Below are 57,810 nucleotides of genomic sequence, written 5' to 3'. Positions count from 1 at the left end.
TATTGAACCGTTCGATACAGTGCTTTCGGTTCGGTACGCATATGTATCGAACAATACAAAATTTTTAATTTATTTTATCAACTTTCTTTCTTACGATGCTGTCTGTGTTGAGCGCTCAGTGGATCTCCACTAGGCGGAGTAGTCGAACGCAGATTCACTGAGCGCAGGGCGAGCTGGCGAGACAGAAGTTAAGCTCTCCTTGCAACATGGCAAATTGAACCTCCCCCACCCTCATTCAGATCTGGCGTTTGGAACTATTTTGGTTTTCATGTGACGTATGACCCTGAAGGTAAGTGCGTCATGGACAAAAGTAAAACAGTATGTTGGATGTGCCAGGCAATGCTCAATTACATTGGTGGGAACTAGTGTGTTAGCGCAATTAGCTCGTTAACGTGTTGGCCGTCCAGCCCCACGCACAGGGCGATCCGCGGTAGCTCGTTAACGGAGATTTGCCGTGTTGTGGCTTTAACGTCATTTCAACGAGATTTACGCTGACAGCACTAGTGGGAACACAACGAATATGACTGCACATTTACTCCGACAGCATCTTAGTGCAAAAACAAGTGGAAGCAGACAAAAACAACAAGCACGCATGCTACAAACTTTAGCCGAGTCATTTAGACAGCCGTTAGCACATGATTCTCCTTATGGGGACCCGATATGTTTAATATGCTGCTGAGAATATAGCCCAGAAGAAGCGTATAGTATAGCTTTTATTTTGGAAAGAGCCATTTCTCTGTAATAAACTCTCTTTTCCAAAGATGAGTGATTCCTCAATCAGATTTTTTTTATTTTATTACTTTGTTGTTTCAGCAACATTAAATTTAAAAACTGTACTTTTGGGGTAAAATATATATTTATAATTTTAATAAATGACAAATTAAAAACGCATGAACATTTTTTTTGTATCGAAAAAATATCAAACCGTGACACCAAAGTATCGAACCGAACCGTGAATTTTGTGTATCGTTGCACCCCTGCTAGATACAGATCTACACGAAAATACACATAGTGATAGACAATCACGGGGAGCAAGTATACTATTCAAACGTCTTTTTAAAAATTTATTTCAGTACTGGTGATCTTGAGAAAGAAAAAAAAGCCCCACAAAACATGCACAGACTTGACCAAATTTTAGTAACTCTATCCCAGTAAATGCTGTTTACATAAAATCAGAAAGTTACGAGTTAAAAATTCACAGTATGACCAAAAGAGCAAGAATAAAATCTTTTGTGGTGTGAAGGTAAAATTTCCACAGTAGGGATTGAATATCTATTAATAATTTCAAAGTGCACACTATGACTAACCAACACTAAGTCCTGCATGTAAATGTTTTTTCAGACCAGTTATTCAACGGTTATATCCACGTTTACATGAGTGCAGGTATGACAAGAAATGGAAGCCTATGTAACCTCAGAAACGTTGATATCTCATTCATTTTTAAGCACTGTTGCTAAACCTGTTTCTAGATAACAGTAGGCAGGTTATGGATGAGAGCACACGTTTCTGCCTGTCAGGATGAGTACAACAGTCACAATCAAGGTTTGATTAAGGGAAAAAAATGACTTGTGTCACATATGAATTGCAGCGCAAAGCAATGTGCGTAGTGAAATCAGTACTAATAAATATGCCTATGTTCTGCTTTAAAGTAAATGTGTGTGCTTCTATTAGGAGTGTAGTGGCTTAAAATAGAAATTTAATAAAAAATCACTTAATGGAGTTTAAATGTTAATGAAAACTGTGTTGTTTCATAAAAAAAAGATCAAATCTTTGTGTACTGCAGCTGTGAGCATTTTGTTCAGCTATACGGTAAACATGTCCAATAAGGAGAAGTGTGTTGACTCCAAATATAAGGCTGCTTTAAACAGACTCGATCGTGATAAAATGTAGACACCCTACTCCAAATGTAGAAGCAGTGTGGAGCAGGGAAATTATTTTACTGCTATTGTTAAATAATCATCATTATTACCATTGCATTAATAATAGAATTTGCAGCATTGATATTGTATTCAGAGGTTTAAACAGTGTGTGTGTTTTAGAAAGACTAAGTGCAGCAGGCTGACAGGAAGTTGCAGAGAGTTTGCAGGAGAGTTTGCAGAAGCGAAAGCAGAAGTGAAACCAGAGTCTAAGTATTCTGAGGAGCAGGTTAGACGAGGCTATTTTGAAAGTCTAGGTTATTTAAATTGTCTGTTATACTTTTATATTCTTTTACTAAGCTCTTAGTAGAGGCTCTTGATTAAAACATTTATTTAGTAGATGACATATAGTCTCAGTTAGGATGAGCCTCTGTTCTGGTGAAAGGTCAGAAGTGCAACAGGTGAATTGAGAAAGAGCATTTAAGGACAAGACAGTAAGTGAGAGGTGACATAGAGGCTGAGTGAGGTCGTGACATACACACACACAAACACATTAGTTAGACTCATTTATAGGTGAGAAGTTGGTCATGTTTGTCTCTGGAAAGAGGAACAGCGTCTGGCAGGATGTGGGGCTCGTGTTCCAGACGAGACGAAGACAACGTTCTTTTAAACTATGTTAAAAGTCATTGTGGTTGATTTGACGTATGTATATATTCTGTCGGTGACGCACGAAGGGACGTCAGTAAATCAAACCCTGATGCTATAAAAATCTGTGTATGCTTTGATTAAGTTGAAGATCAATTGCTGTCTGTGTACAGAATGGTCTTCCCACGCGTGTATTCATTAAAATCATTGTTTGACCAAGATCTTCTGGACCATGGTGGTTTGTACTCTCCTTCCTCAATAGCACCTATGAGTGTGTGTGTGCTCTGTTATTGCTCTGTTGTATCTGGGTCATGTGTCCGTCCTGCTGTTTTTCCCAGGGCACAGTGTTAGAGGACCTGCATGCTGCCTGTTGTGGAGTCACAGTATGTTGTGTCTTATAAATGGCCCAAATAATAACTTTAGATCAGTATTTCTTGTTGTCTATTTTCTGTTGTTTTTTTTTTATCCCTGTGATAAAGGAAACAGTATGTTTTTACCAAAGTGTTTAAATATTGTAACTGCCCTATGTGCCTCAATAAAGTTTGAAAAAAAACCCACATTGTTTTCCTCTCTCTCAAAATTCAAAGTGGGCTACGACATGCTGCCAGCACAGCTGTCAGTGTACCTTGGCATACCTACAGTATATTCTCCAAGTCCTTCTAATCCACATAGCAGGGGCAAAGCGCCATTCTTCAAACAAATGTCATGCTTTTGATGCCATGGTGGAGAGCACGCTAACGTGTCTAACCCTATGAAGGCCATAGCATATAATTTGTGTCATATTTATATTCATCAGATTATTCAGTAACCAGTCTTGGGATGTGGCTGGAGTCATTCCTTTCAGAACATAAATGTTTCATGACAGGATAAAGATGATCACTCAGAACAACTTTTAATTGATGCTTAGTGATGAAATGGAGCAATTGAGAGTGGACCTAAGAGAACGCCCGCAGCAAAGAAGTACCCATACAGTTCAAGCATTCTGGCCTGTACTTCTCATGTAACTTGTCCACTTGTCTGTGCACTGTGACTCATTGGAACATCTCTCTATCACTCTAATGTAATGTACCTCAACTGTCAGTCCTGTTTACTTTTAAAAAGTAATTTCTTATTCATTCAAATTTAATTTCACAGTGCACATCTTGAAGCACTAACATTGTTTTGTTAATCAGAAAACAATAATGCAATAGGTGAAATGTACATGCATGGAAGATGATGCACAAGTTCTTGTAAAAATGATCATGTGATTCCTTAAAAATGTAAGTTAAACATTAAAAAAAGAAAAACAGGAAGTAAAAGACTTTACTTCTTAGTAAAAACGTACTAATGACTAGATCAAACAAGAAAGCTGCTTAATGATTAAGATAATAAGATCAATAAACACTAAACATATGATAAATTCTGGTATTTGGAAGAGTACACAGGAGGAAATTTTTACTGTTAAATTACAGTAAAGTAGTATATTCTTACCCTGGTCAGCATGTCCTCCATTATTTACCCTTTTAGTTTATTGTCTTTCTTTAACAGTAATAAGATGTCAGCCCAGTCTGAAACATTTACATTTCAGGATATTTTCACTCACCAAGCAAGAACTGTATTAAACCATGAAAACATATAATATTTAATATATTTGCTTAATATTCTTGGTACAGTGGAACCCCGACTTACGAATACCCCATTTAACGAAAAATTCAAGTTATGAAGGCGCTTAACAGCAATATTTCTGCCCCTGTAATGGCAAAATGCCTGTGTAACGAAATCCGCTGGCTCTGATTGGCTGAGCCCAGAATGCCTACAATGCCCACAATGCCTTCCGAATCATGTGACAACCCCCTTGGCTTTTATACTTGGCTTCGCTGTTCCACTTGAACTACATATTGTTGTTACAGTTAGCAATTAGCCTATAGCCTATCGTTCACTCAAAAGGTGCAATGGGTGCTTCTACTTACGAAAATTTTCGACTTACAAAAGACCCTCGGGAACGAATTAATTTTGTAAGTCGAAATTAAAAATTATTTTTTAATGCCTTTAAAAAAATTAATATTTTTTTAAAGGCATTAAAAAATAATTTATAAAATAATTAGAATTTACAGAATTCAGCTGCATTCACCAGGAATGGGAGCAGGGGAGATGCATGCATTATTGGATAGTAATTTATAGTCATCAACAAAATAAATTCATATAAAAACTGTGAATTTTCTTTAAAAAAATATTGACATAGTTTTAAAAGAATGACTAAAAAAAGAAATATGCAAATTTACTAGCACATTATCTTTTTGCTTTTTTATTTATCTTCAGGACTTGTATGTAAAACAGCAAACATAATAGGAAACTAATAGGAAACTGTAATTAGGTATCTAAATATGAGATAAGATAAGATATTATGACAAAGCTGAAATGTAAATAAAAACATACACACATACAGTCTTCTAACAGCATATTAAGATCGTACACTGTATTCTGCAGCAGAAAACAATGTTTATACTAGAGTAAATATAAAATATTTGTATCTTCAGCTTGTGAGATTTTGCTGTGAAGTTGGTTTATATATAAATTTGCCCGTCCATGGTCTTAAAAATCCTCCTACACCACTGAGAACACAAATATACAATCAGTATGAGCTGGCATAGCTACATTACCCACAGACAAAAATAAACTAGGACTGCTTATTGACTCCGTGCTGCATGTCTGATGCTGACATTGATCACTGCCATCAGTCTGTGCGTCATGCAAGTCAGTATTAACTAATTAAAAAGGCTTCCAGACTAATTGAACAATACTGTAAAGTAAAGCTTAACAAAATTGAATTATATTTTTCATACATGAGCTGAGACCTGCATTGTTATTAATATTTCTTTTGGAATCCCATTGGATCTTCTTTTCACAGCCACATTTCTTCAGAGTTCCTTTTGGTTGGTTGAAATGTGATGTACACTCTGCGGGGATACTTTAATGATAGACACTCCAATCAACCTCAAGGTTATAACCACATATTAAGTTGTAGACTACCTAGGGTCTCTGACCCTTTGGGTCACCGACTGGGAACTTCTCAGCACATCCTTTATTCTCTGGCACTGAGAAATGCACAGTGGTTCCTTTGGGTCAGGCTTCAGTGTGTCCCTGCAGCACTTTCAGTAGTTTTAACTGATGGAGTCAATTTGTGGCAAAGAGAACTCTGTCGCTCTAACTGTTGTGCGAGGGAGTTCTGTGAGCTATCTCAGTAAACACAAACTTCACATACAATGCCTATGATTTACTTTGTTACACATACAGTAACGAATTACAAAAACTTACTGAACTTGAGTAGAATTTTCAGGTATTTGTACTTTACTTGAGTAGTTTTTTTTCTGACAACATTTTACTTTTACACCCTACATTTTAAAATAAATATCTGTACGTTCTACTTCTTAACAGACTTGTTACTTTTGTTTTAAAACATTTGACAGGGAGTTATTATTTTACGTCACTGCGGGCCTTCATACATCAAACCGATTTAAGCCTGAACAGTAACTCAAGACAGGCAGTCCTGTTCACCAGGGGAAAAGAGATGAAAGAGGCAAACCTGTGTGCCAAAGTCAGGGATTAAAGTGGTTTGTGCTTTCTTTTTTTCTGGCACAACACCGACACAACACAAGTACTTCAGCATCTAGCTAGCCTAACAGAAGAGGACAAAACAAAAATGGAGTGACATAGTTTTAGTGGCAGGTAATTTCACATACAACATTTTTATCAGCACAGCAAGCATCATCAAAAACATTGTTTGTGCGCAGTTTGTCTGCTGCTACTGCTTATTTCACAGGGAGAGAAAAGTCAGAGAGCTAAATTCATTCAGAGATGGAGATAAGAAAGACAGGACAGGAGAGGAAGAAGAGAGATAAGGACTACAGCTATTTCCTCATTAGGATTTGATAAACCAGAAGTTTAAAGCTTACATGATGTCTTCATGTTTTTAAATTATAATTTCTATACTTTTATTGTACATGACAATAAAGGTCTATTTGATTCTAAATCAGATATTGGGTCTGTACATGTTACACGTTTTTTTCATATTGTGAAACAAGCTGCAACAAAAACTGAGGTAGACTAACCCTAACTGTGTTATTTAATTTCATTAGAAATTAATGTGAGTTGTGATGCTTTTCTTTTCCCCACTCTGAGCCATTAGAACTGATTTTAGGTTTCCTGCACCTGCTGAATCTCACTTTAACCCCTGACTGTACTCATTTTTAGAGGCAAAATCAGCCTCGACAATGTAAGCAACAGAAAACAGAGCTATTTTATTTTATTTCCTTCTTTTTCTCTTCTCATAATCGATTCAAGCTGAATACATTTATTAGAATTAAAAATGAGACTGAAACATGTTTTTTGTTCCCTCTACTGATATTATTTTATCATTACATTAATACAGCACAGAGTTCAGTTAACTTTGCACAAAAATAGGTAGTAGAAACACTCTCCAAAGAGCTACTTTTATTACTTTGAGTTCATTTCAGAGCCGGTACTTGTTTACTTTAGTATAGAAGTTGAATCCATACTTCAGCTTTCACTGGAGTATTTTTTAACACTAGTATCTGTACTTCTGTTTAAGTACATATTCTGTACTTTTGTGCTTTCTGGATGTGATCTTAACGTAATGTTTTTGTTTCCTAAAGCTAACCTAAGAGAAATAAACAGAATAATTTAGACAACTATTTACATAAGTTAAATGCTAAAAGATCTCTGAAGCAAAGCGGTTGATTGCAGTAGTTATATTTAGCACTTGCAGGTTTGTTTAATGCAGATCACACCCAGTACAATTTTGAAATATATTGCCAACTCAAACTCATTCAGTTTTTTCTTGGCTTTCAGGGGTCTCAGTGGGCTCTGCTGGCTCTGCGCCCAGCTTGCTGGCCTCCGTCTTGCTGCCCTTTTTGGAGGTTCGGTTGGGGGTGCCATTCAGGACGTTCTCCGAGTTCTGCAGAGTCTGAAAATGCTTCCTGGAGCCCAGCAGGGAGGGGTTGTTAACCAGTGTGTACATCAGCTGCCAGCGAGAGCGAATCCTTTGACTGCTGTTCGCCTTGCTTGGCTTATTCTCCTGAATCCCTGAAAGCATGAAGGAGGAGCAGGCTGAGGGCAGAATGAGACAGCAAACCAAGGGGCTGAATATGCTTAGTGTCATGTATCAATGTATGCATGACGTATTTTGAAAACAGTGGCTAAGAAATTGCTACAACCCCATATAGCAGCATAAGCATGCTTCGTGTGTGTGTCACTGAAAAGAACACATTGTGGAGAAACACTCAAAGCCTTCTGTATTTGGCAGCTCTGTGGGTTTAGAAATTTTAGTCAGTAAAAGCTACACAACTAAATATCCATCCATCTATCTTCATCCGCTTTGTCCGGGGCCGGGTCGCGGGGGCAGCAGCCTAAGCAAAGAGGCCCAGACCTCCCTCTCCCCAGCCACCTCCTCCATCTTATCCGGGGGAATACCAAGGCGTTCCCAGGCCAGCCGAGAGATATAATCTCTCCAGCGTGTCCTGGGTCTGCCCCGGGGCCTCCTCCCGGTGGGACATGCCTGGAACACCTCACCCAGGAGGCGCCCAGGGGGCATCCTTGTCAGATGCCCGAACCACCTCAGCTGGCTCCTTTCAATGTGGAGCAGCAGCTGCTCTACTCTGAGCCCCTCCCGGATGGCCGAACTTCTCACCCTATCTCTAAGGGAGAGGCCAGCCACCCTTCGGAGGAAGCTCATTTCTGCCGCTTGTATCCGCGATCTCGTTCTTTCGGTCACTACCCACAGCTCGTGGCCATAGGTGAGGGTAGGGACGTAGATCGACCGGTAAATTGAGAGCTTCGATTTTACACTCAGCTCCCTCTTCACCACGACGGACCGGTGCAGCATCTGCATTACTGCAGCTGCAGCCCCAATCCGTCTGTCGATCTCCGGCTCCCTTCTCCCATCACTCGCGAACAAGACCCCGAGATACTTGAACTCCTCCACTTGGGGCAGGAACTCATCCCCGACCCGGAGTGGGCACTCCACCCTTTTCCGGCTGAGAACCATGGCCTCAGATTTGGAGGTGCTGATCCTCATTCCCGCTGCTTCACACTCGGCTGCGAACCGCTCCAGTGCGAGCTGGAGGCCCTCACCCGATGAAGCCAACAGAACCACATCATCTGCAAAAATCAGAGATGAGATTCTGAGGCCACCAAAGCGAAAGCCCTCCGCCACTTGGCTGCGCCTAGAAATCCTGTCCATAAAAATTATGAACAGAACCGGAGACAAAGGGCAGCCCTGGCGGAGCCCATCACCCACCGGGAACGAGTCCGACTTATTGCCGGCAATGCGAACCAAGCTCTTGCAACGGTTGTATAGGGATCGAATGGCCCGTAGCAATGGGCCAGACACCCCATATTCCCGCAACACCTCCCACAGGACACCCCGAGGGACACGGTCGAATGCCTTCTCCAAGTCCACAAAACACATGTAGACTGGTTGGGCAAACTCCCATGCACCCTCAAGTATCCTGGAGAGGATAAAGAGCTGGTCCAGTGTTCCGCGACCAGGACGAAAACCGCATTGTTCCTCCTGTATCCGAGGTTCGACTAACGGACCAACTCTCCTTTCCAGCACCCTGGCATAGACTTTCCCAGGGAGGCTGAGGAGTGTGATCCCCCTGTAGTTGGAACACACCCTCCGGTCCCCTTTCTTGAAGATGGGGACCACCACCCCGGTCTGCCAGTCCACAGGTACTGCCCCTGATCTCCACGCAACATTGCAGAGGCGTGTCAACCAGGACAGCCTTACAACGTCCAGAGCCTTCAGGAACTCGGGGCGGACCTCATCAACACCAGGGGCTCTGCCACCAAGGAGTTGTTTAACTGCCTCAGTGACCTCGCCCCCGGAAATTGGCGGGTCATTCCCCTCATCCCCAGACTCTGCTTCCTCCTCGGAAGACGTGTCAGTGGGATTAAGGAGGTCCTCGAAGTATTCCTTCCACCGCCTGACAATTTTCTCAGTCGACGTCAGCAGCGCTCCGCCAGCGCTATACACAGTGCAGGTAGAGCACCGCTTTCCCCTCCTGAGATGTCTGACGGTTTACCAGAATCTCTTCGAGGCAGTCCGAAAGTCTTTTTCCATGGCCTCTCCGAACTCCTCCCACACCCGAGTTTTTGCTTCAGCCACTGCCCGAGCCGCATTCCGCTTGGCCTGTCGATACCTGTCGGCTGCCTCCGGAGTCCCACAGGCTAACCAAGCCCGATAGGACTCCTTCTTCAGCCTGATGGCTCCCTTCACCTCTGGTGTCCACCATTTGGTTCGGGGATTACCACCACGGCAGGCACCAACCACCTTGCGGCCGCAGCTCAATGCAGCAGCTTCGGCAATGGAGACACTGAACATGGTCCATTCGGACTCAATGTCCCCTGTCTCCCTCGGAATGCTGTTGAAGCTCTGCCGGAGGTGTGCGTTGAAGATCTCGCGGACTGGGGCCTCTGCTAGACGTTCCCAGCACACCCTCACTACGCGTTTAGGTGCACCAGGTCTGTCCAGCGTCTTCCCCCGCCACCTGATCCAACTCACCACCAGGTGGTGATCAGTTGACAGCTCAGCCCCTCTCTTTACCCGAGTGTCCAGAACATATGGTCGCAGGTCTGCTGATACGATTACAAAATCGATCATCGACCTACGGCCTAGAGCGTCCTGGTGCCACGTGCACTTGTGGACACTCTTATGTTCGAACAGGGTGTTCGTTATGGCCAAACTGTGATTAGCACAGAAGTCCAATAACAGAGCACCGCTCGGGTTCAGATCAGGGAGGCCGTTCCTCCCAATCACGCCCCTCCAGGTCACGTTACCCACGTGAGCATTGAAGTCTCCCAGCAGGACAACAGAGTCTCCAGGTGGAGCACCCTCCAGCACCCCCCCCCCCCCCCCCCCCCCCCCCCACAGGGACTCTAAGAAGGCTGGGTACTCTGAACTGCCACTCGGCGCATAAGCGCAGATGACAGTCAGGACCCGTTCCCCGACCCTAAGGCGCAGGGAACAAACCCTCTCGTCCACCGGGAAAAACCCCAACGTACCGGCAGCAAGCCGAGGGGATATTAGGATACCCACCCCAGCCCGCCGCCTCTCACCAGGGGCAACTCCAGACTGAGACAGAGTCCAGCCCCTCTCCAAGAGACTGGTTCCAGAGCCCAAGCCATGTGTAGAGGTGAGCCCGACTATACCTAGCCGGTACCTCTCAACCTCACGCACTAACTCAGGCTCCTTCCCCACCAGAGAGGTGACATTCCATGTCCCTATTGCCAGTCTTGGCAGCCGGGGGTCAGTCCGCCAGGGCCTCCGCTCCTGGCCGCCACCCGGCACACAATGCACCCGACCCCTATGGCGCCTCCTGCGGGTGGTGGGCCTGCGGGAGGATGGGCCCATGTCTCCTCTTCGGGCTGTGCCCGGCCGGGCCCCATGGACTAAGGCCCGGCCACCAGACGCTCGCCCTCGGGCACCCTCCCCGGGCCTGGCTCCAGGGCGGGGCCCCGGTAACCCTATCCCGGGCAGGGTAAACTGTTCCCTCGATGTCCTTTTCATAAGGGTCTTATGAATCGCTCTTTGTCTGGTCCCTCACCCAACTAAATATCCATTTTGATATTTGTCATTACAAGCATATTCATCTGAGAGTCAGCAACTTATAATATAATGTAGAGAAAAGTGGATTTAATGAAAACACAATGGTCCTGTGCTAATTTTGGCATGCCATTCTAAAGTGATAAATGTTGCTCTTTCCTGTAAGCTAAATTTTTTTATCATTTATACTAACAATGTTACACAATTGCAACATGCAGTAGTAATAATCATAAAGTGAGGATTGCCAGGATGCAGATTTCAGCATGGCAGCATAATAAGCAGAAATGCTAAATAATAAACATATTATTATGATTGGACCACAGCATTAGCAGTAGCAATTAGCTGAGTCTACGGTAAAAGCTCTTCCTGACAGTGAAGATAATTAAGCTGGACAGTGTAGAGCTGAGCTTGACATGTTGAGAGTAACACATTGTGGCCTTCAGCACAGAAGTTAAACCACGGCTGTATTAAAAGAATAAGTCATCACTGCTTAATTTTTTCCAATTGTGATCATTCTAGGTATTACAACAACTCCCTCTCCTGCCCACAACGCATTTTTTTCATAAAGCACTATTATTACATTCTTATTAAATACTTAATGTTCAATATGTTTTAAATGTAGTGGCACAAAAGCTGGACTGTGTTTGCGTGTGTGTGTGTGAGAGAGAGAGGATGTTTGTCTTTATGTGTTTCCAGTTTAGGATTTCTACCTTCCTCTGCATCTTGTATTTTCTGTCCAGCTCTCCCACCCCCAACCATCATGTCCAGCAGCAGCCCACAGAAAGCCTTCATCACCGGGTGCGACTGACTGACCTCCACCTTCAGGAAGTGTGTGTAGTAGCAGTAGGCTAAATAGAGTCAAAGGTCACAGAGTAGAATTTAAATCAGACTGTCTGAAAAATGCAATTGAATACTTTTGTTATTATCATCAAGTCATTCAAGATGATTAAAATTAGTAACAGTGTTACTGTACATAAAGGATGTGTTCACAAAGGTCTATATAGCCTATTCCTCAATACTCCAGGATCCCATTGTTCTAGACAAATTGAATGAATCGTACCTGGGTCATAGGACTCTGCTGTGCGATGCAGCAGACTGACATCAATACGACCAAGATGGATGATGTTGTACAAAGCTGTTATTACTATTCTCCATATGGCAACAACCAGCCCCACCACGGTGTTGATTAGGAACAGCAGGTACGTCAGGAGGAACAGACTCTCTCTGAAAAGCATCATGGAGGAGACTGTGAGACAAAACTGAGTGTAAACATGAAGTTAATTACATTAGCAATACAAAGCCTGTGACAGAGCTTGTGACCCTGAAAGTGCTGACCTCTGATGAGTGGAGGCTTCACATTTTTAAATGAAGTAATAACAAATAAACAACAACAAATAAAGGATTCTGAGTTGCATTGTGGGAAATGGTATTTGAGGTTGGACCATAATAGGTCTTAAAACTCAAGAAATCTCAACCCTTTCAGCTAGATTTGTTCTTTGTTCTCCAACTTTATGCCTCAGTACAAAATTAAATAAAACCACTCATTATTCTTTAACAATCTATATAAATTAAATAATGTCTTTGTATTAAATGGATGTTTTTGAATCAGTTTTCAGCCTAAAGCTAAAACTACTCAACAGAAACTCTCTGAGGCCCCCTCTCCCACAAAACAAAGACCCCAGTGTCCTCAGAAGTAGTTGCATGTCTCTAATTAACAAGTTGAATCCCAGTGAGAAAGTATTCATGTTGTAATCTACTTAATCTACTTTAGTATTTTTTGACGATACAGATACAAAGCCTTCAGTACTAATAGTTGGAAAACCATTTATTTATTTATTCAGTTCTTTGTAATTTAAAGACATCATTTATGCTGTAAAAGAGCTAAACTAAATAACTGACACTTGTTACTAATAATTAAACAGTTTCATCCTCAGAATTGCATTGCATTTTTATTAGTATCAAACAAAAATAAAATTACAACTAGTAATTAAAATGTCTAAGTAATAAACAAAACCTAATTAAACTGCATTCCAACAAATGAGTGGGACTAAACAAACACACCTGTTGTTCAGGTCTCTTGTGCCGGCTTTTTGTTTGATGAAAGCAAACTTAGCAGTCACATGCTGAAGCCCTGTAACCAGTATCAGTGTGACCCAGGCCGGCCTGAGACATCACAAAGGTGGAAAATGAAAGTGTTTTGAATCATTGATTCATGAAAAGAGAAAAAAGGAAAGAGCTATATGAATCGTTGCTGACTCACCATGCCTTTCCTGCAATTTCAAAGACAATGATGTTACGGCCGTAAAACACTGGGATAATGATCAAAAACACCAGGAACAAGAAGCAGATGAAAAACACAATGGTCTGGATAGCCATTCCTGCAGAGTTAACACAGAAACAGGCCACTTTGAATATTAAAAGCATTTCTAAAAGTATTTTTTTTCCTTAAGCCCTTAAGCCTTTTTTAAATGGCCAGCACTACAGGTTTTATCAAGCATCACTCACAAGAATTTGCGAAGCTGGATTACTACATAGTTAGTACTTTAGTAAACTACAATGAGTGCATTCATGGTAATAAGGGAACATGCCATCCAGATCAACAGCCTGTCTTTTTTAGTTGTAGTTCTTTTCTTCGGACAAAAAACTTTTTGAGAGACAATCCCCATTAAAAGGACAAGTCAAAAGGTTTTTTTTTTTCTTTTCATGATGTGGTATTTTCCAGCATTATTCTTAAAACTAAAGTCAGTGATGCAGTTTATTCAAGCTTTACCAAGGCTGACGATTGCAGCCTGGTATCCCGTCAAGCCCATCCAACAGACAACACCTGGTCTAGACGGATGCATGGTTTTCTGGTTGTTGCAAAGCTTGTAAATGTCTCCCTTATACAGTCCTCTTAGGTTTGATCTGAAACACATTGAGCCAGTGACACATCAGGTTCAGACAGGAAGGCCTGTCTGAGAAAAATCTAGAGAAAAATAAGTAACAAAGTTGAAATACTTATCATCAGGCAACAATGAGAAGTCTGGCAATATTGGGGTTAGACTATAATCAGTATTCAGAATAAGTAAACTTTTCATGGAGAAAATAGAGTTTCCTTTAACCAATCCCTCCAGTCTCTGAGGATTTACTGCACATACCTGTGGAGAACCATGGACCTCATGAGCATAATAAGGCTGACCAAGCAAGACAGGGTCATCGCACAGAGGTAGCATACTAACAAGCAAATGATGCAAAAGAAAAAACAAATTAGTCTTACTTTAAAACAAAAATACTTTGGTATTTTGTTACAGGGACAGCAAACAGACCCACATACCTTCCAGCAGCCATGTGTAAAAAGTTACAATTCTAACAACCTCCATCCTGTCATCTGATAACACAATCCCAAAACCCAGTAACAAGAAGGCGATATTTTCATCAATACCAGCACGAACAATGTGGAGAGTGGGCACCACCAGGACAACTATCAAGAGTGCGGTCTGTAGGGTGAAACAGGCAATGGTGAATGTAAAACAAATGAACCAAGATGGTATGACATTTTAAAATAGGTAAAGGTATTATTGGCTTATTTAAGCTCACATGGTGTATAGCCACACAGGTAACAAAAGATGATACCGCCAGCTTCAGTGGAAAACGAAACACTGAAAGGAAAAATGATCAAGTAGGTTACTGCAGCATTTCCAATATGTCAGATATGCAGAAGAAGTTAAGTCAGCGTTACATAAAAAATATATCTGTATGAGAACACTCACCTTTTTCAGGAATATAAATGTAACCCTTAATCACCTCCAGAATTCTCTCTGCAAGCGCTGGTTTGTCAGATGCTGACGAACTACAAGAGAACAAGTCGTGAGAGCTGCAAACTACATGAATGCGATTTATATTTAATTTATTTAACTTATTTACTTATGTATTGCTGATATCTGCAACTGAATTGCAAGTTCCCTTTCAAGCCTCCCCCAGTACCTCACTATGGGAAGAGCCCTCCGGTATGATCCATCAGATAATCAGAATCAGAATAATCTCTCATATCCCCCTTGGTTTTCAGAGAATCTGGGTTACGCTAGTAACCAAACATTTTCTACAGTAACAATTCAAGGCCACAAGCTCCATTGCAACACTGTACTATATTTCCTCCTATTTTGGTTCACATCTCACTCTTCCAGTAAGTATTTATTTAATAAATGCTTAAAAAATATCTTTAAATAATTAAAATTTCAACAAGGATATTAACGTAATTGTTTATTTATGCATATTACAGTTCTCAAAATTAAAAAACCTTGTCTATAAAATAATTTAGAAAATACTACCTTTGATCTTGATTAGATTAATCCACTGTTCTCATTTTTTTTGCTCACACAACAAAGACAAAGAAAACAAACTTGAGCTGATTCAGAATTACACAGTCAGACTGATCGTCAGGTAAAGTTGAATAAATATCCAAATCCCATTTTGCAATGATCATTTCGGTTATAGAGGTTTATCCCCCGAAATATACAGTAAACCTTCTGTAAGCACCTTAATTGTTCAATGGCCTGTTGAAGATAAACAAAGATAACACTTCATCTTTTTTAATTCAGCATTTTCTTTATTTTTTAAAAACTGTCACTTGCTTTTGGCCTGTCTTTATATAATAAACTTCACTCATACTTCTTTAATTGCACGTAAACTTCTTTGTACCTTGTTTTGAAAATAACTTTGTTCTTCCTCTTCTTCCTATCAGTCTTAACAGTAACCTGGATCTTTAAGGTGAATTTGGTTGTTTTAATTATCCTAATTTTATCACCTTTGAAGGTGCAAGCAAATATAGGTAATCCACAGTTTTAACATGCTTTTACTTTGAATGAAAATCATGCATACATGTGGTGAGACGTGGTAAATTTCAACATATTTGTGGGTTTAAAGGATTATACACCATTACACAATTGAAGCCAGTAGGAATCTCACTTTTAAAAAACACACAAAAAATAATAATTTTGGCATGTGGCTTGAAAGTGCAATTAATTTGATTTGCATGAAGCTAGAGAAGCAAATGATCAGTTGATTTAATATCAAATGCTAGACTCCACTAATCTCATTTTTGAAGTTACTCCAAAAGAGCGATTATTTTAGCTTATAACTTGTGGAGCCTGGGCTCTGAACCAGTGACAGTCAGCTAATACAATGTAGAAACAAAAGAATATTCTGAAAGGAAAATCTTTAGCAAATACTACTCTATAAATATCTATTAAAAATAAACCTACAAACATTATCAAGCCTTTGTCACATATTACATTCTGAAACTGAGAAGTCAGAAAATGATCACACTGCAACAAAGTAAGCTGCTAGCTCACTGTAATGGCACAGTTAATGGAACTGGAACTGAACACATTAAAGTCAGCAGCAAAACTGCCAATGAGCAAGCTTTCATTATAAATTTTGTCGTCTTCATTGAAATATGACCCCGACCTCTATCATGTTTTTTTTGTGTCACCACTCTGAGTCTAATAAAATAAATCACTCTTTAATCTCTGCTCACCTGGCAGTTGAGGACTTTTTCTTGAGAAGTAACTTCACATAGTTGGTGTAGTAGCTGCTGTCAAGGTCCTGTGAGCAAAAACATTTTAAGGTGTCAGTATTTCAGAACATAACTACAAGTTTAATTTCCTTCATAACTCTGTAATTTCAATGTTACCAATTAGTGTTTGTTGGGGATTTAATCTGCTTTTGAAGTATAAGTCTTGAATTAATATATTTGAAGGTGGGAAAATGTCACCTCTCCCGTCATAATCTGCTGAAGGACACAGGGTTAAACCTGTTCTTTTTCTGCACAAGCTGCTCATTGTAATCACAGTTCTGTTTTACATAATTGAACTATGTTACGTACTTATTCATGTGCACCAGCCACAGCCAGAGATAAATATCATACATTTTTAGAATGTTGAAATTTAGAATGTTTGTGTATTCTGACTTTTCTCACCTCGTCCGTCTTTGGTCCTTTCACAAACAGCAAAGGGAACTGAATGCAGAGATATGCAAGGCAGGCCAGCTGAGGCAGACTTGCGAGTAGAGCATAGTATTTATAGATCTGTAAACAAATAAAATATGCTGTCCTTTAAAGTATCAGTTCCTTCAATTGTAACGTGATGTATTTTATACAAACCCAAAATTATATAAAATTATCAGTTACTAAAGGACTTACTTAATGACAAATCACAAAAGTTAAACAACTATAACCAGACTTGGCTGTTCCCATCTTGTTTGGGTTTTATTTCTTCCAGCTTTTGCACTGTTTTCAAACTTTTTAACTAGACTAGCTTATGTCTGCTACAACTAGAAGCAAGATCAACACTGTACAAGCATGTCATGAAAGTGAAACATGGAAAGGAAAATCTTTGGGATTGGTTGAGTTGTTGCCACAGTAGCTTGTTCATGCACCTCAAAATCTACCATGAGGTTGCATAGCAACAAATGTCTTTAAATTCAGCAGATATTTGAAATCTGTGAAGGATTTTTTATACCAAGTCTGACGTTGAAAACAGAAGGGCAACATAAACTTTTAAAGAAAGTATTCTTCTCAGATATGAAATTCATTTGTTTCCCTTAAACATTATACATCAGTATTTTTTTTTGTTGGTATTTTACCTCTGGAGTCTTTGGACAGTCAAATTTCTGCCACACCAGGACTCCAAAGTGAGTGAAGGAGAGCAGTGTCCCAAACACATAACCTGCTTTGCGCTGCAGAGTTCCACATACCAACAGAGGATAATACAGGATTGGGTAATAAAATATGGCGATTATCTTCATGTACTCTGGAAAAAAAGGACCCAAAAAAAGACAGGGCATATCAGTTCCTAAAATGAAACCTCTAATCTAATCAGTATAGACAAAATGGAAAAACAAGGACTCTCTAGAATCCTCCACATGAATAATCTGATTTTTAATAATAAAGGGATAATAATAAAGGCAGTGTATGTTCAAAAACCACTGACTGGCATGATAATCAAACCACCATATAACTGAAGCAATTACAATCTTCATTGCAACTAAAGAACAAACAAGCATTCAGATGTCTACCTTTATTATCTGCTAGAGTATCTTTGGAGAAAGGCAGAGGGTCTGGGGTGATCACCAGCATTGCCAGCTTGCTGAACACCAGTCCAAAAACAGCCATAACCACTCCTTTTTTCTGAGTCTGATCCAGGAAGTTGGCTGGACTGTGAGATCACACAGGGAGGCTCAGATAACATGAGACAAATGTGCAGTTAAATTTGTATTTACCAAATTTACCTGAAGATGCTTGAGGATCCTCTTGCGAAACCCTGGCAGAATTTATTTTTCCTGGTGAGACCTGCCAGGATTAACATGATCACCAGCTAGATGGAAGGACAAGATTTTAGATCTTCCGTTACGCGTCATACAGTTAATGCCACATCAGTGATTGTCATTATATACTAATATAGTAAAGTAGTATAGTTTTTTTAAATTAAATGCTGGAAACGTAATTTTAGGCTAGCTTGTTCTAAAAAGTTTCCTTTTGTCAAAAGCTGCCCCAAAATGTTGGCAGATTCATAAAAAAAGACTGTTTGTAACACACTTGTAAACAAGTGTAATCGAATGCTTCCTTGAAATGATAGGACAATCTGATTAAGACAGGATTATGACATTCGTTTCAGGTACAAATGGTGAACTGCAAACGTTATTCTTAATATGCTGTCGTGTCACTAAATGATAAGGCTTTACTGTGCCCCCTATCTTTCAGGGCTAAGTTGTATTTGATTGCGTTTATCAGAGCCTTTGCCAGCTCCAGGAGCTCATTAAAACTTCAACTTTCTAAAATAACACAGCACTGTAGATATGTCAGGAACTGACCTATAAGTCAGAAGAACCTCAAATAAATAACCTTGTTTGGTAGAAAACATATTTCATGACCCACCTCTAATAGTTTTTCAGATTGTTTACCGTACAATGAAATTGGGTCGTGTCCATTCTATACACAGTAGAAGGATTTTTATGACTGAGTCAGTTGTGTTCATTCGTAATTGGTTGAAGGCTAAATGACAGTAAAAGTCCCTAAATGGCATATCCTTTGGGAGCAAAGACAACTGACGGATTCCTGGAAAATGCACCAAAGGATGTACTGGGAAATGAACCGCTCTCATCCTCTTATGTTCCACTTAAAAGGAGAATAGTTTAAATGTTCAAGCTGTGTTGGCAGCAGACATTCAAATCTATAATTTTATCTGATACTACATAAAAATTTCTTGGCTTGTGAGTCAGAGCTGACCCCTGCTTGTTATGTTTGTTTGCAAAAAGCTATCTTAAGACTAAGATGACTAGCGGATTACATTGGTGACAATGTCCACTTTTTTATACAGTCTATAATTGCAATAAACTGCTTAAGCTATGCATTCCCAAGAAACTACAAAGTTATCAGTGTTTCTCTTGTTCATTCTGCCTTACTGTAGAAACAAGCAGTGTTGGGTGTAACAGATTAAAAAGTAACACATTACTGTAGTCACACTACATTTTCAGCAACACAGTAATGTAGCATGTTACTGAACTAAATTCAGTCATTTCATTACAGTTTAAATTTTGCCACTGCTTGTGTTATAAACTGCGTTCTTCAGTCATTTGCACACAGGTGGATTAAAAAAAACATCTAACAAATGTTTTTTTTCTGTGCACTTATTAAAGTATTCAGATTCTGATTCTGATTCTGATTCTGATTCGCGCCACAATCAGCCAATTTCAGTTCTTGTGCAGGAGGAAAAAAGCTTGTGGGGTGATACAGCCTTTGAGGAGTGGATATGCATCCTCTTATTTTTTTTTATTGCATTTTAATGAGTAGTGTAATGAATTACTAATGAATTACTAAGTAATGAATCACAAAGAAAGTAATTAATTGCATTGCATTACTTATAAGAAAAGTAAAGAGTAATATATAATACTTTACTTTTTAAAGTTGCATCTCCTTAGACACCTTTTAAATTATAAAGGGACTTATTTTAGCCTAACACAACAACAATTTGCAGTTATACATTAATGAAGCAAAGCTATAAATACTACATTTCATTGTGCTACTACAGTAGCCTATAGGTCCGATAAATTAATGCATTATTAGCATTATTTCCCATATGATCATAACTTAGATGGTGATAAGTTAAAGAAAAAAAAGCAACACTCAGTGACTTGAGTAAGGTGTTGTGTCACCATGTACAACCAGAACAACGTCAGTGCACTGTAATATTGATTCTCCACGTCTGTGGATCTGTACTGGATTAAGAAGAACATCATTCTTCTAAATTATTCCCTCTTTTGGTGTTTGGAATATGGTGATGGAGAGTGCTAATGTGTTCAACAAGTTTGATATTATGCTGTATTTTAAGTGATCCCAATTTATCTGCAGTAACCCAACAAAACAACCCCCCGCCCTTAAGAGAGTAGTCAGGTCCAAGTATACTTACTGATATCGATAATATGCATATATGGAAGAGCTTGTCATCTGCTGTCGGGTCACATGGTAAAATAACTCTGCGACAAAAAGAAAATAAAGAATAAAACCATCATTAAAAAATGTGCAAAGTAAGCCTAAAACAAATCAAACCACCACATCTCAGCACTTTTCTGACCTTGTTGATGTACCAGGACCCAACCTGTGAAAATAATCAATGCTTATGGCCCCATTTGACACCTTTGACTCAACTTTTTTATACTCACTCTTTGGGTGGTTTTGTAGGCTCTGCGTTGTTTGAGTACCAGTCTGAATAGTCATAATAGGAATATTGAAAAGGCTCAACTCCCTCTTTGCTCTGATTCATTGCAGCTGTTTAATCAAGTCATACAGGTGAAGCAGGACAAATAAGGATCCAGAGGACTCCTCCTGGTCCAGCTCCAGTCAGCAGTCTGTTGGTGCTGCTGCAACGTGTCAGGACAGCTTGGCCCAAGAACCCCAACACATTCCAGTCCAGCTAATAACTAAACGCAGCAGATTAAGGGCTGCACAGAAGGGAGGGAGAGTGGAGCAAGGTTTAACATTCACGTGAAATGAAGCAAGTGGAGGAACAAATGTTTTAAACCTTGCCACTTAATCATTTAAAAGTGATTCATAGAATAACATTTGGTCAAAGACAATGTAGCATCACGTTTAGGGATTTAATTAACAGTCAAGTTAACAAAAAAAAATGCATTGTTGAGTTTGGTGGTGCAGATATTTAAATGGTTCGTAAGTAATAAGTCTGAGTCCAGTAAATTCTTCACATCTGGCCGGTACCATTTCTACAGTGAAACATGCTAAAGTTGTATTATCCAATGGGAGTGTTAATCAATAACAAGACTACAGTCAGGAGCCATGTATTAGGCACAATCGCTCTTCAGCACAAATATGAATTCAGCCAGTCACATGGGAGAAACATCAAACTGAGCATCAAATTAGGTTGTCGTTTGGTTGTTGCCAGACAGACTGGTCCAGCTATTGCTGCTCATCTAATGGGACATCTCATGATCTTCACCTACGACTCTATGGGTTTGTCATTCAGATTAAGTAATGTTATTTTTGCACAGCAAATGGCACCAACCTGTTTGCCTCCCTCCGCTTGTTACTTAACAGACTAATCTTTTAAGATGAAAATCTCTCACTGAAACAGAGGCAACCTTTGTGTGAACGAGTGACAGAAAGGTGAAAATGAGAATGGGACACGTTACGTAAGGACCTCAACTTAAAGTTTTATGAAATAAAAATGAGACAGAAAGAAACCATGTGACGAGCATCCAGTACCGCTGCAGAGGACGAACACTAACAACAGACCTTCACCTTCTCCAAACTGCAGCTGAAGCAGGACTTTATGATGATTTCCAGTGCTCATGCTGTGTATCTTAAAAGAAAATTTAATAGCACCATTTGAGTCAAAGCATATTTTGCTGGGAAATCTGGTGCCTGTGGGAGCTGAAAGTGTTTTAATCTGGACTGGTGAGTTTCCGTCATAAGGCTGCAGAGGGCCAGCTGATCTGATCCAAAGACTGGGACTGTAAGGGCCTGGCACTGGATCCAGATGGCTCAAATGCTGCTATTTCAACATAGAAAAATCACCACAGATGTGCTGGATGCTGTTCTTAACTTCTTAAACTCCAGACTTCAAGCTCAGTTTCAGCTTAGAATGAAAAATATTTGTGTTAAAATAAGAGTTTTCAGTTGCTTGCCTTTGTAAGCAACTGAAAACTCTTTCAATTCAGCTTACAAGCATAAAAAAACAAGTTTGATGTCTCTATGAAATGCAGCAGGGGTCCACTTCCTCTCCTCTGCTGTGTCTCTTTGATAGTGGCAGTGTGTTTGAATCAAAAGGTAAAGAAATACTGACTGACGTTTCTTATCAAGCTGACATTTGGCTGAGGTACACCAACGCTCATTTAAACCACATAGAACTCATCATTTCAAACCTCATTTCAAGGTGGAATTTACTTCATTTTAATAATACTGTTATAAGGTCACTGTGTAGATGGAAATGTGAAGACACGTGGTACAGAGTGTAAAGATCCTACTACTTCTTGATGTAGTCAGGTGTCTGACTACAGTCTGGTCAAAATAATTTTTTTGTTTGTTTACCTTTTAAATATTGGATGTTAAAAGGGAGTTTTTCCTTCCCACTGTCGCCAAGGTGCTTGCTCATAGGGGGTCATATGATTGTTGGGTTTTTCTCTGTATCTATGAAGCGCCTTGAGGTGACTTTTGTTGTGATTTGGCGCTATATAAATAAAATTGAATTGAATTGAATTGAATTGACAGTCAGAGGCATAGAAATACATGGGAGTATACATATACTTATATATTCAAATGTGTATTTGTATTTTGAATTTAATTCTTTTCACAAAAAAGACAAAATACATTAAGCAGAAATAACATAATAGTGAGCAGTTACAGCATGATAACTGATGATAAGTTGTAACTGTTACTTTCTGTGACCCGTGTTTCAGTCATGTGTCCATGTTTGTTTTGTCTAAGTGTGAGGTTCCTGTGTTATTTTGAAGGTCCTCTTATCCTGTGTGCATTGTTTTCAGTTTAACTGCTTTTGTTTCCTCTTCCTTTATTGACTGTATACCAGCTGTATCTCAGTCCATCCTTCAGAGGCCGCATTTGAAGGCCGATTAGGTCATAGCGACGCAACGTAATTCGAAGGCTGCTCCAAATGCAGCCGACAAATGCGTCCTTCAATTTCCCGGATTTCAAGGATAGGTTGGGTGTATCCTTCCTGGCCCAACCTATCCCAGAATTCAAAGCACGGCCCAGCCAATTCCAGTTTCCAACAATGGTGGCAGCTACTTAGTTGTAAAATTACTCTTATTACTTTATTAATTAAATTATTATTCCTAATATTTCCATAATAATATAAAAATACTTTTCAAATGGCGAAGAAGTGCGGCTAACGAGTTTGAAATATTACTCTTTCTGGGTCACAAAATAAACTTTTAACATATTTTCAGGCAAGAATGTAGGTGTGTAAACTGCAAAAATTTCTTGACATCACATATTTGCAAAAGTGCTCCAACGTTTTCTGAGATGTCTGTTACTCACCAGCTCGATAGCTGACCGGGTGGCCAAGGCTCACTAGAGCCGGTGAGAACACCGGACTCCCGGCACAGCGTTTTCAGACCCTGCGCGGTCTTTCACTACTCAGGTTAAACGTGATATATAAGTCACTTAGATAACTTAAAAATGTTATTGTTTGGCTTTTTTCAGTGTTCTATTTGTTCCTGAGTAAATCGGTTTGGCTGAGATTAAAGTTATAGTTTTCATACAGCTGAATAAACATCAAACAGAAAACTGATTAAACAGAAAACTGATTAAACAGTGTGAGATGGTAGCGAATTTACTCCAATGTCCTGTTATATTTTAGATAGCAAGGAGCAGACGGCTCAGTTTATTAAACTCCACCGAGACATCTGGCGAGGCAAATCTGAAGGCTAGACCATCCCACTTCACAGCCTCGCTTCCGGCCTTCTCGGTCTTCGGAGGATCTGGCCCATGTAGACCGCGAAGGCCGGGTCCTCCGAAGACTGCAGCCCCTGAAGTGAGACACAGCTATTGTCTCTGTGTCCCTTTGCCCTTTGTTGTGTTGTCCCTCATTCCCGCTTGCTGAGTGTCCTCATGTTCCAAGTGTCTCCTGTAGTTTCCTAGTTAGCAAATTCCTAGTCTCTCCCTAGTTAAGTTCTTTTCTATTTTTGATCCTTGTGAGTCCAGCACAAAAAGCTGTATCTTGAGCTCAGTGGCGATTCTGATTCCTGCACATTGGCTCCTAATCTTGTCAGTAACACAGCAATATATACCTGTCAAAAAGCTGCAAAAGAATTCAGAAGCATTTCTGTCCCGTATTTGCAGACAGTTTGGACTGACCGAAATCTGTCAGTCCAAACTGTCAGTGTGTGTTCTGCAACATTCACACTAAAAATTGAGTGAAAATGGTTCATCTGGAGTAAAAAAAGTGAAAAAGTAAAAAGTGTTTTTGCTTCTACCAGCAGTCTTAAAGATGTCTCACCAATGTTTTTTGGTTTTGGTTTTTACGTTGGTTGTCACTGAGAAAGTGGGTGGAAAGGTGCCACACACATGATGCTGTCATTCCAACACGCCAAAATAATGAAGTTTCACTTAAGGCTGAATGACAATGTTTTCAAATGACTCCACAGCTGTATTTAAGAGAAGCAATAAGAAAATTGATACAGTTAATGCTTAACACAAAGACATAAAGGGAAATGTCACTCTCCACGTCTGTGGAAAGCAGTAATGCTGATACGCCAGTATAAGCATTAGTCTTACTCACACTTTGCTTAATTTTCATAATTCTAATTTAAATAGGAGGTACAGATTAAAGGGGCTCAACTTACATCTTAGTCATCTTTTTTATTATATTTATTGTGTGTGAGAGGGTGTTGAAGAATCTGTGTATTAACCAGACAGAAGAGGGCACTGTTTCATGGGTTCGGTGCAAGCTCTTAGTAACATAGCAAGTATACTGAAAACATTCCTGCTCCATAGAATTAAAGCAACAGGTATATTTTAGATTTTTTCTTCTTTGTTTTTACTTTTTCAAGGCGTAACAACATAAATACAACAGTCACATTAACATCAGCAGGGCCACACACACTTTACCAAACAAATTACACTATTACCAAACAAAGTATTTTTATTGAAACAAACAACAACAACAAAACTAGTATGACCATAACTTCAAATCAGAGACTCTTGATATAATACAAAGAAAACGCATTATGACAAAAACTGAACTGCATTTTCTTCTTTGTCAAATTAACTGATGTGGAGGTGACAAAAGAAGACAACAAACAACAGCATGCAGAATCTCTTGTATATATACAAAACAAATATCTGTCAGTCATCATCCCATCCAAAGCAGGACATTACTGATGACTGCATGGGTTTCTCTGTGATTCTTTTAGTTTTTGAACATGTCACACAGCAATTTCTCCATGGGAGTGTTTCCAATGGTTCTGTGGAAGAACAGCAGCTCTATCCGCTCAGAATTCACAAAGCGCAGAGAGGGAAGGAGAAGAAGCAGCTTTCCGAACCTAAACACAAAGATCATAATAAAATTAAGGCCATGTCAAATAATTTAAAGCAAAAGCCTTTCACATTGTAGAATCAGTTAAAAAGAGAAATCAGTTTTTTATATAAAACCTCAAATTAAGGATGCTTGTCATGAAACAGAATGAAGGAATGAAGGTTACTTTCAAATCCAGAAATCAACTTTTAAACATAATAAAGAACAAAAATTCTGTGTTTTGTTATAAACACACTGGAGTTTTGTTTTGTGTTTTGTCATTTTGTTCCATTGAATTGGTGACCTTTATCAGGTAGGTTGTTACCTGGCTGGTTGGCTAGGGTAGTGTGACCGTATGTGTTGTCCCAGCATGACTTGCGACTGATCCTGCAGGTTCTCCACTTGTTCTGGATCTTTCAAACCTCGAGTCTCTGTGAAGCAGAAGAAATACTTTATGGAATTTTTGCTTTCTAGGGAAAACTGTTCCTGACAAAAATTGTATAACATTCCATGTAATAAAAAAAAATGACTCTATAATTTTGATGTACCATACTGATGGGCATCATAATTATAAAGTGATGATATGATTACTAAATGACATGTATGGTAATATAGTGATCTTAATTAAATAAAACACACTGAGGGAAATTTTAGCCTCTGCGTGGTGCTTATCTCTTGAAAACAATGACAGTGGACATAGCTAAGTACTGTGATCATGTTAAAGGTAATCTGCCAGATTGTAGACAAGCAACTGAATAGTGTTTTGTTCCTCACCTGGCTTGAAGAGCACAATGGCCTTCAGGCAGGCGAACTCGGTAGGATCAACAGCGAGGGCCTTGAAGCGGCTGAAGACCTCCTGTAGGAGGCGCAGGTCCAGGCTAGTGTAGCTGGTTTTTCCCTGCATGCCAGGGCAGAGGTCTGGCAAAGACAGCAGTGGGCAGCTGTCTAGTGGCAAAGACCACTGGATGGCGCAGAGGAGGAAGAGTTCACTCCATGCTTCCTCCAACAGGATGACCTGGTGAAGAAGAAAAACCAGAAACTGAATATGCACCCCTGTACTCAGCTTCACCTTCGACCCAAAGAAATCACAAAGAAAAACTATAGATGCTCATTCCTGACATTCCCTTTTATTGCAGAGCCAATCACATTGTAATGTTGTCAAACAGGAATGGGACCACTAATTCAGTGTTCACTTACTTATTTATAGTCAGACAGTATTTGTGGTACTATTAACTGTCATATTGTCATTTCATGATGCTGAATGTGCTTTGTGGTCATTGTGGCCATGTCATGAATGTCATGAACATGAAGTTACATCAACATATGTAATCCTGTAAGCACATAATGACATCGGTATTTGGAATTTACAGATAAAAATAAGAATTTCTGTCTTTTTCTGTCATTGTCGCATATAAAGATAAATCATGATTCAATATATTTTTAGATATAAAAGAGACATCTGCATTTTATATTTTTTATATCTGTAACTTTAATTTGTCTTTTATCATTATACTTTTTTTTCTAACAAGAATAGAGGTCAATTTTAACCTATTAAAAATAGTTCCAAAGCAAAGTGAAAAAGTTTATAGAGACTATCTTAAAAAACAAACAAACAAAAAAAACCTCACTTTCAGCTTACCTGGTCTCTGAAGGGCAGGTTGGAGAAAACGGGCAGGTTCTTGGCCCATTTCACGGACATGAAGAGAAGCCTTGCTGAGGTCTCGTATACATTTTCAGAACCAGACGGGTACAAAGCCATGTGGTACTCTGAAGACGCCCGCTCTGGTTCATTGCTGGTCACATCTATGTTTTCATCAACTGAAACAGAAAAGATGAGCTCAGAATCAAGAGTGCAGAGGAAACAAAACCAACTTGTTGCATAGACAGATGAAACTAAACTTCAGGTAGTTGTGATGTGCTTCAGCTCAGGTTAGATTAGACTTTATTACTATGTAATAAAGTCATAAAATTTGAGCTCCAGCTGAAAGTCAGCAGATGCTCATATGGACAAAAAAAAGTCTCTCTAAGACTAAAGAACATGTCATCATAGTTTCACATGTTAGCATTTTGTACATGCTACTACTTGCCTGATGTTTGCTAAATAGTAACTTTAAAATATTAAATTGAATTAGAAGAATATTTAACCAGAGTTGCAAATTTGGTTAGCTAGTAAAGATTTTTGATCACTCCAGAATGGGATTGATCATCATGGTGATCTCATCATGCTCCGGTAAGTGGAGATGTAACCATGACAGATTTGAAATCAACCCCACCTTCTTCACTGCCCACCTGATAACACCCTCTTATGCTCTGCTTTTTGTACTGAACCCCACTCATTTGCGTTTTACCCAAGAATATGTGTTTTCTAACCATCATTTCCCCTGCAAGTCCTAATGTGAAGGAGAAAGCTTCACCTTAAATTTACAGCAAAAACCTTTCATTTGACAACTGTTGCTCACCATCCTCAGGCTCCAACTTGGCACAGGTCTCAGCTGTCATGAGGCTTGCCATAAAGCGGTGGTTGTTCTGGGGACTGATGCAGCGCTGGGTTGCAACAGAGGAAGTGATGGACATGGAGGAGGTGATGTGGGGCCACGTGATGACAGACCCATTGGAGGATGATGAAGAAGATGAGGAAGAGGAGGAGGAGGAAGAGGAGGTGGGTTCCCGTGTGGTGGCCAGGTGCTCCTTCTCCGGGTCCACATCGATGGAGTCCAGGCGGACCTGAGCTGTGCTGCGGGGCTGCCGCTCGTTCTGAACCGCTGCAGGGGGGAGACAGAAAGGCACAACCTGTTATCTAAGGTGATAATACAGGAATGATTTTAACCGCTCACAGGTTCATGTTTGAGTTCCACTGGACACCAATCAGTTTAATGAAGCTCATGAATGCTAAAACGACTCACCGTCCTTATTCATGCCCGCCTGCAGGCACTTTTTCAGCCGACATGCCTGGCACTGGTTACGATGAGCCTTGTCCACTGGACACATGCCTGTACCGGCCTGGCACCTGTTAACCAACAGTCATGCATTTTAAAGGGAGAGTCCACTCAAAATGACAAAATAACATTCACTTATTTTCTTGTGGCTTACAGAATATTGAAAGCAGTAAGAACATATTAATTACTAAAGATCAGCTATTAGAATGTATATGGAAAATGTCCGAATTCTGAGTAAACCAGTGTGGTTAAGTCCTTAATTTTAACCTGCCATTCATCAAAAGAAAAATATCAAAAGTGAAAAGAAAGGTTTTGGGTTCTACTTTTAATCACAGATGGAATTAAAGGTGTACTAATACCCCGGGGGGGGATTTTAATATATATTTATTAAAGCTATTTGTGTTTTACTTACTTTTACTTCTCTTAGTTACTTTCTGTCAATATTATTATTATTATTATTATTATTATTATATTTGAGTGCAAAAAGTGCATTTTTTTTTCATTCACACTGACTTGTGCTGCTACAATTTTTTTTTTAATCTGAAAGGCATTTACTTATACAGTAATAGGAAACACTTTAATTTACAATAATAGTTGGCAAAATATGGGGTTTGTAGAGGCTAAAACCAGAGTTTATATTCCTTTCACCTTGAATATTGACTATTTTAAATAGATGAGGAAACGTCACACGATGAAGCTGGAATAACTGTCTACAGCTGAGTTTCCTCTTGCCTGTAAATGAGTCTCCTCCTCACACTGCGCTTGAAGAAGCCGCTGCAGCCGTTGCAGGCGTAGATGCCGTAGTGTTTCCCGCTGCTGGTGTCTCCACACACTTTGCAGACCAGAGCTGGGCTCAGAGCTTTGCCCGGTGCAGGACTCTTGGCTGTGAGTCAAAAACAGTCACAGAGTAGGTCGGTTATTGCCACTCATTAGGGCTGGTATTGTTTCATACATGTGCCTGCCATCTGTACAGTCAGCTCTGTCTGCTGGTAGCAGGACAGTCTGTCTAAACACTCACAAAAATTGAATAAAATCCTTAACTATAATTTAAAAAAAGCATTGCTTGCTCATAATTATGTGTTTTTATGAGAGTTTTTAATGTTTTTGTGTTGGATTTCATTCATAATGCATGTTGAGTAAAGAATTTCAGGTGTTTCAAACTTTCATATTGTTTAAGTGCTAACTTTTCCTCCCTGTTACAGAGCCAAGTCAGTGTTACACTCTTCAGACTCCATTGGCAACTTGTTGTCGTTGGTGTGGAGCTCTTACCTCCCCTGCTGTCATCAGTTCCACCGCTGCCAGATGACTCTGTGGGGGAAGAGGATGGCATCATGGGTATCTTTGTAAGGTGATCCTCCATTATTTTTCTCTCAAAATATCTCCTCTAGTGATTGACGAAGGCAGATAAGAAAAAGTTTTGGTCCTCTTCTGCTCAGTTGCTTCAAATAAAAATACGTAGGGCCGCAGGGCCTCCGGTGGTCCCCGGTGGACAGATGGCAGGGTGAGCCCGTGCTGTGTGTTGCAACCTCTGCTGTGGTTGTTCAGATGAGCTGGGGTCCTGTCATGAGCTCCAGCTGACACTTGTTGCACGTGAACAGGTTGTGTGCGAGTGTGTGTTCCCTCCGATGTCTGTCACTGTCTGTGGGCTCTCCTCAGCAGCAGGTCCTCAAAAGGGAACCCGGGGGGTGGTGGAGGGGGTAGGATTAGCCCCAAGCGCTGTGTAAGCAGCATGCTTATTTGTCATCCTCTTAATCTTTACTGTTCATCTACTGATCAATCAGTCACATTGCCAGCACAATGGTGCTGCTCAGACATGGATCGTCATGAAGTCTGCAAACAAACAAACAAACAAGCAAACAAACAAAAAAGAATCAGCAATGACAACAAAATCTCCAGCTCTGTGCTAGAAGTCTTGTAACTGTAGACCAGTCCCCATCCAGGCACTCCTCCTTGTGTCTCCTCTGTCTACATCAGTCAACACTCCTCTTCAGTATCTGCATTTAAACGGACGATTACATGAGGCACACATTATTATATTTACCAGCATCTTCAATTTGTATTTCCCCTCCTTTTCTTTTCTTTTTTTTTTTTTGCCTCCTGAATTCCAGACCCATTTCCCCTTGCTGTATATTTGATCTGTGTGATTGCCTCCTATTCATAAAGACTCCCAGTGTTTGCAGAGGAGCTGCCTATTAACTCCCATTTCTACCCCTTTTTTTGTCAAACTGGAGATCATCCACTTCCTCAGGTTGCCAGGAGAGAAAGGTCACAGAGAGAATGATGGAGTTTTGGGGGGCTGATGTGATGGTCAGCACTAATTTGGCTCATTCATGAGGTTTTCCCATTTATTATTGAGAAGCTAGAATGATCATACATGTGGCATTTACATAAGCGGCAGTTTATTAGCCGGAGCAGGTATGAGATTGGATCTGGTGAGGAGGTGAGGAGAAGCGTGCAAAACTGAGGTAGGAAATATGAAACAAGCAACTTTCTTGTCATATTTAAATAAGACTGGGTTCTTGTTTTACCAAAATACCAGTAAGTTTATGGCTAAGAGAAAAGCTTTCTACATTATTTTATGATTAAGGTGCGAAAGGACTCAAAACCAAGAAAAGCAAACTATAAAATATTCTTTGCTAACATGATTTTTACATCAAACTAGAGATAAGAGATGGAAGGTTGCTGGAAAGTTTCAAATGTAAAATTCAGAACAGGTGTCAAACAATACTTCTATCTGTTAGTGCCATCATCATCGTCATCCCTTGACGCTTCAATGCCCTCGTGCCTCGCCGCTCATTTTCATCATTTGTCTCTTTGAACAGTTGAGCGGTTCAAGTGAAAGATGCAAATCTGGAGGGGACACAAGCTGCTGGGTCTCTGACATCTGCGTAGTGGCATCTGTACTCATTCACTGTTTGTTTGCTTTTTGTTCTGCGCTTGTAACGTGTGTGAATAACTGCGCTAACGACTGCTCTTAGATTGGACGTATGAACGCTTTAATTAATTTTGTTTTACACCATCTGACATAATCGCTTTAGAAAACAGCATCCTGCATATGCCAGCAAAATTCACAGTGTTCATTCGTGGTCTGTTTTGGCAGAATGATAAATCTAAGTCCAATGTTTGCTTGCATTTCAGCTCTGGTGTCTTAAGCTCCAATATATTACACACTCTTAACTAGCTAATAGCCAACTGTCTGCTTTTTATTACAGAGAAAATCACGTATGGTGTGTTTTTAGAGCTCTCTGACAAAAGGCTTCTTACTGGGACTGAGCTGAATAGAAAATAACTGCTAAAATAGACACACAGAAACACTCTGGAGATCTATGGATTCGCTTTCTGAGGACTTAAACAGGGTCATGGGTGACACTAAGGATCCTTTTCTTGAGTTTGTTTCTGTAAGTTTGTGAAATTTAACAACCTAACAATGCATTAAAATTTTTCAATAAACAAGTTAACACATATTTCAGATGAATTAATAAATATGCATTCAGTGGGGTGTGTTGAAGAATTTTACACATGACCTCTGTATTTCTGAAAACTTGCCATTAGCTATATTTTATTTAACTAAAAACAAGCTATGAAAACAATTTTTAAATAAATGTCATCACCAGTGTTGGGACTAACGCGTTAGTAAGTAACGCGTTACAGTAACTACGTTATTATTGTGGTAACGAGCACGGTAACTAGTTATTATGCCAAAATCAGGAACGCGTTAGTCGTTACTGGGATTTAGATAGGGTCGTTACTCGTTACTTCGTGTGGTGGCTATCGCGGAGCTTCCACAGATTCAGTAACATTAGCAAGTGGTGGAAGCCAGCTGGTGGATGAAGGAAAAGGGACGCAGAAGGAAAAGAGACCCGAGGCGGCCGCCGGTCCAAGTGTGAACTGAACTTCAGGTAAGAAGTTATGACCTGCAGTCTCTCTGGGTCAGATATAAATCAAGTTTAGGTGGAGTTTATTTTCGTTATTCTGACTTTTTCCGTACTGCGTGGTAGCTAGCATGACGGAGTTTCTATACAGCTGGGTGGGTGCTATGAAGTTAATGATGTTGAACTTTATTTTGTTCATAAGTTATTAGAGTTGTCAACCGTCCCGTCTGGTATTCAGAGAAAATATTACGCGTTTCTTATTGAGGTGAAAAGGAACAGTTTGTCCCGTAATTCAGCTACAATGAAAAAGACACAAAGCTGGAGTTATTCTGTGTCTTTACGCTGCACAGCTGCCTCTTCTTCTTTCATTCTCCCCCCTCCCTCTCCCGTTTCTACTTCAATCATGAAAACTGATCAATGATCAGCTGATCGGCTCTCTTGTTTGTTTATCGCTCACTTTGCGCCAGAAAGAGGAAACCAGCGGATGTCGCGCTAAACAACAGCAGCACGTTTAAGCTTGATCAGCTGTTGTTAGAATTTATTTAATATTAATTTCTAGTATCAGCTGATGTTTGCTGGAGCCACAGCTGCAAAAAAGCTGCTGGTCATGATATGGTTTGGTTATCTGGTGAGAGGGAAACATGAAGATGAAACCAGGAGATGTCCTTACTGAATCATCAGAGCTGTGATGGAGAAACAGGTTTACCTTTTAGGTGACATGAATGAGTTGAAGGGAAGTTATGAACTGTTTCTGAGAGACAAATAACCCCAGGATCCTTTTTTAGGTAGCTGACAGCTGGTAACTGTGCAGGTACGGATCTAGCAAAGTGTTGCCAGGGGGGCATGTAGGGCATTAACAGGGAAAGGGGGGCACAAAGAAATACTTTTCTTTCTTATTCTCATTTAAAATGTCTAGCTTTTAAAAAATAATTATCTGAATCTTACAACAAACGATTGATAGATTGATGCATATATACCATCAAAACAGTGTACATCACTGTCACAACAGTGTTTATTTTCATTCAAAGGCTTTATGATTTTTCCTATAATGGTGGGCGGTCTCTAGTCAAAATGCCCAGGCCAATTTTCTGTCCCAGTCCAGCACTGTATGCAGCTCATCTGCAGTCTGGTGTTGCCTACATCTTCCTATTCAGAAGACAGAATTTCTGAGTTCTGAGTACAATCGAAAGCACCACGACTGCAGTTTTTGTGTTGGATGTAAAAGGCGCACATGACGCTGTGACGTAGGCTAGAATCATGGCAGCAGTCAATGACGGTCCAGGCGTGGGATTTCTCTCGTGGAAATATGCACATTATCTTTTCCTTTCTATTGGTAGGTGGCACAGTGCACTTGTGGCAAGTAAGCAAGCTAGAAGACTGGCAAAGTCATGGAAGAAACACATTAACAAGAGAATTCTGAGTAAAACCAAAGTTACTTTCTCTAGTAACTAGTTACTTTGAAAGTAACGAGTAACTTGAAGTAACTGAGTTACTTTTGAGAGAAGTAACTAGTAATGTAACTAAGTTACTATTTTAAAGTAACTTACCCAAAACTGGTTATCACAAAGCACACTGTAAAATGTAATATTGTGTTTAATTCAAAATATTAAATAGGCTGAACTCATTTTTTATCAATTTGTTATTAGAACTCGATTTAAATAAGTTACCAGTACGTTTTATGCAAAATGCTGATAAACTCAATTTATTTGAGTTGTCTTAACTTAGAAAAACTAAGTAAACTGGAAGTTTTGCTTCTCAGGGCGGAAGGATGAAAGATGTGTTTTGAAAATGCCACGTGACTACCGTCCTCCTCCCTCTCGGATCAGTCCGCATGTTCATGGCGCCAGCATTTGTTATGGAATATGTTGAGCAAACTAGTGATGTGCGGATCGATCCTACATGTGGCAAAAAAAGTGAGGTGTTGTGGCCATAATTGCCAACCTTGAGACCTCAGAATTAGGGAGACATTCAAAAGGGCTGTTTGGGGGGGGGAATAAATACATTTTACAGTGTTTATTTATCGGATAAAATACGCGAAATGTCACCGTTATTATTGGCCGGCCTGGAACCAGCCTCTGAATTTGGACACCCCCGTGTCCAAATTCAGAGGCTGGTTCCACCTGAGGACCCGGCCCAACCGCGGTCTAAAGAAAGCCGGGTAGTACATCACGAGCTCCCTCGGTGGAGTGAGACTCTGCCGTCTGCTCCTTGCTATCTAAAATATAACCGGGCGCTGGCGTAAACTCTCTACCGTCTCACACTTTGTTTAATTAGTTTTCTGTTTGATGTTTATTCAGCTGTGTGAAAACCCCGGAGGAACCCTCCCGAGGGATTAATAAAGTTACATTTAATTTAATCTAATCTAATAACTTTAATCTCAGCCAAACCAATTTACTCAAGAACAAATAAAACACTGAAAAAGCCAAACCATAACATTTTTAAGTTAGCAGAGTGACTTATATATCATGTTTAACGCGAGCAGTGAAAGACCGCGGGGGTTTGAAAACGATGTGTCGGTCGGCTCAGTTGTTTGAAGTTTACACAGCTACATTCTCACCTGAAAATATGTTAAAAGTTTTTTTGCGACCCAGAAAGACAAATAAGAGTGATATTAAAACTAAGTAGCTGCCGTCATTGTTGGAAACTGGAATTGGCTGGGCCGCGCTATGAATTCTGCGATATGGTTTTTCAATTTTGTTGTCCGGGTGGAAAATTGGGAGAAATTCGGGAGAATGGTGGCTCCGGGAGATTTTCAGGAGGGGCACTGAAATTTGGGATTCTCCTGGAAAAATTGGGAGGGTTGGCATGTATGGTTGTGGCAACATCACTAACCTTGTCAAACACCTCAGAGTAAATCATATCACAGAATATGACGAGCGTATGTTGAGGCGAACTGAAGAGGAGGACAGGGACAGGTGCTGCTAGGGCGAGACAGACGTCTCTCACGGAGTCCTTTACTGCTGCAGGCAGGCAAGGTGTTCAAATAGCGCACAACTTCAGTTTTTTTATTTCTATATGATGAACTAGGGCTGGGTGATATATCGAGTTTTTAAAAAATATCGATATATTTTTATACGAGATATAAGGTGTGACAATATCCTTTATATCGATATAGTCTATGTTACGTTATAATTATCCGGTTGTTCAATGATGACGCGACGAATCCTACTTCCGGGTCTAAAGTAGTCTGCGTTTAATATGGCTTTTGTGTTGTTAACATGTTTAATATTATGTATTTTCTTCGATTTGATCTCAAAAAGCTCCTAAAACAGTCAGTGACCCCTGTTGACCTCCCTCGGCTTTTATTACCGCTAATCATTTATTTAAGCTCAGTTTTTAAAACCTTAGGATGTAACTACAGCCCAGCCCATGCAGCAGTATATGAATGACTAACCTCGTATTATCTCAGTTGTTCTCCTGGCTGAAGTTTGGTCCTTTTACAGCATCCTGCCATGCGATTACATTTGTTCCTGACCACCGAGAACACTCACGTTAACTTTTATCGAGTGGAAAAAAGTTAGCTTGTTTATATTATGCTAACATAGCTGTGTCGCTAGCGGTCACGTAGCACATCATTATATACCAGCTAGCCCAACTTCAGTAACCCTACAAACATCACTGCTGTTTAGTTGTCTGTCTTCATTTATGCTGGACGTGATAGCAGAGCTGTACGTTTTAATTTGTTTCCAGAACCCCGCAGTCAGGACATGCTATATTGTATTTAGATAGAAGCTAGCGAGCTAACTCCCTGCTAACTTCTAACTCCGTTAAATGTCATAAATTCCGTTTTCATGGATGCCTGGATGTTAAACTCAATTGTTACTCCTGGTAGAGCAGAACGCTGATCATTTTATTAAAGATGAAAGACTTTAGACAGTTTTTCAACTCTTAGTAATGCCATAGTGATCGTTTGATATATGGACCTGCAGCGGAGTTTAGACCCAGACACGGCTAGTGACGTCAGACTGAACAATCGGATACTTGTGGAGCCGCAAGTTTGCCTCTCTTTCGTCCACTTTTGTCTTTACGCAACGTTACTCGGCCTCGCCCCTCCTCCCCCATCGCTTCACCTGCAGGAAGCGACAAGATGGACACGGCAAATCTCCGTTAACGAGTTACTGCACATCGCCCCGTGCGTGGGGCTGGACACCGTCAACGTGTTAGCTAGCTAACCACGCTAACGAGCTAACCACACTAACGCCATGCAGCCCAGAGGCGCTGCACAGCCTAAAATCCTTGCATTTTCTCAAAAGTTGACAGCGCGCCTTATGCATGAATTCTGTTTGTGCTTGATGGCTGCGAACCGATTTTATGTGGTACACAGCACTCAGCAATCTGTCAAAAATGTTTTAGTACGACTTTGGTAAGCTATGGTGCTGCACCGCTTGATGGATTGTCAGAGCATTACGGCTACCGAGGAGCCTTTGCGGAGTGATAGGTACTGTGCTTCAACGTAATATTACCCTACTGTGTATAAGGACTATAAATGGCACCTGTTAAAGAGACGTGGTTACAAGAGGATTTCAAACTCAATGCTGTCAGTCACACAGTAGAAGTTGGGAACAGAGCAGCTGTGAAATCTGTCTTTGTTACTATGCTCAGCGTCTTTTAGTTTACATTTTGACTGCACAATTGTGAGCTTTTTGTTATGCACAAAAACAACATTGTTTTCTTTTATTTATGGAGCATTATTATTTAATAAATGCTCATAATTTATTTTTGAGTAAATCTTATGTACATCTATGCTCTATGTTAATAAAAGTGCCTGTGTGACATCTGGGACACAGCTTTGACTAAGAACTCTCTTTTTGTTCTTACTTTGTGGCTTTTAAAAAAAATATCGAGATATATATCTTATATCGCCGTCCAGGTAAAAAATATCGAGATATGAATTTTGGGTCATATCGCCCAGCCCTATGATGAACTCTGCATTATTAAGTGATAAGACCAAATAATCTGATGTTCTGTAATCATTATGACACTATAATTTGAGATACAATAAATAAAATACGTTTTTGTACAAAGTATCGGTATCGGATCAGTATCGTCGATACCACCCTGAATATTACTTGGTATCGGATCGGAAAGGAAGTCAGTGGTATCGCACATCACTAGAGCAAACCTGGAAAAGCGTCATCTCAAGAGATTATTGTCATTGCTGTGGATCTTTACCTGATACACTGACTTGGTGAGTAAATGTTTACTCTTATTCAAACTGATTTTGTGGCTTCTCTTAGTTTAGCACCAGGTTTATAATCTTGCTAGCTAGTTAGTGTTAGCCTAGCGTTGCTGCTGCCGCTGGGCTCATGTTACTTAAAAATTAACACCACAGCCTTAAAAACCTTACATAAAACTATGTCGGTGAAATTTTCTGTTGATTGTTTGAAATAAAAAAGTGAGATAAGAGCCCAGACAAAATTCTTCGGGAGGTGCAGCCTTTAGGGGTGGGGTGTGGGAGGTATTTTCAATCCATAGCCCTAACTAACTAACTAACTAACTAATTATATATATCATGTTTAACCTGAGTAGCAAAAGACCGCAGGGGGGGTTGAAAACAATAAGCCAGGAGTTAGTTGTGCTCGCAGACTGTTATCAAGCCTTGACCTCCCGGTCAGCTATCGCGCTGGTGGATAACAGAGCTCTCCGAAAACGTGGAAGTACTTTTGCAAATATGTGATATTTTGATAAATTAAGTAGATATTTGAGCATTACACGGCTACATTCTCGGCTGAAAATATCTTAAAAGGTTATTTTGTGACCCAGAAAGGGTAGTCTGGGGAAAAGGAGGATCGCATTTGTCGGAGCCTGTGCATACTTGTAAGTGCGGCAATGGCGGAGGAGCGCGGCTAAAAAACGTATTACTTTTTCTGGGTCACAAAATAAACTTTTAAGATATTTTCAGGCGAGAATGTAGCTGTGTAAAGTTCAAATATCTGCTCGATTTATCAAGACATCACATATTTGCAAAAATGCGCCGAAGTTTTCAGAGACGTCCATTTTTTTTCATGCTTTGTGGCAGCTTTTGAACATCTGTGACATCTATTAATGTCAAATCTAGCCTTTATTTAACAACATAAGCAAACTCTATGTAACAATGATTGCACAGCCATTAAGGATCAAATCAGTTTCTGAAAAATGTTCTGTTTTTTTCTCCCTCTGCTTGCTTCTTACTGTCTTTGAGGCTCGGGACCAGCATTCCTGTTGTTGGACAGAAAGACATCAACTCAGTGGTAAGTATTTTGGTTTTCCAATATATTAGCAACTGTCAGTGACATTTATATTAATCAGGCTGAACTTTCATCATACTTTAGATCAGCCTGTTTTACTTATTGTTTTTTTTTGTGCTTTGGTTTGAGGAAGTTGTTTCTTTACTGATCTTTTCCTGTCTTCTGTTATTAGACTTGAGATATGACTGCACTATGCTGTTGCTGGTGACTCCAGTTAATTCTACAAGACATGCTGTGTAAGTAAACAAACAACAACAGTCTGCATTTCTTGAAAGATCACATCCCCCAAACTTAGTTTAGAGGGTCTACACTGTATGTAGTGAAGTCTGCAAGTTTTCTAACAACAAAATTTGTTTTGTGCCCAAATCATTTTGCACATCATTAGAATGAAAGTTATTGGCCATGTTTGCATAGCCCTTTTTAAAATGATGCTTTCATGACATTATTGTATGTTGGGTGGTGGTCACGGCTATCCAGACTGACAATTGGGACATTGTCACCTCTTTGATGGGGAGGGAGCCTGAGATTGTCTAAATTGGAGTCTGTTCTATACCAAATGCAGAAAAAAATGTTTTAAGAAAGCAATTAAGTTCATATTCCAAAAAATATGATTGTTTGCTTGCAGGACACCAGGAGAGATGAGTCCTCCGTCACAGATGGTGTGGTCAGTGAAGATGGTCGCCTGCCGGTTCAAGCTCATTGCATCTCCAACCCACATCCACTGCCACTATACTTAAGGGAAGTTAAAGACTTTCTTCTGCACCTACATTTGGACCACCTCTATCCATGATAGTCATTCAGGCAGTAATGCCTGGACTGGAAACAAGCCATCCTTAAAACATTACAACATTCCAGCTCCTGTGTTGGAATGAAAAACAAATGTGTTGTTTAAATCAGAGACTGCACTTGTGACAGAACAATAAATATTTTATTTTGATTATATAAGTAAGTACAAAACAAACTTGTGGTAGACCTAAACTTATTATTCAGAATAATTACATCTGAGACTTAAGATTATAACATTATAACAGTGATGGCAATATTAATTGTTTGTTGTTCAGCAGAACAGTGTCCAGTATGTTGGCTGTTATACTTTGTTGTGTTGGAAAATAAAAGTTGGGCTGATTTTAACATCATTACAAAAAGTGTTGTTAATTATTTTTAATCATATTCAGGTTACCACAAATTGTTTTTTGATTTAGTTGAACTTGAAATGTTTGTCAGTAAGTAAACAATTAGTATTGTACAGTCAGAAATATCAAGTTATTCTTAATACTGCAGACTTGCAATGTATAAATTGTCCTAACATTCATCTTAAGTAAGCTTTACTTAGTTTTTTTGAGACAACGAGTTTCCTTAATTTTTTTTTAGTTCTGGGAACTAACAAGGCTGTACAGTGTACTCAAAATGAGTAAGTTGCCCTAACTTGGTCATCTTAAGTAAACTTGATCCAATTTTCTCGAGTTCTGGGAACAAATGAGCTTGTACAGTGTACTCAAAATAAATAAATTGTCCTAATTTAGTCATTTTTAGCTAAGCTTTACTCAATTTTTTTGAGGCAACGAGTTTCCTCAATTTTTTGGAGTTCTGGGAACTAATTAGATTTTACAGTGCACCTTACAAAATTTGCAACCTTACAATTCATTTACATCTCCCTAAATGAAAGGTAAGTATAAAATGGGCGGTTCTTCTATAGTGTTCTCTGCTCAAAGTCTGAACATGAATACAAGTCCAATCTTCACAATCATTCAAGTACTCTTTCAGGTGCTCCACTGTATTGATTAGCCAGTCTGACACTTTCTTGGTTAGCAGTAAATTTAATGAGATTCTTTAGTAAAACTTACACTGTGAGAGCAGTGAGGGTGAACTGTTGTGGGCTGAATAGCTAAATAATAACTCATTACAACGCTCAGCAAAAGTGATCGGATCAGTATCCTCACACTGTTTCTGTGTATTCATTGGATAAATGATTCTTTCATAAATTGTTGGTTGTATCTGTTTATTTTACGCTGTAAAAACTGTTTCACGTCTGTTAAACTCCGAGTAGAAAATTTGCTTAGAAAGCCAAATAAATGCTGATGTCAGCGGGTTTCAGCACTACAATAACAAGGCCTAACCATAATTGGAAAAACAAAGTGCCAAGCAGTTAAGTAGATTAGAGTTTGACCACATTTTGTCTGCCTGAGCACTGGCCACAATCACGAGAAGACTGGGGGTGCAGGGGGGGCACAATTAGCTCAAAAGATTAAAAGAGCAGTGAAGACACACTTCTTGAGGGCATCTTTAGCCATATGGTGGCTACTCTCTTCATTCTTAGCCAACACACTGTTGACCTTTGTAAGATTTACCATTTAATTAGTCTTCTGATGTCAGTGATCTGCTGCTTTTCCGCGTGGATTCCCCCAATTACACACTGATTAGTTATGTTGAGACGGACTCTGTAAATGTTAACAGCATCCACGTCTGCCTGCCTTCATGCACAATAATGAAATGCCTGGAAACCTAAGTTTGAATTTTATGTCTGCTCTCTTCTTTCTATCCTGATCTTTTTGGTAAATTGGGGAAATGCTATGATGAATCAGTTACTGTGTTCCTTCCTCTTCAGCGAATTCTTAATTATTTAATGGTGTATTTAATTAATTCATTATGGCAGTCCTGGCGTTCCATAGTAGAAGGATGTACACATTGTATGTACAATAATGCACTAAGCAGCATATATATTTTCTTGCACTTGAATATATCAATACATTTGAATTAAGATGTTTTTATCAGACATTTTAGGCTGGTCAGTTTATTGGTCCTGTTTCAAATAAACCAATATTCACTATGTTATAAAATGGGCATATCTTTTGACTTTATAGCTAAATTAACCCTGTAACCAAAGTTTGCTCTAATTTGACTGGCCAAAAACATCCAGTACCAAAAATCTTCTCCCTGCATGCATATTCTACATATTCATATACATTTTAGGCAGGTGTGAAAAAATGCTGTAAACAAAGAATGCTTTCAGAAATATAAATGATTGTTTATTGGCCCTAGATGTATTCTGCAGCAGGACAATGACCCCAAACATACAGCCAATGTCATTAACAACTATCTTTAGCGTAAAGAAGAGCAAGAAGTACTGGAAGTGAGCCCTGATCTCAACATCATCGTGTCTGTCTGGGATTACATGAAGAGACAGAAGGATGTGAGGAAGCCTACATCCACAGAAGATCTGTGATTGGTTCTCCAAGATGTTTGAAACAATCTACCAGTGGAGTTCCTTCAAAAACTGTGTGCAAGAATTGATGCTGTTTTGAAGGCAAAGGGTGGACACACCAAATATTGATTTGATTAAGATTTTGCTTTTGTTCATTCACTGCATTTTGTTGATTGATGAAAATAAGTGATTAACACTTCCATTTTTGAAAGCATTCTTTGTTTACAGCATTTTTCTCACCTGCCTAAAACGTTTGCACAGTACTGTATGTGTATTTATAGGCAATATAATATCCATCGCTTATTACCATTTCATTGGAAAATTTTAGGAAGTTAAAAAGCTTGAAAAGCAGCAATTTCACCAGTAGGTGCTCAAATGACCGCCTCATATGTGACTTGCTTCAGATTCATAAATAATGCAGCTTTAATCTACACATGGTGGTTCCTTTAAATAGCTTATGAGCTTGGAAGTATGTAAGTGGCTGCATTATTGCTTTATTATTTATTGAAACCCCAGTATAGAAGGTTGGGATTGGTATAATTACCAAAATGGATTAAGAACGCTGGAGTTAAAAATTTTGAGATATTTGGGTTTATAAAATGGCTGTGGTACTTTTTTGTTGCAGATCTTATCAAGCACTACTTCACCTTCATTTCACAACCAGTAATTAGCCTTCACTTTGCCTATCGGTATTGTTACTTGGCTGACTGTAATCACTGCGCACGGCATATGAAAAAAAAAAAAAAAACAGATTTACTATATGTCGCACAAGCCACTTGGATTTTTACTTGAGTCTACATAATACTTCTGTTGTAGAAATTTGTAATTACAGTTCTCTTGCTATTTTATTCAGGATTTTGTGGAAGAGATGAGAACATGTTAACATCGGGTAAGGTCATCCAGTAAAAATTATAATTGTTTGTCATAACTGCTCCTACATCTACCCTCCAGGTAAGAAAACAATCAGCTCAAAGCAGGCAGATTGTCATGCTCTTAGTAGGCCTCAGCATGCCTAACTTGGTTTAGTCCAAAGGTCAATTGTACACTCAGAAAAATAAAGGTGCCAACTGGAACCAAAAGTGGTTCTTTAGACTGATGCCATAGAAGAACCTTTTTTGGTGCCACAAAGAACCTTTCAAACAATGGTTCTTTGAAGAACCATTTCTTTCAGTGGTTCATTGAAGAACCATTAAAGGTGCCCCAAAGAACCATCAAGAAATGGTTCTTTGGGGCACCTTTAATGGTTTTTCAAAGAACCTTTTTAAAAATGGTTCTTTAAAGAACCATTTTTAAAAAGGTTCTTCAATGGTTCTTTAAAAGAACCTTTTTTGAGTGGTTCTTTAAAAAACCATTATAAATCTTTCAAAATAAAATGCATCATAAATTGAATTTGAGTAGGGTAAAATAAATAGGAGCACAGCATAGACATATATTAATGGTTTATTGTCATTTTGTAGTTACCAAAAGACAAAAAGGCATTTTAACCCTCAGCACAACATCACTACTAATACATGTCACATATTAATGTTTTAAACAGTAATAATTAAATATATTTGCTATACTATAAATAAATATATATAAATACTATAGCTACAGATAACACAACAAATAATACATGTATTGTTTAATTAATAAAACATCAGAAAGTGATAAAACACATTAGAAATAGCAATAGCTTCATAACAGACCAATAAATCAACACATTTTCATCAGCAGATGTTTGCATGTTCAGTAAAAATATTTCAACAACAAGTTTATGATTAAAATGATCAATGAACTTCAGCCTTACGCTATGTAATGTACGTTTCATGTTGTACTCATGGTCCTTTGTTAGTCCAGTTTAGGATAATGTCTCTGACGTATGTTTCATATCAAATATATGTCATATCAAAACAAGCCCACCACTGCAGTTGTTTCAGTTTTTCACTGGTGTTTCCTGTCAGCTGGTCAACCTCACTCAGGCGGACATCCATATCAGCCAACCAAACGACAAGTTCCTCCCTTTGTGCGTCAAATCCCTCCCACTCTGAGACAAGGAGCTGAAAGAGAGAGAAAAGAGTCAATTATAAAGAAGAGAGAAAAGTGAAACTCTCCTCAGAAGGTCTGACTCGCATACCTGCAGTTGACCTGTGATGGACTCCAGTTTGGCGTTCACGTCATCCCTCGTCGATGCCAACAGCCGAGTCTGCAGAGTTAATGTTCGACTCCTCCTAGTCAGGCTCTCCAGCTGGATGAGCCGAGGTCTCCCCTCTCGCCGCTGCCTCTGAACACACAAACACAAATTGCATCTGAAGCAGGAGGTGCAGATTTTTTTTGCTATTCTTTTCTAAATCCAGGCTAGATCACGTGGAGGTATTTGGAAAACTTTTTTGGCCAGTGGACGACTGTTGTCTTGCAGAAAGTCAAATCAAACATATGCGATACACAATCAATTCACAAGAACACATTATAAAAAAATAAGTCCAGTTCTTGCCTGATTTCAAGTGAAATCTGCATCAAAACAGGGTGACAGAAGTAAAACGAGTGCACAAAGACTCACTTTGTACAAGCCTGCTATTACAGTTCTCCTCTATGCAGACGACTTTCCTGTTTTGAAGGCACAACTTGGATCTGCTGTACGAATCTTATGGATACACACTAAATGAAACAATAGTGTGCACGACTCCAGATTCTGATCCCTCATCCTAATATGGTCCCAACATAGCAACAGCAATAATGCAAATGTTGAGGCTTCAAAATACAAAGTTCATAAACCAATGGCTGACATGGGTTTTATCATAAGGGTGATAAATATACAGATTTCAGTCTGTCTTAGAGATTTGATGTTCATTTACCTGCAGCTGCACTATACGTACCTGCTCCATGGTTTTTCACAACATTTTGCACATCACCATTTAATACAGGAAGTAGGTGAACTAAAACAAGTCATATTTCTTTGTGAGAGGACCATATTAATGAAACAAACCTCAATGACATCATAGGGATCCCTAAAGATGCTCCTGCTGCTTCTCTTCCTCCTCATCCTAAGCTTCCTTCTCCTTGTCCTCGCCTTCCATCCAATTGTAATTCAACCTAATTGTGTTTCTCCCCCTCCTCTTCCTCATTTTGTTGGAGCTGTGAACACAATTAATGTGAATCTGGATTAATTTGTGCAAACAAGAAAAATCTACAGCTTTTTGGTCAGAGGTGCTCTTGTGATTTAAGCCGGGTAGAGTAGATTTATGTGTTGATGCTACCTGCTTCAGCTCTGGCTGCTGAGTGATATTTACACCCTGGCTGGATTACAAACTTTAACCATGTGCTGAACTTTGGCCCAGTGTTGATACCTCTTGTTAGTATAACGACCTCTTCTTAGCTTGTATGTATGATGTATGATGGTGGACAAATGAAATATACAAAGAAAATGTAACTCTATTACAAAAGAACATCTATCTTGGAAACATCAAATGACCGGAGCATAACTTGTCAACTAGTCCGAAAATAAGTTATACAGGAACAGTCAAAGACACACCTTCTCATGTCACATTTCTATTCATTTCTATATAATTCGATTAGACAATAAAGAGTTATCTAATCTAATTATTCATTCAAAACACTCATGCATAGCTGTATTTTATACAGCTCTTACAGAATTCAAAGTACAGGTTCATGTGAGTATTTAATGTACGGCTCAGATCTACAGAATTTCAGAGTTTCTAGAGCAGACACAGAGCTCACGCCACAACAGGCTTCAGGCGCCATTTTAGTGACTTTAACAATATATTAAATTTTAATTTCGGTCTAGCTGAAATTAGGTTATGTACGCAGCACGCAATTGAACCACATATTTTAGAAGCCAAAGGTTCAAATTAGCTGGGAGCACCTTCACTTAATTATAACAGTGGTTTTGTTGGGAAAAAGTTTCTGTATACCGGATACTAAATTGTGCTGATGTCAACGGCTAACGTATCTAGCTAATCGCTACTGTTAGCACAACATTAACAGCAAGCTACAATGACGAGTAACAAAAATAAAACAGTAATAAGGTTTTAATGAAAATGTTTTACCTTTTCCAACAGTCCCAGAATCCAGAGCTTCAAAGTCCAGCAGGTACTGAAGACTGTTATCCGTTTCGCTGTCACCGTCAGTGAGAAAGAGTTTTACTCCCCGAAAGGTCAAGGCCCGCCGCTCGCGCACTCTGTCTGCGCATGCACATCCCAACGACTGACCCCCTCCGTCCGCTCCCGGGAGGTTATAGTATGACGTGTTCTGACGTCACTCTCTCTCTCCCTGTCATTTATTTGGCTCGAAACACATATTAACAAATTGCTCAGTGATGAACAACTACTCAGATCATTTACCTAAGCAGTGTGCTTTGTCAAAACGAAGTGTGTGTTCATTACACTGACATTCTGTTCTGCAATTGTTATTTACTTGTATTTTATAATTTGACTTTACATACTGCTGGGTGGTTTGTAAAGTTTACAATAACTAGTATTATCATTATGCTATATTTTCAAAAATATATAATAATCTCAAAAGTAATGCCTTGGAGTATAAAATAGTAATGCTTTATTAAAATTTAAAACTAAAGTACAGTATTTGAATGTGTGTATTGTGTCTACTGTTTGTTAACTCACCATATTCATAATGGGTTTGCGGGGTTAGGGGTGTGTGTGTGTGTGTGGGGGGGGGGGGTTAGGGTCTTTAGGTTTCCCCCCCACCCCTGCCACCAGTATATTTTTAAACAAATATTTCTAACTTTTATTTGAATATTCAGTTTCCTACCATCTTCTCTTAAAGGGTAATTGCCAGGTATCCCGCCCTCCCCCTTCGCACACACATGCACACAAAGACAACACACAGTATAATTCACAGCCTCGTTATAGTGAATAAATATTTATGCCATTTACACCATCAAACTTAGATAGCTAAGGATGAAGAACCTTTTGTTCTTTAAAGAACCATTTGTAATAGCTGAAGAACCATCCACAAAATAAAAAGGTTCTTCAGGTTCTTTAAAGTCTTCATGGTTCTTTAAAGAACCATGAAGACATCTGAAGAACCATTTAAGAACCATAATTTTTCTGAGTGTAGGAATATTTGCTGCCATTCTCTACTTTTCCACTTATTTCAAGATCATTCTGAAAACTACGAGACATGGTTCAAACCCATGTTTGAAAAGCACATAAGCATACAAATGCAAAACTACAAGCACTATTACAGTTTTTCTCCATTGGTTTGGCTCATTTCTTGAAACAGAAATTACATTCTCAAAACTCTAAGATCATTTGGCAAAACACTCTTACAGTTTAGCACAACACTATAGCTCACCTGCAAAAGCTCATATCTCTTCCAAAACTGTTCACTCAGGCTTCAATCTAAATCCCTTTCTCATTTAAACAGTCAGTGTCTCCAAAATGGCAAAGATCCTTCTCAATAGTTTTGGCTCATTTCTCGACACAGATCGGACATTCTCATCATTCTTGGTGCTTTTGTTAAAATAAACCTGGATGGTTGATCACAACAACATGGTCCACCTGCAAAAGCTCATATCTCTCCTAAAACAGTTCACTCATGTGTCAAAACTACATTTCTTTCTAATCTGAATAGTCAGTGCCCCCAAAATGCATCGTCCCTTTGGCATTGTGTGAGTACTGCCATACAAAATGTTTAGATGTTTTGTCACTATGGCAGAGGACCAACAATATACAACAGAAAAGAGTAGCCTCCAAGGTTTGACATCACAGATTGCACTCTCACTACCAAGGAAATTATAACCATTTTTTATTCACAGGCAAAGAAAGTTTCATACATATGTAAAAAGAAAATGTACATTACAGTAGCAAATTGTATGAACACAAAATCAAAAACCAAGGACTTATTCAGTGGTCGCTGTACTCATTCTCCTGCTCTTGTCCACTGTCTTCACCCTCCTGATTATTTACACGCTGTTGTCCGTCTGGCCACAGATTCTCGTCCACATCACAGCGGATACTTTCTCTTGCGATGCAACGAGGGAAGAAACGGCGTGCATGCCGCAACCATCCCCTGCATTGATCTCCTGTAATGTCGTCACACGCTGTGTCCATAGCATGGAGCAGGGATGGCTGATCCTGAGCATGATGCTCATACACTCTCCACCTCCAAGCAGAGAAAAACTCCTCTGTCGGATTGAGGAAAGAAGAGTAAAGTGGTAGGAACCCCATGACCATCATTGGATGCGTTGCAAACCAGCCCCTATGGTGGAAATTGACATTGTCCCACACAATTACATAAATGGGTAGGTGAGGCCCTATGAGACCTCTCTCATTTTCAGGTATAAAATCGGTATAAAGGCGATCCAAGAAGATGAGGAGCTTGTGTGTGTTGTATGGGCCAAGACTGGGGATGTGAGTGGCCACACCATTTTCAGAAATGGCAGCACACATAGTTATATTGCCCCCTCGCTGACCTGGGACATCCACTGTGGCCCGGTGGCTAATAATATTACGGCCACGTCTTCGGCCCTTGGCCAGGTTGAAGCCAGCTTCATCCACGAACACCAGGATGTGAGGGGTCTCATGTCCTTCCAATGACATTATTCTCTAAAATAGAGTAAAGAACATAAAATCAGTCATACAGAAGAGTCATATACTACAGTTAGACAATTACATGTTCTCCCCCACAGGTTCAATATACTACAGGCCACTACTCCAGTGGTTCTAAACTAGTGATAGGCCTATGAGGAAGTACTGCAGGGGTATTTGATAGAAAGGGGAGTGGGAAATACTGATGACTTACTGAGATGTTACAGTAAAACCTACAGTATTAGATAGATTTGATTGGGAGACAACAAAATAAGGATTATAATGAGAATTGTATCATACAGTAAACTGCAGTTTTCTGTTGAAATTGTTGAAGTCAGATGAAGCAAATACCGATTCTGAAATCAGGTAAAGGAGGTATTGAAACCAAATAAGTGAACTACTGCTTACTGTGATTACAGGTAAGGTTACAATGAGAGACAACCAGTAACTGACTTACATTTACATACTGGTAGCGCACCTCCTTTCACTCTGTCAGAGTTCCTCTCAAATGCTACCCTGTAGATTTGTTTCATTGTCATCTGATGCTTCTTCAAAACCCGGTCTATTGTGGAGATGCTTATTGTGTTTATGTTCTGGAATATATGATTGTCCTGAAGGATGGCATCACGGATATGCCTCAATGTGATGGCATCATTTGCCATCACCATGTTACAAATCTCTCTTTCCTGTTGTTCAATGAGAAGTTTTCCTCTGCCACCCACGCAAGGTTGTCGTCCAATCCTACACAAAGAACAGAATACAGTAAGTTATCAGTGTAATTGTATTATTGTTTTACTCACAGTAACTTCACCACAATCCTAATGCAACATTGCACAGTGACTGGAATACTACTCTAAACTGTATAAATTATGTAATTCCATAGTTTACAGTAATTTGTTCAATATATTTCTTGTCATATTTAGTATCAAAACATTCCACTAGTCCTCTCCACCTGCTAGTATAGACCTACTACTGTAGGCAGATGCACACAAAATCTCTACAGTAAGTTATACATTTTTTGCCTCACGCACAGTGCCCTGTCCTATACAACATATAATTCCATCATAGATTACATAGAGTACATACCTGTTTTCCCTGCGAAAGGTTTGGATGATGGAGGAGACTGTAGAGCGAGGCACATTAGGCTGCACTCGACGACCTGCCTCTGCCATTGTGAGGCCATGGTTTATGACATGGTCTATAATTGTGGCCCGAATTTCATTCGGGACAGCACAGTGTCTTCGCGCACCTCGGCCTCTTCCCCCTATTCCTCCACCACGCATTCTCAGTCCTCCTCCTCCTCCTCTTCTTCTTCTTCTTCTTCTTCTTCTTCCTCCTCCTCTTCCTTGAGGAAGAACTTCCCCTTGTCAGTTTGCTTGGCCTTGTCTATCCATGTTCAGAGATCGGACTGGCTCTGGTCAAGCTCTATATATCTGTGTTTGGCAGCACACAATCATGGAAAACACCTGTGTGTGACACTCCCCCTTCGTTAGTCTAGTTTCACCTGACTGTTAATGACTGTCATCAATTTATCAAATATTCAAAGAAATTCATATATGGTATTCATGGTATTATGTTCTTGACCAATTTTGACAATTGAACAGACAGTTGTGCATGCGAGTACTTATACAATGAAATCATGCTGACATTTTTTGCAGAGAATGATAATTAGACTGAGAATCAACTAATCAGTTTAGATCTATGAGATCTATTCATTTGGAAAATGTGCTAAATGTGGGCTAACTGTATAACTGTAGGTTACCTGTACTTAATCATTTGCAAAGATGCACTGAGACAATTGACACATGTACTAAGGCATTTGCCATTTGATAAAATGAATGAGAAATGCCATTCTGTTGTGAACATTTGCCAAGAGGTTTGGAGGTTTGTCCATGTTATTTTGAGAATGTAATTTCTGTTTCAAGAAATGAGCCAAACCAATCAAGAAAAACTGTAACTGCTGAAAAACAAATCACGTGTTCCTTTGTCAGCATTTTATCACCAAATTAAACTACTAATAGGGTTTACCCATTTATTAATTTAGAAACAATCAAAGTGAAATAATCTTTTTTTTTAAAAAGGGAAGAATAAAACATGAAAGGAATTAACAGGCATTTTAAAGTCATCCACTGCTTTTGTTCTCTTTATCAAAAACATCCGCTTTGTATAAAAGCGATCCCTGCTGTGGGAGAGCGATGGTGTGGAGCTGCAGATCAGATCTATTTAGAAGACAGCATCAAGTTGAGTGGCTGAAGCCTGCTAGCCAGGCCAAATACAGCAGTATAGCTGTTTACATAATAGTAATAAGCTACAGTACACAGTGACACCATCAAGTTTTAGGAGGAGACTTGCTTACATGAGCAGGCCATAGATTATGCCAAGACAAATCGATTAGCATGGGAGCAGTCTAATATTAGGATTCAAAGTATGATTAGAGGAGCTGTGTTATGTAATGACAATAATGAGTCTCTGTTATACTTCAATACACAAACGAACATCCACTGGCCTCAAACTGACAAAACGTCCTTTATCTGTCCCGCAAAATGTCTCTTTTGTTTTTGAGATAGATAGATAGATAGATAGATAGATAGATAGATAGATAGATAGATAGATAGATAGATAGATCAATCTAGGGGGGGGGTTATTCACTTGAATAAAAACTGCTTAATTAATTCACGCTTACCTGTGTTTCAGTATATGCATGTATAAATCACACAGTCTCTGTGTGTATTTACTGTGTTTTTGTTTCTTTGGTTCCCAATTCCTTCTTTAACATCAAGAGTTGGGCAAACTTAACACACTGGTACATCTCAGGTCCCTGCAGGCTCTAATCTAGATTACATATTGTGACGTCATCATGTTACCCTGCAACATGAAATTTGAGCACTACTGCAACTATTACACTTTATAAAAGCATTGCATCAGTTCACAGACAACAGCATTAAAATACAAACAAACGGTTGCATTTGCATGTACGTGTCATACAATATTTATTATATGGCATAAACAGACAGTGTTCATTGGTTCTGTTGTGAGTCCATCTTTGAGGACGAGTCCGTTATTACATCTGTTGTTCGCACATTACAATAGACTCTGGATTACATCACTACACTGACACTCAGTAACCTGCCTGGCCTCAGCAGGTCACACAAATGAAAGACGCACACACACGTGTACATACACACACACACGGAAGTGTTACCATGGATCACTAAAGGGAACTCAAGGAGGAGGGTAGATTGGCCGTGTGTGTGAGGGGGTTGGGTGTTAAATCTGATCTGGCCAGTGCTGACGATGGCAGTGTGGCTGCGCCCTCACATCGGCCACATCAGTGTGTGTGTGTGTGTGTTATATAACAGCATGATAAAGCTGCCTTTGGGATCTGACTGTGGCTGCTGAGCCTCTTACCTGTGTGTCATATGGAAAGCTCTGGCAGCAATCTTTATCTTCCACATCAATCATCTCAGTGGATCCTGAATTGACCACATTTAGCCTGTCACTGTTACTGTGTTTCTCTCTCTCGCTTCACTCTCAGTGTGTGTGTGTGTGTGTGTGTGTGTGTGTGTGTGTCTGTCTCAGGGGTGCCACCAGGAATTCGGGTTCCCATGAAAAAAAAAAAAGACTTTGGGCCACTCCACTTTAATATTGCAATCCGTGATAAAATAATACAACACTGTTATATGGATAATATTCTGCTTCAATACAGAGATTTTTTTAATTTGGGGAAAGTTGTATTGTTGAAACCATGTTTTACATTTCAATATTCTGAATGATGACATCATTAGGGGTTCGTTTGGTTTTTTTGCTTTGTTTTTTTGTTTTGTTTTTTTGTTTTTTCATTTTTTCATTGATTGGTACCTAACAATTAAATATACATCAGCTTTATGGCTGAAACTAAATCTAAATTCTCTATAAAGTGGTGTAATACTAATATTTTTTACTCCTTACATATTTTCTAATAATATTAAATATTGGCAAATAGAACTTAAATAATCCTTTCAATATTAATTTTGAAACAAATTATAGCCAGCTGAACTGTGTCTCTGTCCTGAGCCCTGGTGGAACTCAAGTAGGTTTTAATCAGTTATAGTTTACTAAAAGGTCTCATCACCTGCAACAGTCAAAATATACGAAGAACATACTTCTCCAAAGGTGTTGTTTATGTGGGTTATAATTATAATATATTATTAGTATTATTACAAATAAAATAGTGTGTAGAAAAAGATAACTTTCCCAAGGGGCCTCCTGAAATAAGACATTTCTTTGACATGAAAGAACTTGCCTGCTTCTTCAGATATCAGTGTGGCTGGTTCAGTGTCAGTAGTGTGGGCATGGGGTGATGGGACTGGGACAGCTAAGCCTGAGCAAGAAGTTTGCTCTGTTTGGCCTGGCAGCTGATACGTGATTTAGTATCCATATATACACAAACGGTCCGCCTCTGTATTGTTTAAAGCAGGGGTCTCAAACTTGCAGCCCAGGGACAACTTGCAGCCCAAGTCACCCCTACTTGTATGTTGACGTGAAGAAATATAATGCAATTTGGCCCTTGAAGTTACTTTTTTGTTAGGGAGGATTTGTTTGTTGTTGAGTGCAATGTTAAAATAAGTTCTTTAAATATGTGTACACTTATGTCTGCATTTTTATTTGGTTAAATATGAACAAAACTATAGCAGAGGTGCTGCCACGTGTCTGGCCGGAAAGAGAGGACTAGTTTGTTTAATTGGTGGTTACATGAAGGGCTTCAGTTAGTTAAGAGTGATGGGGAAAAATTGCTTTCACTTTTGTAGTTTTATCTTGTTATACAATATTTGAAATGTAAAAAAAACCCAAACAGCAACACTAAATTTTCGGAAGTATTTGTGGGTGTTTTCTTGTTTCTTTGTTTCGTATTATTTGAACACTAAAGTGGCCCTCCAATGAGATGACAGTGCCAGGAGTGGCCCACAGCTTATTTAAGTTTCAGACCCCTGGTCCAAAGTGATACAAACACATTACTGGTGGGATCATATTCGATTATTCACTGTCATCATTTATAACGTCCAATAAATTAAAATTTAACATTTAAAAAAAACATCAAATGTGCATCTCATTCCTCCAGGAATCAGCTGTGAAATCAACTAAAACTTAAGAAACTTGTCTCACTTAATGAATTTTAAGTGGCTTGGATGCAGTTGCTTAAGGCTGAAAATGTTCAGCCTGACTATTCTTACCTTTGTTTCTGGCATCAGACAATTAGGTTGGTTGTGTCAGTGTTTTAGTTTTATTTTATTTGCATGTACTTAGCTGGATTCTGTATTTGAGTATCTATGTGCCGACTGATTACTCATTAATACAACTTACAGTCATACCAACCTGAGTATGCTTAATCTCATCTGCTCTCTGAGAGCAGCATGGCTTGTTTGGTTAGCACTGTTGCATCACAGCAAGAAGGTCCTGGGTTTGATGTCACCATCTGGCTGGAGCCTGTCCTTTCCAGATACTCAGGCTTCCTTCCACAGTCCCAGGACTTTGCAGTTAGTGGGGTTAGCTTAATTGGTGATTTTAAATTCACCCTAGGTGTGAGTGTGAATAGTTGTCTGTGTCTCTGTGTTAGCCCTGCAACACACTGGCAACCTGTCCAGGGTGTAACCTGCCTCTTGCCCGATGGTAACAATTTTCAGACTTAGCAGTAAAAATAGTAACAATTTTTGTAACAAAATTGTTACTATTAAAATGATTGCCTCCCATTAAATTCGTCCCTCCCAATTCAAATGTGGTGGCTGCTATAGGACAAACATGTCCTATAAAAATTTTCTTCATACTACATTTTAAAAATCGTATTAAATAATAGAAACGCTTAGCAGTAAATCAGAATAAAAATGAATATGGTCAATCTTATATTTTTGTGGTACTCAGATAGAAAATTGACTGCGGACCAGATCCCCAGAGTTTCTCCTTAGTACTTGGCAAGACTTTATTCATTCTGGAAGAGGCTGTTAAGCTTTTTTAAAGGAGTCCGATATGAGTCAACGAAGCTCACTTCTGTCCGATCGCAGTGATACTGAGATGAGTTGTTAAAATTTCGTTAGCTAGTGTTAGCTGCTGTCAGTAGGGATGGCAATCAAAATCCTGGTCTTGTAGCAACATAAAGTATCAGGAACACCACCTAAAGCCCAGTTCTGACTAGGGTACTTTTTCCCTCTTACTTCTTTTTTTCCCCTCTCCATGTAAATGAATGTTTATATGAGAGGTGTCTTTCCTCACACTAACAGAGAAAAGAACAAGCATCAATAAGATGAAATAGGTTATATTCAAATGAAGACCACAACAGTCTTTAAAACCCTGCAAGCAGGAACAACCAAATCTGATACTACGAGTCATGGTGCCAGTTATTTATCACACACCTGTTGAGCAAGCAGACTGTGACCCTGAAATGATTCTATTCCCTCCTAATCCACATACAGTATGTCTTACACACTTACAAACAAATGAGAAAGAACAATACAGTATCCACATCTGAACCAAAGTGTAAAACAGTGAAATGTGGATTATTAAATATTAGGTCTCTCTCCTCCAAGCCTCTGTTAGTACATGACTTAATAATTGATCAACAAATCGATTTACTCTGCCTTACAGAAGCCTGGTTGCAGCAGGATGATTATGCTAGTTTAAATGAATCAACACCCCCGAGTCATTCTAACTACCAGAAATCTGGAAGCACAAGCCGAGGGGGCGGTGTGGCAGCAATTTTTCACACCAGCCTATTAATTAATGAAAGACCAAGACAGACTTTTAATTCATTTGAAAGCCTGATGCTTAATATTGTTCACCCCAGCTGTAAAACTCAGAAACCAGTCTTACTTGTTATCATCTATCGTGTTGCACCTTAATTTGTTTTTATATAATTGCGTGGAATGAGTCTTGAGTTGAATGTTTTTAATAGGCAAAAAATACTTAAATAAGTTAATAAGTAAATGTTTTTTTTTCTTTTTTTCTTTTTTTTGCTGATCCAAAAATTGATCCGATCCATGAATTAAAACCATGATCTGAATCGAACCAAGAGATTTTTGATCCGTTGCACCACTAATAACCAGTCTCTAGCCACATGGGTAAAATGCGATTATTTGAAAGGGTGATGTCACTGTATTTAAGTATGGTGGGGGGAACATGGTGGCTTCCACAAACCGGCGCCTGCTCCTAAATGTTTTTAATGGATTAATTACAAGTTTATGAGAATGTTTATGAGATAGATTTATGAATCAATATCCTTTTCTTCTGTTAAATAATCTAAAAAAAATTACTGACAGTACCTTTAATATTGTGCTGATATCACTCCAGTTTGTCACAATTGCTATTTATTCACTAAATGGAGAAAGACATCCTGTAAACACAACAAATCTTTTTTTAGTCAACCTAACACAGTTTTGGGTTTGGATTATTGTTTAAATGGCATTTTAAGCCATTTGTCATATCACACTAGGGAACAAAATACACAGTGCTGTATAGTATACTGTATATTTACAGAGGCCCATATGGGTATTTATGAAAGGGAGGGACAGACAGTTTTTTATTTGAAAGACCTTTCGGATCCCGGTTAAATAGATACTAAAATTGCAAAGTAACAACACTGGAGGCTGAAATTATACCACATATATTTGTTTTATGGACAGCTGTGGAACATGCTCTGCATATTACCCTGCAAAATATTTGTCTCATTTAAACTAGAGATGGACCGATCCGATATTACGTATCGGTATCGGTCCGATACTGACCTAAATTACTGGATCGGATATCGGAGAAAAATAGAAAATGTAATCCGATCCATTAAATATCACGAAAGCACCTCACAAAACTTGCAACACGCCGTAACTCGTCTCAGAACGTTAGCACGTCGGAGCAGTATGCATCACGTGATAGAGCGGCTGTGGCATGCGGGACCTGTCTATGGGCAGAAATCTGTGCCATCAGAAACTGAATTTGAATAAGTTCAATTTGAATTTGAATGGCTCAGATTGAATCTGAATTGTAACTTGAATAAATGCTTTTGAAAACTGAATTTGAATTAGTCTAATTTGAAATTGAATTTATGGTTTGAAAATGATCATCACTAAATTGAAATTGAATTTATATTTTGAAAATGAATTGATTTGCTTTGAAACTGCATTTTATCCTTTAAAAATTCAGCTCTCGAATAATTTCAGTTTCACTTCTCACCATTCAGTTTCAGTTCTACAATTCAATTTCAGTTCCAAAATTCAGTTTTTTGGAACTTACATCCGGTTCCGGTTCAAGCGCAGATTAATAGAACTACGTTTTACTAGCGGACCGAAAGTGTTACTGACGGGAATCTACAGCGTCTTGAGCTGAATTAAGACTTCAGAAGTCATTCGTCATGTCGAATGACCAGCGGATAAACTCTCAGGTTGGTAATAAATGTATTACATGTATAAGAACAAGCGTCATGTTAACAAATGATAGCCGTAAGGTAACTTTTATGCTTATTGTAGCTGTTAGCTCAAAACGCTAATTTAGCGTAGTTTGCCCTGAATTCAGCTTTGACAAACAAATATGATCGACTGTTTTTAGTAGAATTCCAAAGTTGTCATCTTGGACCCTCTCAGAGTACCCCCTCTGTATGCTTGCAGAGACCCCTACAGTAGGGAAACATGCAAAACAGTGTCCAAACCTTTGTATTTTAGCTTTATTTATGTCTTACACAGCATCCCAACTCTTTAGCTAACTTAATAACTTTAGCTAAAGTGAATAGTTAGTCTAATTCATTAGTGCAGCATTACTGGATCACCTCTGTTTGAAGTGATATAATATGATATACAACCAGGGGCGGAGCGTGGGGGTGGCTTACTGGGCTTAAGCCCGGGTTGTTTTGTCAGAAGCCCGGGGTCTTTTGGAGTGTAATTTTTTCATAGTTAGATGCCTGGCTGACAACTGTATAGAACAAAAAGTACACACAATATTCGAAGCACATAGTGCACACTGTGGGAATTTACGACTGTGCGTGAATCCCGCCTGATATTGGTATGATCCGAGCTCAGGCACTAAGCGACTGAGCGAGGGGGCGGGGCAGCTGCTGCCTGTGAGTCCGCTGTTGGAGAAACGGAGCCAGCCATACTAAGAGAGCTTACTGTTACTGTACAACATCAATTTAGAGTAAACTTTTGTTTTAGATAAATATTGAAATATATTTTGAATTAGTTAAATGTCAGAATAAAGAGAGACAGAGCTTTCTGTTTTTTATCACTTTCATCAAATGTAGGAGTACATGTACACTAAGTTTATTGTTAATTAATAAGAAACTCCAGACGATTCCATTCTGAGCTGAAGAAGCTTCTGATAGGTTAGTAGAGTCCATGTGAGTAAACTGGTGGCACAGCTGTGGATGCATATAAGGCAAAACACAGAG

The 57,810-nt window shown here is 39.3% G+C and overlaps 2 protein-coding genes and 1 long non-coding RNA gene across 3 annotated transcripts in view; 1 reads left to right on the top strand and 2 right to left on the bottom strand.

Annotated features, from left to right (window-relative positions):
* Window positions 1-4,822: 4,822 nt before the first annotated feature.
* LOC120742218 (receptor for retinol uptake stra6-like) lies at window positions 4,823-21,009 on the bottom strand. Its single transcript, XM_040045395.1, has 17 exons — window positions 20,800-21,009; window positions 20,547-20,613; window positions 18,370-18,455; window positions 18,157-18,296; window positions 17,725-17,891; window positions 17,060-17,167; window positions 16,619-16,686; window positions 14,853-14,932; window positions 14,680-14,741; window positions 14,417-14,579; window positions 14,241-14,316; window positions 13,874-14,007; window positions 13,364-13,481; window positions 13,165-13,266; window positions 12,164-12,327; window positions 11,814-11,951; window positions 4,823-7,583 (listed from the first exon to the last, which is right to left on the bottom strand). The coding sequence occupies exons 1-17, from the start codon at window positions 20,898-20,900 to the stop codon at window positions 7,324-7,326; spliced, it is 2,034 nt and encodes a 677-aa protein (XP_039901329.1). The 5' UTR covers window positions 20,901-21,009; the 3' UTR covers window positions 4,823-7,323.
* Window positions 21,010-24,902: 3,893 nt separating this feature from the next.
* On the bottom strand, window positions 24,903-31,843 carry LOC120742323 (photoreceptor-specific nuclear receptor-like). Its single transcript, XM_040045595.1, has 8 exons — window positions 29,831-31,843; window positions 29,294-29,444; window positions 28,529-28,632; window positions 28,085-28,387; window positions 27,265-27,443; window positions 26,400-26,640; window positions 25,951-26,056; window positions 24,903-25,653 (listed from the first exon to the last, which is right to left on the bottom strand). Exons 1-8 carry the CDS (start codon window positions 29,919-29,921, stop codon window positions 25,521-25,523), a joined length of 1,308 nt encoding a protein of 435 aa, XP_039901529.1. The 5' UTR covers window positions 29,922-31,843; the 3' UTR covers window positions 24,903-25,520.
* A 24,921-nt stretch (window positions 31,844-56,764) lies between these two features.
* Window positions 56,765-57,810, top strand: part of LOC120742349 — a 2,664-nt gene continuing 1,618 nt past the window's right edge. Inside the window, exon 1 of the long non-coding RNA XR_005697850.1 lies at window positions 56,765-56,811. This is a non-coding gene — a long non-coding RNA (uncharacterized LOC120742349). The remainder of the gene's footprint in view (window positions 56,812-57,810) is intronic.

The sequence above is a fragment of the Simochromis diagramma genome, unplaced genomic scaffold (assembly GCF_900408965.1).
Source record: "Simochromis diagramma unplaced genomic scaffold, fSimDia1.1 OVJJ01000079.1, whole genome shotgun sequence".
NCBI lineage: Eukaryota > Metazoa > Chordata > Actinopteri > Cichliformes > Cichlidae > Simochromis > Simochromis diagramma.
Note: the sequence above shows the minus strand (reverse complement) of the source record. Positions and strands in the feature narration are given on the sequence as shown.

Coding starts and splice junctions, on each gene's coding strand:
- LOC120742218 (XM_040045395.1), bottom strand. CDS start 20,900: ATGAATCAGAGCAAAGAGGGAGTTGAGCCTTTTCAATATTCCTATTAT. Junction 18,456..20,546: donor TATGCATATTATCGATATCA/GTAAGTATACTT, acceptor CCTTCCATCTAG/CTGGTGATCATGTTAATCCT. Junction 11,952..12,163: donor AGCAGAGTCCTATGACCCAG/GTACGATTCATT, acceptor GACTCTATTTAG/CCTACTGCTACTACACACAC.
- LOC120742323 (XM_040045595.1), bottom strand. CDS start 29,921: ATGGAGGATCACCTTACAAAGATACCCATGATGCCATCCTCTTCCCCC. Junction 29,445..29,830: donor AACTGATGACAGCAGGGGAG/GTAAGAGCTCCA, acceptor TTTGACTCACAG/CCAAGAGTCCTGCACCGGGC. Junction 27,444..28,084: donor CAAGTTGGAGCCTGAGGATG/GTGAGCAACAGT, acceptor TTTCTGTTTCAG/TTGATGAAAACATAGATGTG.